This window comes from Pyxicephalus adspersus, chromosome 9, assembly GCF_032062135.1.
Source record: "Pyxicephalus adspersus chromosome 9, UCB_Pads_2.0, whole genome shotgun sequence".
Lineage (NCBI taxonomy): Eukaryota > Metazoa > Chordata > Amphibia > Anura > Pyxicephalidae > Pyxicephalus > Pyxicephalus adspersus.
In genome coordinates this window covers 33,022,627-33,094,715 of record NC_092866.1, presented here as the reverse complement: position 1 = coordinate 33,094,715, position 72,089 = coordinate 33,022,627, and the positions used below count along the sequence as shown (strand labels likewise).

The following is a 72,089-nucleotide window of genomic DNA, read 5'->3' as shown; positions in this document are numbered from 1 at the left end:
TATCCTTGACAACAAGATTTAATCCAGATCAGAATTTATTGTATTGGTTTAATTAGGGGGGGGGGGAGAACCTATACTAGGTCCTCCTTCTACTATCAGCTCTTGGTTACCTGCCATTCCTAAGTTACCTATTTACTTGGAAGCACTCTAAAGCAGACCATTACCATTAGCGGACTATTACCTATGCTTTTACTCAACATTCCAGTATAAAATATACTGATAAATTCAACCCATTCATGTCTCCCTTATCCCCTGAAGAAGCCTCAATGGGGGAAACGTGTCGGGAATTGAGACAAGATTTTGCTTTTGTTATTAGGATACAATGCCTAGCATAGGAGTACTATGTTAAGCATAATTAGCTTAGAAGAATTACGTTAAGAGTAGCACAATTTGTAGAATTGCTTCTGTAGTTTGTTTTTGCCAAAAAAGCCTCCTTTTTCTCTTTCTTTACTATTTCATTGGGTAGGGAATGTCAAAGAAAAATGTATCTATTTCCTAAAGAAATGTCAGCTGTTAGGTTAATATTACGATTGTAAGAAAACAGACACAAACACCAGTTCATATAGAGTTGCTGTTCTGATTTATTTGAAAAAAAGATAGTACAGTATTATTTATACTAAGTAAAGTAGGTGGTACAGTAAGGTTATTAAAGGTTTGAAGTGACAATTGACTATTCAGCAATCCTGAGTGATTGATGTTCCTAAACAATTTATGGCCTTGACATTCTGGTAATCTCTTCACACCTCCCCAGGTGATCATACCCTTTGTCCTTATTAACAAAGAAAAGAAACTCCACTAACCCTACAGGATGTTCATACCCCCCCCCCCCCTTCCCATAATAAAGCAGGTTACTTGTTATATTCCCCATGGATAGTTCTACTAAAAAACAAAACAGAGTCTATAATAAAGTCTTGGACTGATGTCAAATTACCTTTATAGCGCCACGTTGTTTAAAGATATTCTGTATTGAGTACAAATTTTCTAATTTCCAAGCTTGGTTGTTTGCTGTTGACTTTTGTGAGTTAATCTGACACCCTATTTCAGGCACTGGACAAGCACTGAAAATTTATTACAAGAGTTCTCATTTATCCAACTCAATAACTACAACTTAAAATTTTATATCATTAAATCTGTCCGGTCTTCCACCATTTGTAATCCTGTCAACATCCCCAATACATTGAAGAATACAAAAACAAGAAAAATGCGGGACTTTAGTCAGTGGAGACTTGAAATGTGAAAATAAGTGTATGTAATCACAGACTTTGATTGGTATATCATCAGCTAGTTGATCTATGTATGGTATAGGAATATACTGTATAACATTAAAAACAAATATTATTTACTTTTTTTAAAATTCTGCCTATGAAAGCCTGTCTATCCCTCCACTTGATCACATAATTAACTCTTCCTGAAACTTGGTATAAGGGAAGAGGCATGTATATTAACTGTTTTTTCTTAATGAAGGAAATAAAAGGTATATGATAACTTTTTACAAATCCACTGCCGTTAAAGTCCCGTATTTTTCTTGTTTTTGTATTCTACAACTTAAAAATACAACCTTAAAAGTTATAACCATCAGCAGGTCCCATTTCTTGACACCTTTGTATAAGAACTTGACGGCGGTAACCTTGGTACTACTCCCACAATCTCTAAAGAAAAGCATACCATACAGTCAATATTTGAGGCTAAGGAGTAATTGCACTCTTCATGAAGGCAGATGTAAACAATGCCACTGGATAAAGGAAAACCAAACTACAACCTTGCCCAATTGCATGACACAGATTGTGCATTCATTGGAATTTTTCATCCCATCCTTTGTCAATGCAGCTGCTTTTAAGTCGGTAAGCATTTCGGAAAAGAATCTATGAGCATGTATACTTCAGTAACCTCCTGGGTGGTAACCCTGAGTGTGACTCGGGGTAAAAAAAAGATGCTAAAAGCAGTAACCCGGAGTCACAGTTGGGGTAGGTAAACCTATGAGAAAAAATAGTAAATAGAGTCTTACCTGATCTGCCGGCGTCCCGCGTCGTCTTTCGCGTCTTCTTTCTTCTTCCTCCAGCGTCTTCTGCACCTGATGAGTCACCGAGGAGTTCCTAGTAACGTCTAAGCATGCGTACTTTGCCAGCGGGGAGGGAAATTCAAAATCCATTTGTATTGCATTCAATACAAAATAACTGTATTGAATGCAATACAGTGGATTTATGTGTGTGAAAGCAGTACATTGTCTTGCATGAACATTTTTTTACAGTATAATATAATAGAATGAGTATAATATTTATTTTTTTTTTTTTTTAAAAATTGAAAACAATTTTTTTATTTATTTAATTTATTATTTTGACATGATTTTGTGTTTCCAACTTTTTTTTATACTTTTTTATACTATTATTATACTGTAAAATAAATTTTCGTGAAAAATAATGTACCGCTTTTAGACCTATAAATCCAGACAGAAATGAACCGCCCAGGAGGTTAATAATGGCAAAATTATTACCCCCGATCAGCTATTATGCTGGGTCAAGACATAACTTTGATACCAAATGTTATCTCTTTTACAGTACTAATTGTAGAGGTGGGGATTTCGATAGGTTTCTGCTACAAGCTGAGATGAAGTGGATCTTTGCACTGGAAGCTAACAAGCATCCAGGTCTCAATGAAGTTTTCCCTTTTAAACCATTCCTCTAAATGAATTTACAAATAGCGGGAAATTCTTCATTACCCTCACTATTTACGTTGTTTAAAAACCACTTACACTACTCACTAACTATGATAATACCGTCATGGTACATATACTATCCATGATGTAAACCCTTGTTTACCAAGCAACATATCTCCTCTACTACTATATCTGCTTGTTTTCATTACTCAATATACTGTATTTCTTATACTAAAATATCCTCCAACCATGACTTAAGACTTCCCTAATGTCAATATTTGTACATGTGCTTCTAAGTGCTATTTATCATCATTTATCAACATTATTTTATATTTTTTATATTAAATTATTTTTGATTGACATCAGTTAGAATATATCTCACAAATGTCTATATTTGTACAAATGCCCCAATTTGCTAATTATCTATACTATATTATTTACATGCTATAGTTTCATTGATATTGAATGAGAGTATTACTTATTGGTGTTATTACAAAGTGTTAAGTGTTAATACTTATCTCTATATTCTTATTACCAATCTTACATACAAAGAGTTAATTTTTTTTCCATACTTTAATATTTACACACACGTTTTCAATTAAAACGATAATATTAAAATGTTTGGTGTCATTCATTCTGTAATAGAACATATTTTTTTTAAAGCTAAACTTCAGACTTAACACATATAACATTAATCATTTGTCAGTGCCTTGCCTTATCAGAATTTGAGCATGATTCTTGCTCAGCGCAGCTAAATTCTCCTAAAACCTTCTGAGACTGTGTGTACAAATAGCAGTAAGAAGATAATTTCCTCTCCAGCAGACCACTACTCTCCTCTTGCTTCTGATCGGATATTTTGTCCGTCAGCCTCACCGTTGCAGGAGGGACATCTGGCATATCCCTGCATCACCAGGGGATTTCGAACAACTTCACACCCCGTGGGACTTGCGGTGAGGGGATTCCCCAAGCACATCAAGCTTTTCTGGGCACGCTGTCAGCCCTATTTGAAAGGCAGCCCTATTTGAAAGGCACGACCAATGACACTCTGGATCCTCACCCTGCCTCCTCTACAGTCCAACACACATTTTCTGCAGCTGTTGCAAAAAGCACTGGAAGCACAGGTAAGGGCCCTTTTTGATCATAACTCTTTACACTCTTCCTCTGGGGCACAAATGAGGGACCCTGCCATTTCCACCCAAACCCAAGTGGGCCTTGAGATGCCTCAGAGCATCGTCCCTTCTCTAGGCAATGGCACTACCTCTCCTGGTACTCAACGGCTGCGTGATGCTTAGCAGACCACCCTACCTGTAAGCTATAATTCCTAGCAAACCTTTGTACAACACCTCCCTCCCAAAGATGATTTTCGTCTTCTAGTAAAAGAGGTTAAAGTGTCCTGCAGAGCAGAAATTCGCACTCTAGGCACAGACCTCCTGAATTTGGCTGGCAGGGTTGATAATGTTGATGATATACAAGGTACTAAAAACCAGGTTCTACAACTTCAAGACCAGGTCTCTTTCCCAAGCTTCTACAATTGGAGATTTTAACAATATTAGAGTGCAAGCTCTTGCAGAAGCTACCCAACAGGCCGACCTTCCTCTGGTAATCCAAGCCATTTTCATTACCATCCTGGGTCACCCACATGCTGATTTCATACAGTTGGATAGAGTGCAGAGAGCCCTGCGACCACCTGGCCCTCGTTCAAAACCGCAAGGTGTTATAATATTACCCTTTGAAAGAAGAAATCATATGTGTAGCTAGAAATATGAGAACAAGCAAGTTCAATGGGGCACAACTACAAATCTATCCTGATGTTTCCTGGTCTACTCTCCAGCGACGCCGTGCTCTTCAACCACTGCTAACATCCCTTCGTGATCTATCTATTTCTTACAGGTGGGGGTTCCCCTTCAGCCTGACAGCACGTCTAGATGGCAGATCTGTGACTCTCAAGAGTCCTGAAAAATTTCCACAATTCTGTGCAGACCTTGGAATACCTTGTCCTTCACTTTCAGGATGGGACCCTCTCCCAGTTTTTCAGGCGGCTTCTGAGATATGTCAAGAAGTTCTCAAAAGGCAGCGGTCTCCCTTTAATAGCTTTTCTCCACCAGCAAGAAATTCACATACCTAACTGCCTTGCAGGTGGACTTTCATAGCCTTTTATTTGATGTGTTTACTTGTTAACCATATGACGTGAGCTTTGGGTCTTTGTACTTGGTCTCTTTAATCTCTAGTCATATTGTATGTTGTTTTGCTTTAATTGCCCGGTCCCTGATACCTAATTATGGTTATTGCATATATTGGATATTGGATATTATGGTTTTGCACTTGAAGTCTGGGAGGGGAGGTTTTATGCTAGAAAGTTACTCTGGCTGTACTACTTTTCTCCCTTATGAACCCCCCTCCTACTGGTGGGCGCTATTTTGGTTGCAAGATTTCTCCTATGTCTCACACTGGGACCTCCTCCTTGTTCATTTTTTTTTTTTGTCTCCAGATAGATCTTTGAACAAGGATGTGATCCCCGCCCAGATGATTCGGCTACTCCTGACAAATGTTGTTGTGTTTCCTTTATTTATCTGTTTTTATTTTCTTCTTTTAGGTTTCCTATGTGCTGCCCCTCCCCTCTCTCTGCTTTGTACCCTTGGAGGATGGTCTGGTCTCGCCATGGCAACTGTATGGTATTGATTATGCACTTTTTTCCTTTAGATTTACCCTATGGTTAGATTACTAATACCTAATGTCAAAGACCTCAATTCCAATTCCAAATTATTTCCAAATAATAAGGAAACAAAGCACCAAAAAGCAGACATTTTTTTTTAGGAAACACATTTAGTTAAGAGTAGCATGTTTATTTTAATAAACGACAGTACCCAACCATGTTTTCAGCGCCAGGTAAAAACAAAAAGTCAGCCTGGTTAGCCATACCTATTCATGCTCATATAAGCAATATACCTTTTTTCCAATCCTCATTGTACGCACTCTAGACTAGACCACTTTTTTTTAGACGTTTCCACATTGAGAGCTACCACTTTTTGTGATGTCCTAATACATGGTCTGACCATGGCCCTGTAGTTCAAGAGGTGTACAATTCCAGTTAGAAAATGCCACTGCAAGCCTAACGACTTTCTGCCTACATATCCCCCAACTAAAGTGGCCCTGCAAACTTCCTTGGATGCCTACTTCCAGGAAAATTCACAATCGGTAGCACAAAATTCCATGGTGTGGGAGACCCATAAAGCGGTATTTCGAGGCCATTGCATAGCGTAATCTGATAAGCTTAAAAAAGATGCATTGGGGGCGTGGCATGAACAGTGCACCTTTGGAGCTCTGTGGCTACCCAGGCAAGTTTTACCAGCAAGCATTGGTCATCCGACCCCTTCCCTCCCTCACAACCCATGCCTAAGCAAAAGTAGTGCAGCGCATCCAGCATGCCGAGACCAAGATTACTCTTTCTATTCTCCAGTGCATAAAACATAATTGAGAATTGATTTTTTTCTAATATCACACAATACCATCCCTCTAGTTCATCCCTGTAGTTCATTGGAGTGGTCTCCTTTTCAGATCATGCGCCGGTCTCTATTTGGGTCCGCACTGTGGTCCATTCTCCCAAACCAGTGTCCTTGAGATTGAATGACCTGCTACTGGATGCCCCGAATGTCTCCCTTAAGATTGAGCAGGAGCTTTTTGCATTTTTTAGTCAAAATGCCAGCTCAACTGACAATCCCATTTGCGTGTGGGAGGCTCATAAGTGTTATATCAGAGGCCTTTTCATTCAACAGAGTAGTAGAGGCAGCAATTGCTAAATGTAGAAGCCAAACTCTTGGAGACAGGTGGGCAAATTAACCGTTGAACCGTGACAATGCCAAATCACAACCTTTTAAAATGTGGGCACTATTGTTAAAAGCACGTCAGTTATTGTGGTAGAGCGCTGGCACGTGCCCTTAAGGCCAAATAAGCCTCAATGTATATTTCTAGCATAAAGGATAAAGCAGGGGTTGCTGTGCATACCAACTCTGACATAGCGCAATCTTTTCATGTGTTTTAAAGCTGTCTCTATAATATATCTTCTGATTCTGATGCATGGACTTAAAGAGAACTAAAATTATGGTTTATTTTAACAAATCTGGTCTCTCCAGTATTTCACCTGGAGTATTTGAATTGTTAGATAAGTCCATTATTTTGGAAGAATTGCAATTGGTCATTTTAAGGCCTGCATCCAGTAAAGCTCCAAGGCCCAACAGGCTCACATTGGCATATTTTAAAAATTATTTTAATATAATTGGCCCCCATATGGTAAACATCTTTAATGACATAACACAAGGTCACCAACCCACTCCAGGTACACTTTCTGTGCATATGACTGTACTCTTGAAACCAAAAAAGGATCCACAATCATGCTCAAGTTATCGGCCAAATTCACTTCTCATTTGTGACTTTTTTGCTGGTATCCTGGTGCACATATTGGCTCCTATTCTGAACAACATTGTACATCCAGATTAAAGTAGGTTTCTTCCTACTCGAGAAGTCAGAGACAATACCACACCAACGTTAAACATGGTTGATTATGCCAGGTCCTGCAACATCCCGGTATGGCTTCTTTCTACAGATGTGGAGTAGGCATTAGACAAGGTAGATTAGTCATTCTTGCACCTGATGCTACATCATATAGGTCTTCTCCCATGTTATTTACAGTGTATTCCACCCCAACAGCACAGGTCAGGGCTAACACCTTTTTACAGCATATCCGTGCGAATGTGAATGTCTGGGGAGTATGCATAGGAAAGACAGAGCACAAGATTGCTGTCTATGCAGATGACCTGCTTTTCTATGTCTCTTCCCCTACGACAACCCTCCCAAACCTTTTACAGGAGCTTTAAAATTACAAAGACCTGTCCAATTATAAAATCAACAATTACAGAAATCGGAGGCCTTGAGTTTCTCTCTTCCTCACACTGTGCACAGCTCCTTATTGCCCAATTTTCGATTTAGGTGGGCCACCTCATCAATCAAATACCCGGGCACCCGGTGTATCAAAATGATTTATCTGAGATCCCCACTGGGGGCTTTAATCAGTAATATATACCAAAAGATTAACTATAAGTTACTCACAAGGTGGTACAGAACTCCTACAAATCTAGCAAAAATGTTCCCACACATGAGTGATCTGTGCTGGCGGTGTTTTTGGAATGCCGGAAACTGTCCTCCTTTATGGAGGCCGTGGCTACCCTGACACACCGACTTACTACAGTAGATATACCGAGTAAGCCAGAGTTGGCTTTGGTTCATATTTCCAGCATGTCAAATAAGCAGTACAAGCGCTCTTTACTTAGACACCTCTTGAACGCCCAAAAGGCACTACCATATTGCTGGAAAGATGACAACCCTTCTACTGTTACTCATTGAGTACATAGAGAGGCTGATATATATAAAATAGAGGATTTCATATCTGCTGGCTCTTTTAATACCGAAAAATTTACCCCTACTCTGTTTTACTGGATCCAGTTTAGTACTGCGTCAAGCTTCTAGCCTCTCATGTAAATTCCCCTAAAATCACAATTCAAAACAGCACTAGGCAGGGATGTCCTTATCCCCCCTATTATTCACTCCTTTTATTGAACCTAGCGAATATTTTTAAATCCGAATTCAAAAGGACAAAAGCTACTAGATTTACCTGGATACTAGATTGGGGATGTATTTACCTGGATACTAGATTGGGAATGTATTTACCTGGATTGGGGATGTATTTACATATAAAATACCTCAAACTATGCAACACTCCTATATATCGGTGTTCCTGTAACCTGGTAAAGACCTTCAATGCCCTACTAGCTATATAAATTCAGATTTAAAAATATTCACTAGAATTCGAGCTACTAGATTGGGGATGTATTTACCTGGAATTAACTCCAAGGATCAGGTCAGCTTCATAACATCTCACCAAGCTGGATAACAACACCAGGTATACAATTGACAATATTGATGCCCTTTTGATCAAGTGGTAATGATCAAGTGGTAATGCTGCTAAGCCTGGATGCCGAAAAGGATTTCGATCTGCTTAGCTCACCCTTTTTAATGCAAGCTCTGAATTGGATAGGAGTTATGAACCCTTCCCTCCAGGCTATCACAGCGCTCTATACTACACCTTCAGCTGAAGTACACCTTACTCATGCAAATTCCCCTAAAAATGCAATTCAAAACAGCACTAGGCAGGGATGTCTTTTATCCCCCCTATTATTCGCTGTTTGTATTGAACCACCAGCCAGAATGATCCGTAAAGTTCCTGACATTAAAGAGTCCCTATTAGGTCTACATCATTTACTATCACATTATATACTGATGATCTCTTATTGACCTTCACTAACCCTCTTATCACCCTTCAAATCTTCATAGAGTACTGAATGAGTATGGCTCCCTATCTGAGTACAAGATACATCCAAAATAGAAGCCCTCTTTAAAAATGTACCACTTCCTCTCCAGAAGCAAGTTCAGGCACAGTTTCCCTTACTGCATCTTATGCCACTTTTTTATGCTGCTAATTACCCTCCACTAGTTAAGGAGCTCTCCTTGCATATAAAAAAAATGGCGTGCTTATTAAACCTAGCTCTAATTAAAATGTCCAACCTCCCAAAACTCCTTTATTTTTTGCAACACTACCAATCCCGATTCCTAGGTCCTCATTTGGAAAATTACAGGCGGCGACCCTTAATTTTTTTTGGAGATATACACAATACCATCTACCTAAATACGTTTTTTTTGCTCCCTTCGAGAAAGAGGAGGCCTAGGAGTACCAGATTTCCTTAAATATTATTTAGTGACGCATTTGTGTCATCTTGCTTCCTGGTCTACCCTACATTCTTTCAACAGATGGAGGGAAATCAAAAAATCATGGTTACCTTTACACCCTAATTTGTTTCTGTGAAACTCACATCATGATGCCACAGACAGCCCCTCATCGGGTCCCATATATTTCTCACAGGAAATGTGACTCCAATGTAAAGATAAATTCAACATGACTACTTCTGCATCGTTGCTTAATGGGAACATAGCCTAGGGAGAGAGTTGCAGTTGGAAATTTGAATATTTATATGAGATGGTGCCTAAAGGACTTTGATCTGTACTATATATGTAAGGAACTTACCCGCCCTGCGAGCCTGCGGTGTCCCTGGGGTTCCCAGCCACAGAGGGAGACCCCTCAGTAGCAAGCAGCATAACCAAGGCTGCTCCTCTGCTCACAGCTTGTCTGTCTCTGCAGGCGGAGGGATCTGCCCTGGACTAATTACTGATCAGCCAGGCAGCAGCCCTTGCATCCCTTTGAATGTGGTTCCTGCTCCCAGCACTGTGCAAGTGCAAAGTAGTGCACGTCCTAGGGGTACTGTGGGAAGAGGTGCGCGTGTTACCATGCGTCCCTCTTGTACCCCCCGAGGGCGTGGCACTCGGCTGCTTCGCCCCAGGGCGGGACATAGTTAGTTTGAATTCCCTGCGGCCAATCAGCTGCAGGGGATTTACTCAGTCTCCCATCAGACAGTGCCAGGTGGCGCAAGGTGATTGGTCATCCTGGCTATTTAAGGAGAGCCTGTCCATCACCCCATTGCCCGCTATAGCCTCTGTTAACACAGTGTGCTTGGGTGTGTCTCTATGTGGTTTAAAGTTTATCTGTTTGTCATTACCTTAGTGACCTGGTCTGAAACTCACCTTGCTTGAACTCTGCCAGCCCTGATCTCGGATTGTTACTGACCATTCTGCTTGCTGCCTGCCCTGACTTCGGATTGTTCTTGACCTGCATTTGCCTTATCCTCCTGTACTTCGCTTTATTGGACTTAACCCTTGCTGTGCTGTATGATATTGAATAAAGCCTGATTTAAGGGTATCTGGAGTTGGTTGTGGTTTGTGTGCCCAGGCGCATTACAATATATAAAGAAAATGCATATAAAATACTTATGCAATGGTATCTTACTCCAAATAAATTACATGCTATTTTCCCGAATGTTAGCAATGTATGTTGGAGATGTGGTTCAGACGTTGGCACTATATACTATATTTTTTGGACATGTGCACTCGTAGGTCCCATTGGACAAAGGTCAATACTCTTCTTTCTGAAATATTGGAAATCCCCATATCACTTGATGTAGTTAATCTTCTGGGTTTACCTATGTCTAATCTCACTAAATTGAATAGAAAACATCCTTACTGCAGCCAGATGCCTTATTGCTAGACACTGGAAATCAACTATGCCCCTTGGCATCATGGATTTATATGCTAGGATAAAAGAAGTTCAGCTCATAGAACATCTTACTGCCAGAATATATGATAGATAAGAAAAATTCACAGGAATTTGGGCTCCTTGGGACTCATTTCTTTTGTCTGCCACTAATATGTTCCAGCATTTACCCACTAATCTTTCGTTAGGCCTTGGCAATATTTCTCCTCCTTTTACTTCCTAGGGAACAGTGGGGACTTCCTCTAATTAACTACCATATATTTGCCCTCCACTCTACATTCTTCTTGTACCCTCTCCCTTACTCCCTGTCTTTTATTTTTCTCCTCCTTGTTCCTCTTCCTGATCCACCTTAATCTTATGTTTAGTCAACTGTATTGTTAGATATATTTACTGTTGTTCATATAGTAAACTTATTGAAAGCACTTCTCTGTTTATTGCTACCTCGCTAAGAAGGATTATCTGTAATGCGCCTGGGCACACAAACCACAACCAACTCCAGGTATCCTTCAATCAGGCTTTATTCAATGTCATAAAGCACGACAAGGGTTAAGTTCAAACAAGCGAAGTACAAGAGGGTAAGGCAAAGACAGGTCAAGAACAATCCGAGGTCAGGGCAGGCAGCAGGCAGAATGGTCATTAACAATCGGAGGTCAGGGCAGGCAGAGTTCAAGCAGAGTCAGCTTCAGACCAGGTCACTATGGAGATGACAAAAGCAGATAAACTTAAACCAACACAAGGACGCACCCAAGCACACTGTGTTAACAGAGCCTTTTAGCGGGCAATGGTGTACAGGACAGGCTCTCTTTAAATGGCCAGAGTGACCAATGACCTTGCGCCACCTGGCGCCATCTGATAGGCGACTAACTGAATCCCCTGCAGCCAATTGGCCGCAGGGAATTTAAACTAACTATGTCCCACCCCGCGGCGAGGCAGCCGAGTGCCACACCCTCAGGGGGTACAAGAGGGACGCATGGTAGCACGCGCACCTCTTCCCACAGCACCCCTAGGACATGCACTACTTTGCACATGCAAAGGAGTGCTGAGAGCAGGAGTTTCAGTAACCACGTCTGAAGGGATGCAAGGGATGCCGCCTGGCTGAACAGTAGTTTGGCCAGGATGGATCCCTCCGCCTGCAGAGAGAGACAAGCTGCGAGCAGAGCAGCAGCCTCAGCCATGCTGCCTGCTACAGCGGCATCTCCCTCTGTGGCTGGGATCCCCAGGGACACCGCGGGCTCGCAGGACGGGTAAGTTCCTTACATTATCTTATGGTATACGACTTTCTACTGGAAATTTGTGATAGACTGTAATTTATACAAGAATTATACATATGTCTTTTACTCCTCTGTATTGTTTATTTTTTACTTTGTATTTCTTGGCTACCTTCTTATATTTGTTGATACTCTTTGTTTGTTATTTGAAAAAACTCAACAAAACTTAAATTTAAAAAAAAAAACATTTACTCAGATCTAAGCCTATCAATCTGCTACATAACCCCGGTTAAGCAGGGGTGGAGCTGTTATCTGCTTGTGACCATTTCCTTTCCCTCCAATCAATGCTAGACAATACTAGTGAATTGCATTCAAGGGTACCATGAAAGGAAAAATGATAACTCCACTATAACTGCTATAATGTGTTATTATAACCCACTTAATGAATTATAAAACATGGCATTTTATCACACATCTATGGCTGAAGAGGCATGTATAGCCACACAGGACCCTGCCCAGACTAAGGAAGAATTCTGGCCATAACTTGTGATGATGTAGATAATTTTCAGGTGTTTTTACCTGATATTGCTCCTTTTATGCTAAAATTAGGTATAGTGTTGAAGGGTAAAATCTGTAAATGTATTATGCAGATATTATATTGAGTTCAGCTTTAAATATTTTCAGACAATTTTTATTAGGTCTTGTGGCTAATACAGGATATGAACAGAAGTGCTTGAAAGAAAAAGATGTCATGCAATAATTAATGAATTGCTTAATTGTGAATATTAATTGAGCACATCCCTAACTAGCATGTGGGAACCCAGCGTAATTATTCTGTGACGCACGTTTAGGGTGTGGATATTTTTCTGTATAGCAGATATAAGTTTCTATTGCTCAACATTTCCCTACAACTTGCATCACAGTGGCACAGATACTAGTTAAACCGCAGGGCGGGTATTACAACTTGGCAAAACTTAATATGTTGGCTTTCACGCACTACTTTATAGTGTGTAACCCGCTTTTTTTTATTGTGTATTAATGTTTAAGCTACATAAGTTACATGTAGTTGCATGAGGAGATTAACCATTAGTAATCATCGAAGCACACATTTTTGCTGTTTTGTAATTTTCAATCTACCAAAATAAACCTCTCTATTATCGTTCTAGTAAGATTTACCATCATGTAGACATGATGGTGCATTTTGCCAGTCTGAAGGCATATTGAGACTAAAATGTCCTGGGTAAATAGGAGGTAATTGTAATCCTTTTTGACCCTGGCCTAAAATTGCACTGGGGAGACACTAGACCTTTCAAATCACAGGTAAATTATCATGTGAGTTAAAATAATATCCACTTAACATATTATTTGATAGGTGCCAGAACATCAGTATGTTCTGTATTTTAGATGTTTTCACCTCTACACATCCACTAACTTAAATGCAGAGATATATGAAGCTAAGAAGGTGTGCTACTATGTCAGGATCCAATATAGTATTGTAATTAGCTGCTAGGGTTAGCATAAAATGTAATGTGTAAATATGTGTCAGTGTTGTTATAGTGGGTTGTATCTGTGGACATGTTTCTGTTTGTATAAGAATGTTCCTGATTAGCTAATCCAAAATTGCCTGACTACAAAATTGGGCCAGACATTTGATGTATGTAAACAACACGTTCATTGCTGCTAAAAAGAGGCAAACTTAACATGGAACATTGATGTGTGTAAACCTAGTCATACACTTTTAAATATTTTTGAATGACTAGAACCTCATCATTGATTAATTGAAGAAGCTAGGGGAGACAGGGCAGGTTGGCCCTGAGTCCCCATGGTCTAGCTATGCCAGGGTCTGGATGTTAAACGACTGAGAGGATAAACCTAGTTCATTAGTGGTAGGAGACTTAGCTTTGCAAGAAGAAGCCAAAGGAGGATGGACCCAGAAGAGATGTATCTTAGGGCAAAAAGCCTGTTGGTGCTAAATTTGGGACTGTCGCTTCAATGTAGGGGAGGGGGGCCACTCTGAATGAGAGATGCTTCTCTTACAGCCTGTTATGGATCATAGGCGAGGATGCTGGAGGTTAGCGGTCTGTGCTCCCTGTGATTGATTGCTGCCACTGTTTTACACTTCTACCTAAACCCTCTCTCTTATATAGTGAGTTGCAAATAAGTTCCACCAAACTAAGACATGTGAACCTCTGCTATGTCTTAAATTAATTGTTATACGAAACAAGTATATAGTGAACAGTACTGTCTTGATTCTGGTCCTTTATGACACTACTTGTCTATCTTTTTTATCCTTCCTAAAACCCCACCAGACAACCATATCCCTTTTTATTTAGTAAATATGAAAGGACTTGCATGTGGTATTTATTCCAGTTTCGAAAGAACATATGCTTTTTTTTTTTTGCTACTAAAGCATCAATGTCTAGTAAGGTGCAATAAACCATGTTTAAACTATATGATAGTATAGAGGTCCAGTTAATCTGCATAAAATGTTTTTACACTGCCCTCTGCACAAACTTTTTTCATCTCTATCATTTTCTCTTACATTGTACATTTTCCTTTTGATTTTGCAAATTCTAAATGTTGTTCATGATTTAAATGTTTGTGCTGCCTATTATCAAGTTTGCCTATATTGTTTTTAGTAAATATGTGCTTCTAATTGTCCTGATGAAGCAGTTCAAAGTAAAATGTGTTGAGAGCTTCACAGAATCTAATTTGTCTGTCTTCAAAAGTTGAGACATATTTATGCCACAGAAAAAGTCACAGTGGGCCTCAAACAAATTTTGCTGTTGGGCCCCAGAATCTGTAGTTTTAAGAAAACTGAAAACCATTTTACCCTTGACCTTCAAAAATGAAGGATGTTTATCTGGATATGTCAATCAAATAATTGGCATATTTTAATTTAAGGTAACTCATTTCAACAGTGTAAATGGGTTCTTGATCTTTAGTTACAACATTGGAAGTAATTCATTTGTTTCTTAGAATCCATTGCTAGGTGGGGTTTCCCCTTGTGAAAATGCCAGTTTTATTGCCAACTCATGCTAGCCTAGTTGTATCCCAATTTGAAGACAAGTAAAAAGTATGAATAAGTGTTGAGGAGCTGCTGGCAAAAAGGAGAATGAATGAATAAGTAGATATGGATCTCTTTCTTTAAATTTACAAAATAAAAAAATAGTATTATATAATGAAGCTGATTCATCAAGCAAAATCGTAAACGAATCGCTCGCGGATTCGTATTCGCGATCCGAAATCGTAAGCCGTCGCGCAATTCAGCAACTGAATGAGCTCATGGCCGGAGCTGCGCATCTCCGGCAGCTTTACACTGGCGAGCTTGCATTAAAAGTCACTGTTCCCCTAAAAAATCATTCTTTCTAATGGCACACATATACATGAACAATAACTGTGTACTGTAGTCTTCTTCATGGGTAAATAAGGCATCCCCCTGAAAATAAGCCCTAGAGCATATTTTGGCCTTCAAAAAAAAATAAGACAGTGTCTTATCATCGGGGAAACAGGGTATGAGCTCCACTATTTCTAATCTTTCAGTATAAGTGCTAGTGAGTTTTTCATTAACTATGGTCTAATTTAGTTTTATATTTCAATGTTTTTAATTATTTTTCCAAGTAAAATGCACTTAATATAACAATGAGCAGTGAATTACAAATCAAGAGTATAAAAAAGAAAAAAACTTAAAAAATAACAATAAAAAACCCAAAAAATTACATTATAGTGAAGGGCCGGCAGTGCAAACAATAAATCGATTGAAACAAAAATTTTAAATATAGTTGAACAAAAAAGTCAAAAACAAAAAATGATCAAGACAAACGAGACAAAATAAAAACACACATGACACATCAAGGGTCGTTGGGGGGGGGGGGCAAAATATGTAAAGCTGTTTTTCCACAAAGTATCAGTTTTAATTATTCAAAATGGAAGAACAGTATCTCTACCAAGGATCCCAGACCTTGTCAAATTTGCTGAAGGTATTTTTAAGGGTATGAGTCATCTTATCAATAACCATGATCAAATTCATTTTGGCATTGAATGAACCTGTTAGTATCGTAGAGGACTTCCAAGATTTAGCCAAAGTAATCCGAGCTGCCAACATCAATTTCAAAAGTATCATGGAAGACATAGGGGCTACCAGAATACATCTGCTAAATAATGCAGCCTATGAGGAACTCTTCATCTCTCTTTCCAGCACCTTTGATTTTATATCAAACATCTTATTTCAAAAAATTTGTAATATTGTACCGCCAGTGTCACAACCCCAAAAACATAGGGGTGAGGATGAAGGGTGATATTTAAAAATTTTTTTAGGGACCAAGTATCATCAAAGCATGATCTTGCAATTTGCCTCCACCAAGGCAGAGTTCAATGATATTTTTGAAAGTGAGTAAGCCGTGTCATTCCACTCCTCCCTAGTGAGTGACATACCTAAATCTTTATTCCAAGAATGCATATATTTCAATTTGTTTGAAGAAGACATTAATATACCATATATTTTCGATATTTGGCCTTTCGTATCCACTAATGTTCTACAAGAGCCTTCAAAAGCAGTAGGACAGACTTCCGGTTCCGGCGCCTCGCAAGCCAGCTGCATGTGAGAAACGGCTCCTCTCACCTCCGGGATTTCAAGCTAATATACTGGCACACCCGCCCCCCTCCTGTGTGCAGCTGCTCTCGAGCCTAGCAGAGACTTGGATGGATCAATTCCTGATGGATCAATTCTTCTGTTTCTGCAAGCCAGGAATCCATGGGTAAGAAGGATAAAATCAAGGCCACTCTTTCCAAAATGGCCACAGCATCTTCATCAGCACGTGCATCCACAGCTGTCCCTGCTCAGATACAGCATGATGATTCTGCTGATCTCTCTCAACCCACACAAATAGCTGATGCAGTGGCAGCACTACTTAAGCCTACATTACAGGAGGCTATTGTGATACCACTTGCAATCTATCAAAATAAATATAAAAAATTCTTTATTTCTGTAAAAAAAAATACAGATATTTAATTCTGATACCACTTGCAATCTTTCAAAATAAATATGAAAATTTCTTTATTTCTGTAAAAAAAAGAGATTAATAATTCTGATACCACTTGCAATCTTTCAAAATGAATATCAAAATGTCTGTATTTCCGTAAAAAAATACAAATATTTAATTTTGATACCACTTGCAATCTATCAAAATAAATATAAACATTTCTGTATTTCTGTGAAAAAATACAGTTATTTAATTCTGATACCACTTGCAATCTATCAAAATGAACAGAAAAATTTCTGAAATTCTAAAAAAATAAAGATATTTAATTCTGATACAACTTGCTATCTATCAACATAAATATAAACATTTCTGTATTTCTGTAAAAAAAACAAATGTTTAAGTTTGATACCACTTGCAATCTATCAAAATTAATTTAAAATTTTCTTTATTTCTGTAAAAAATACAGATATTAAATTCTGATACTACTTGCAATCTATCAAAATGAACAGAAAAATTTGTGGATTTCTTTAAAAAAATACAGATATCAAAATGAACAGAAAACTTTCTAAAAAATTACAGATATTTAATTCTGATACCACTTGCAATCTATCAAAATGAACAGAAAAATTTCTGTATTTCTATAAAAACTACAGATATTTAATTCTGATACCACTTGCAATCTATCAAAATGAACAGAAAAATTTCTGTATTTCTGTAAAAAATACAGATATTTAATTCTGATACCACTTGCTATCTATCAAAATAAATATAAAAAATTCTGTATTTCTGTAAAAAAAATACAGATATTTGATTTTGATACCACTTGCTATCTATCAAAAGGACAGAAAAATGTATGTATTTTTCTACTTAAAATACAAATATTTTATTATGAATCACAGCTCCATTACAAGTAATATAGGCCTCAAAGTAGATAGAAGCAGAGGGCCCTGAGAAAGATGCTTGGTAAAAAAATAGCCAGTTACACAGCTCCATTGCAAGTTATAGACCTCAGGGACAGAGGGAGTAGAGGTAGAGGGCCACCAAGGGGGAGGAGTAGAAGGAGATGCCGAAGGCTGTGAACGTGCTCTTCCCATCAAGGTGTCAGCAGGCCGTCCAGCAGTTGATTACTAATCAGTACACTCTGCAGAAGGGGTGTTGAAGTCATTGCCGATCCAAGCCTTAATAATTTTATTAAAGTGACTCGGTCGACATTTTCTGCGGAGAGCCGAATCCCCTTGTCACTCACTACGCCCCTAGCTGCACTGAACGCTCTTTCAGACAACACACTTGCGGCCGGGTAGGCAAGGATCTGAATGGCATGTTCTGCCAGCTCCAGCCACTGCTCAAGCTTGGATACCCAGTAGCCCAGTGGGTCCTGGCTTTGCAGGTTGCAGATGTCCCATGCAGAGCTCAGGTATTCCTGCACCATGACCATGAGTATCGCTGCTGAGTGTCATTGGCAATTGCTGCACGACTGGCAGTTTGCTTTAGCTGAAAAAAGCCTGCATAGTTTGGCTTGGACGACCTCTGCCGCCCATGCCGACCTCTATCGCTGCTTAAAGCAGTTGTTTGGCTCCCATGGCTGGTGGAACTGCCATAGGGATCCTTGTTGCTGCTGCTGGCAGCCGGAAAGGCTGAGCACAAGTCCCTTACAAGCACTTCGTGGTAGTGCTGCATTTTAGGTCCCATGTATTGGGGCAAGATCAGTTGTTGTATCTCAGGCTTGTAACGTGGATTCATAACGTAGCAATCCAATAGTCGTCAGTCTTTGTTTTTATGTGTTGAATGCGTGGATCTCTTGCATGAAGGCTGTCATATGGCTCAAACTACCCACAGCTGAGGTAATTCTGGAGCCACACTCCTGTGGGTCGAACAGCAGCACAGATCATCTGTTCCAGCAGGCATATGATGGGGATGGTGTCACTGACACAGTCCTGATCTCTGTTGATCATCCTGGTGGCCTCTTCAAAAGGTGACAATACAGTGCACAAGTCCTCAATTTGCAGCCACTCTGCAGGGCTGAAGAAAGGTAGAGTAGGTATCTGTCTCAAACGAACAGACTCTGCCACATAATCTACCACCGCTTTCTGTTGTTCAGCCAGCAGCCTGCAGCATGTAAAAGGTGGAATTCCAACGTGTGGCCACATCACAAATTAACCAGGGCATTGGCAGGTTGAGATTTCACTGTAAATCCACCAATCTGGCACTGGCTGTGTATGACCAGCGGAAGTACGCTGACAACTTTCTGGCCTTCAGCAACAGCGGCTGGAGGCCTGGGTAATTCCTAAGGAAGCGCTGTACTATCAGGTTCATGACGTGAGCCAGGCAAGGTACGTGTGTGAGTTTCCCACAACGCAGGGCTGCCAGCAGATTGGCCCCCTTGTGACACATGACCTTGCATGGCTGAAGTCTGTTGGGAGTTAGCCATATGTCCTCCTTCTCCCGCAAGGCACTTAGAATGGCTGCACCCGTGTGGCAGAGGGAACCCAGGCTTCCCAACCTCAGGACTGCGTGACAACGTCTGAATTGTACACAGAAGTAGCAAACTGCAGGTTGTTGCTGGCTGTGAACAGATGCTGTCGAATAGGAGGTGCTGGGTCTCCATGGCAAAGTGTCCCTTGAGGAAGAGGTTGAGGCACAAGAGTCAAAGGAGGAGGTGGAAGTCGAGGTTGAGGAGGAAATTGCATGGCGATGTGCTCTGGGCGGAGGTAGGTATGCAGGCCTTGCTGCAGCGGCATCTTCCCCTGCTGCCACCAAAGTTACCCAGTGAGCTGTATAGGAAATATATCTTCCCACTCCATGCTTGCTCGACCAACCAATCCAAAGCAGGAACACATTTTTCTGCAAAATACTGTCGCTTAGGCATAACGTACTGTGGGTTCGTGCAGAGAAATGCGTAACGGGACACATTGGAGTCCACCAGCCGGTAAGGGAGGAGCTCTAACGCAATCAGCTGTGCAATTGCCGCATTGATTAGCTTTGTTTTGGGGTCATTTTGGGCCACGGGCTTGGCGGAATCAATAAGGAAAAAAGACCCTGTTGAGCTTGAGTCTAGTCTGGCATCTGGAGCTGGGTACTGGGCAGTGGGCAGGCGGCAGCAGTTACAGCAGGAGGAGTAACACAGCCATCCACACTACGTCTCAGGGCCCACCGCCACTGTAGGGACAGTGGGAATCTCATTCATCCCAATAGCTACACCTTGTACACTGTCAATTAGGCATGATGGCATGATGGCCTCAAGCTGTTGCTGCTGCCACCGCCTGCCCAGTATCCAGCTCTAGATGGCAGTTAACAATGCTGTCCACACTCTGTCTCAGGGCCTGCCGCCTCCTCCTCATGCTATTACTGCTGCTGCCTGCCCACTGAAACGGAACGGGCTTGGCGAAATCAGCGGGGAAAGAACACCCTGTTGAGCTTGAGTCTAGAGCTGGGGGAGTCTTAACATGTCTTTTTAAATGTATTTATAGGCTGTGGAAGCTCTACACAGTCCAGAAAAACAACCCAAATTTTTCCCCTATTGACTTTAATGGAGTTCGAATTCGACGTTTGATCACCCGAATAATAATGCGTTATTCGACCAAATAGTGGTCGAATCAAATAGTGAGCTATTCGACCAACACTATTCATAACAATGGGGAACAATTTTGAACAAACTTTTTGTTGACTTCAATTTTTAGGACTATTTACACTAAAATAGGTATGCTGATTCTGAAAGTGCAGTTAGTTTTCTTTTATCACGTCAGTTTTTTTCTCTACCGCTTATATTAATGCGATTACTGTAGCGTGGATTTGTATAGGCTATTGATTTACACGCAAGACAGTGTGGTCAGAGGTTGTGCACTGCTCCACATAGTGAATAAGCTACATGTATTTTTCTACTTACACATGTATTTCCTTTCTTTCAGATAATGTCTGGCTCTGCTGTTTCTTGTCATAAGTGTTAAACAACCCTGATTCATTTTGTTATATCTGTGCAAGTTTTACCATTCCCAGTTAAAGTGCGAACATCAGCACATTTGTAGAGCAAACCTATTTGCTATATTTCAAAGTTAAACTTGGTGATCAAGATAAGTCTTGGTCCCCTCATAAGGTGTCCACCGTGTGTCGAGGGTGCCATTTGGTACACCTATGGTTTGGCGAGATCATTTCAGTGACTGTTACTGTTGTATAGTGAAAACTTCAGGATATAACAAGAAAAATAAATGTAACATAGAGTATCCTAGTCTACTATCCGAAATCCCAGTGCCGGTTTTCGTTACACTACCCTCTCTTGAAGAACATACCTATGGTGATAGAATAGGTGACAACAATGAGGACACACCAAGTATTCCTTTTATCTGTGCATGTGGGAGAGCAGAGCTCGTAAGAGGCATTGGGTGGGAAGGAATAGGCCTCCAAGATCTGGCCTAAAACCAGGTGATCCAAACCTTCTACATGAGCCACTTGTTGATAGAAAGAATATTATATTCCCGCTTCTGCACATGAAACTGGGTCTGATGAAACCAGTTTCAAATCTCCTTCAGATTTGCCAACTGAAGGAGACTGTTTCATTTGTATTTCAATACTTTTTATTAGGTTTTTCAATATAAAAATACCCACAAACATCTAAAGATGTAAGCACAAAAATGTCCTTTATGGACAAAGAAGTTCAAAATACAATATGTTTACAGACAAATAAATGATACAAGGGCAAATAGAGCATCATCAGCTTTTAAGTTAAGCTTTTTTTTTATATAAATAGGTCATATCTCTTAACTTTTACATAAATATTCTAAAGTCATAAAAATTTACAAAGGGAGGGTGGGATAAACTTCCGGTTGTTTTAAAGTTTTTCAAGTTCAATTGGGAAACAAAAAAAAAAGAAAAGTTTTACCCTTTGACAACACCTGACTTTCATTTTAAATTGCCATGGGCTCTATACCGTGTTTCCCCGATGATAAGGCAGGGCCATCAAATAAGACAGCCCCCCCTTTTTAGGTAAAAATGAAAAAGTGTCATGTTACCCCACTGGTTTTGCTTGTTGCTTGTTTACTTGTCTCTGTATATTTGAAAAATTTAATAAAAACATTTTGAAAAAAAAAAAGCAGTAGGACATAGGGGGCATGGGGCTAACTGGTTTTAGAACATACAAATGACCTGATTTTCCTATAATAAAAATATTCATTATTTGGAAGCTCCTTTTTATTAGTAAGATATTCTAAACAAAACATATCACGATTATCTGTAATATCATAAATGCCCTCCAAACCTTTATGAGACCACCAGTGAAATCTTGTTAAATTATTATCTGGGGAAAACTCCTGGTTATTCCAAAGGGGGGTGGAAAGGGCATGTATTTAGCACAGACCAGTTTTAAATTTAAGCTTGTCCCATAACAGCAAAGAGTGATTTAATGTCCCACATCCCCTATATTGTCTAAGTTTCTTTGAAATCCACATCAATGATGCCAAACTTCCCCTCATAACTGCTGTTTCCTCCATATCTATCCATTGCGGTTTACGACCTCTTAATGTGGAATATGAAAGTTGTGATATTAGGGCCGCCAAATAATGATTAAGCTTAGTATGTCTCTGAATCCTACCTCTTTTACCCCCCCCCCCAAATAAAATTCATAACCCTAGTCTGAATTGAAGCTAGAATTGAGGGGGGGGATGAATTGGAAGAGTACGAAATAAATATGATACCCGCTGTAGAATGCTCATCTAAACTGCTTCTATATGACCCAACCAGGATGGAGGAGCAGTGGCTCAGTTGTTCAGGTCCACAATGATTTTTTTAAGTAAAGGAATGTAATTGGCTTGAAATAAAGAATAGTATGTGGGGGTCAGTTGAATCCCCAGATATTGAAGAGATTGAGATTCCCAACAGAAATCAAAATTATCTTTTACTAATGAGATTTGATGTTCCTGAATAATATTATTTAAGGCCTGAGATTTAGAGCGGTTAACATGAAGGCCTGATATTACTGCAAATTTGTCTAAAGTTCCAAACAAGTTAGGTAAAGTGATATGAGGGGAGGAAAAATACATTAAAATATCATCAGCGAATACAGCACATTTGTGTTCCCTCATGCCGCACCGTATTCGCTTAATATCTGGATGTTCCCGGATGGCTATCGCTAAAGGCTCTCTTGGTAGAGCAAATAAAAGAGAGGATAGCGGACAACGTTGCTGCGTTCCCCTAATAATGTTAATATTAGTAAAACAGAGACCTCAAATTGAAATATCTGCTAACGGTTTATCATATAGTACCCTCAGTATATATACAAAGTGATTCCCAAATCCCATCACGGACAGAACCTTAAACATATATGACCAAGAGACACTATCAAATGCCTTCTGGAGGTCAATGGCAAGTAACATAGCCTCCCTCTTATTGCCACCATCCCAATTAGTATGCAATAACAATAATAAACTATAGTATGTCGAGTTTGATCCGAGGCCTGTCTTAAAGGCATAAACCCCACCTGGTCCGGATAGATATAGGCACCCAAAAAGAAGCTTAAACAGACCGAAAGAACCATTGTCATCAGTTTCAGATTGCAGTTAATTAAAGATAATGGTCTATAATTAGTAACATCGTAGGCATCTTTTCCTGGGTTCAGGATAACGCTGATAAAAGCACGATTAGCTTCCAAGGGGAGAGGATTCTCTTCTCGAAGATAGTTATAGTACTTTACCAAATGCAAAATCAACTGTGTAGGAAACGTTTTATAATAAATGTACAAAAATCCATCTGGACCTGGGGCACTACTGGATTTAAACATTTCAATGCTTGAGAGTTTCCTCCCTCGTTATAGGTTTATCCAGTAACGCTACATGTTTAGATTTAAGCTTGGGCGATTGGATCTCATTAAAAAATGCTTCAATGGAAGCCTGAGTTGTGTTATGCTGTTTACCATAAAGGGAAGAGTAAAATTTTTCAAAAATTCAAAATTTTTTCATAAGATTTTCTCTGAATTTTGGATAAGCTTACCCTCTTTTGTTTTAATTTTAGGGAGGGCATAAGTTTTAGGTCTAGGGTTAAGCTTATTAACTAATAACTTTCCCGGCTTATCACCCCATGTATAAAGTTCAATGATTTCTCAGCTCTCGTGGTCAATAACAAATTAAGTTCAGTGCGTAGAGCTTCAACTTGTGGTTCAAGGTCAAGGACCGGATTGGATGTATATCGCCATTGTATATAATGAAACTCCCTTATGTTAGTCTCTATAATTTTGTCTCGGGCTTTCTTCTGTTGGGTCCCCAACCTAATAAATTCCCCTCCAATATAGGCCTTATGAGCGTCCCAATTATTGGCTGGGGAGGTATCTTCTGGTAAATTAATAGTAAAATATTCTGAAATCAAGCCTTCTCAGCTTGCATCACTGGATCCAATAGCAGACTCTCATTTAGCCTCCACCAGACTCCAGCCTGTGTAGCACGAAAGCCCCTTAGTTTCAGAATAACAGGGTCATGATCCGACCGGGGCACTGAGAACATTCTCGCTTTACAAGCTAGAGGGATCAGCTAAGATTGAATAAAAATATGATCAATTCGGGAGTATTGATTATGAGTTACAGAAAAATATGTGTAGTCCCTTTCAGTTGGATTCAATTACCGCCAAATATCTATAAGATCATATTTTTAGCAATAAATTAGAAAGCTTATGACTCTTTTTAGGTGGAAACCAATATTTGGGAGTGCTGGTTTTATCTAGGAGCTGATCTAAGGCTAAATTGGAATTGCCCAACATCACAAAAGAGCCCTGAACAAAGGAATCGATTTTATATACTAATGAGGTTTAAAAAAAAGCAATCTGACCCTCATTGGGGGCATAATAAGTTAGAACTGTTTTCATCTGACCTGCAAAAGATCCTCCCACCAGAAGGTATCTTCCCTCTGGATCTTGAATCACATCCGGTGGTGAGAAATTAAGCTGTCTAGCAAAACATAGCATCACTCCACACTTTTTTTATCAGAATTTGCATAGTAATTTATAGGGAATCTCTTATGAAAAAAACAAGGCATTGAGTTTGTAAAAAAATGAGTTTCTTGTAATGGCAAGATGTCTATTAAAGGGAATTGTAGTAATGAAAGGCCTTTGCCCGTTTAATAGGAGAATTAAGCCCTTGGACATTATGTGTCATAACCGCAAAGAGCTGTACTATTTTCTCTGTTATTACTAAGAATCCTGCCATCAATGAAATATTTCTGGAAAAAAACAGTCAAAAACTAAATAATTCTTAGGGATTTGGGGGGAAGAGAAAGAACTACAGGGGTAACAACAACACAAGACAAAACCACAAATAATAACATTGAAAATGCCATTTTTCCAAGACCCAAGTTTTCAAAGGTCTCAAGCTGAACTGGCCACCCAGCCCCCAACTTGAGGCTAGGTATGCGCAATCAGACCAAGAGCCCCAAGCCTTAGGACATATCCTTGTCCCAAAACCATAGGGAGAGACTAGAGGAGGCCGCAATTTAGGCTTCACCCCTCCAGGTACACTCCAAAGGGTGGGGGCATATATTACCCCTCCAGCTCCCCAGGTCCTCTTAAAATAAAGTGATCAACCAATTTAAATGAACAACCCAGACAATGTAAGAGCTCAAATATATCATTACAAATTCAAAGTAGGTATTAATTAGACCTGGCAAGCAAAAACCACCAGTTCTAATGAACCATAAACAATACATTATTAGGAAAAGTAACTTCAATGTTTCTTGTAAGCCTCTGTGGGTAATGCTCTGTGGGCTCTATGAATTTCAAGATATGGCTCAGGAATATCAGGCAATTTTTCCCTGAGAACTTGCTTGACCACAGTTGTAACATCTTTAAAAGTCTTAGGTATTTTCCAATCTATGTATTCTAATCATACTGCTCAGATCCAGGTGGCTGGAGTCCAATCTCCGTTTTTTCCCTTGGGGAGGAGGACTCGTCAGGGTTGTCCCCTTTCCCCATTATTATTTAATTTGGCTTTAGAGCCTCTGGCCAGGTCATTTTATGATTGTAAAATCCCTGTAGATATAAATAAGAGGTGGTCGTATAAGTCTTGCAATGTTTGCGGATGATGTACTGCTGTTTCTTAATGACCCGACTAAAGATCTCCCCTCCATCATTCACCAAATCTCTTAATTTGGCTCCTTCTCAGGATTTCAAATTAATTGCAACAAAAGCGAGATCCTCTGTTTACATACAACCCCCGCCCACAACCCTTTTTACTGCTATAAATAACCTGGGTATAAAAATTGCAAACTCCTGTTTAACGTACTTGGGGATTTAAGTTTCCCGTAATGTCCCTGATTTGTAAAGACTGAACTATTCCCCCATTATGTCTAAAATCCTAGCTGAGCTTGCTCAATGGAAATCTCTCCCACTGTCATTAATGGGTCAAAATGATTAGTTTCGCCAGATTGCTCTAACCATTACAAACCTTACCATTTCTCCTACAACACACAGATGTTAAAAAAACTGCAGTGAGCATTTATTTCTTTCATATGGCAGGGCAAGACTTCCAGTATTGGCAGATCTAAATTAGTATGTTCTAAAGATAATTTGGAAGTTAATTTCCCAGATCTTCGTAAATATAATTTAGCGTGTCTTATGAGACATGTCAAGGATTGGTGGCATGGTACATCTCAATATACTGTCGTAAAATTAGAGACTCGTTTGGATCAACCATGGTCACTACTGGGTCTTTTTAATAGTCCTTTCTCATCTGTGCCACCTAATTTACGTAAAAATCTTTTGCTGAGGGATACTTTACTAGCATGGAGAGAAATAAAAAAGCTGTTTTATTGTTGTGTGGGTCCAACTGTTAACATTCCTCTGCATACCACGCCCTGTTTTTCCCAGGGTCGAGCCTATAGGGCTTTTGAACTATGGAAACGTAGAGGCATAGAGGTCCTTGGCCACCTTTTGGATGAATCTCATACTCTTCTGCCCTTTGAGATATTGAGATTCAAATATGCTCTGCCTGTGCATCACTTCCTCCCTTATTTACAGGTAAATCCACCTTTTTTGGATCTCAGGCTAGGCAATTAACTTTAGTACTACCAGGCAGGATCCAACAACTTTTGGGTGAGTCTGCATCAAGACATTCCATATCTCATAATTACTCTTTACTAAGAGACATTCCTACTGATGCAGCTTCTGTGTTTCCATTTGTGCGCTATTTGTGCCACATTTAGAGACTCTGGAGTTATTAGAAACTTCTTGGTCATGCATCCGCATTATAACTAAGTTATAATTAGTGAACAGTGGCAGGAGATTCAATTCAAGTTAATACATAGAGGATATTATGCTTTCAACATACCATCTAACCCCCGCAGTCTGACACCTTGGTTGACAGCATGCCCCAAGTGTCACTTTGCTCTGGCTCCTCTTGAACATTTATTGTGGGACTGCCCTGTTATATCCAGATTCTGGTCTAAAGTTTTTGACTTCTCCTGTTTAGTAACTGGACACAATAGACAAATATCTCAGCAATTGGACTTATTTCATGGTAATGTGAGAGGGAACCCCCTGGATGCTATCTCTACACAACCATTGGTGACCAAATTTGAACACCTTTGTTATCTAGCAGCCAAAAAATGTATCCTCAAGATGTGGCTTGAGTCAAAACCTCCAGGTCTTTCTCAGATGATACAATATCTTCAATGTATAATGACAGTAGAGAAAATTGAAGCTACTCAACATCGAGAAAAACACTCACAAAGATTCTTTGGTACATGGATGCCTTATTTACGGCACACTCTCTCTCCAGCCCAGCTCCAAGACATTATAGAATTTTTTAGACACACCACTTGGTATGACCTTAGGTAATGTCTGAATCCTTAAATATAGTTCCTCTACTCTAATTCTATTAGGTACGGGTCAATATTTTATTGTAAAGTGTCTATTTCTGTATTTCTGCTTTTTTTTTTTTTCATTTAAGGGGTTAGGTTTTCTGTTTAATACTTTGGTTTTGTTGGTTATTGTAAAGATGTCTACTATACTCCAAGAAAACGGAAAATTAAGGTGGGGCGGCGGTAGTTGACAGTTTTTGGCCTTTTATGCTCTGTAATATTTTGTACTTTTCTGTATTGTCATATCTCATTGCAATTATTAATATTGATTGTTATAACTACCTGCTGCTAATAAAGACATATTAAAAAAAAAGTCTTAGGTAGGCCTCTGATGCGAAAGTCCAAGTCATCAACTTTATGATGTAATTCCTCTATCTGGGCTTCCATCACAGAAATCTGTTTTATATTTTTTGTGAAACTTTAGTGGTAGTAGTATCCGGATTTTGTTCAATAGCTTCTAATCTGCATTCAAGCCCTTGTAGGTCCTGCCTAAGATAAGCAGTAATGGAGGCAGAAGTTTTAGCCAATTCAGTATGCGGAAGGGCCAGGTGTGCAAATAATCTAGATTCACCCTCAGAAAGTGGTGTCATAACTGCGGAGGGAGAGTCACCCTGAGATAGAGCATTATAATTATCCTCTGTAGTAATATAAGCAGTGGTAGACATAGTCTCTCTATTGCTAGTAAGACCAGAAGCAGGGCTGCGTGGTAAAGAATGGCTCTGTGAAGCAATTTCAACATGCTGTTGTCACAGATCCCTGCGGGTCCAGGGGCTCTGTGCCTCATTTAGTGTCACCCACCTTGCACTCCTTTGCTGGCAGCACCAGCTCTGCTAAGGCATCATCTCTGCAGCTCACTTCCTGGTCCAGGTCATGTGACTCCCAGTCAGCTGATCCACTACCTACCAGGACTAGAGTGTTTCGCAGACCTGCTCCCCCTGCTGGTGGAAATGTGTACACCATTAACCTCTAGTCTCCTGGACCCCCTCTGGTAGTAGGAAAGGATGCAGCAGGTCACATGGCTCCACTCATCACAGGCCCTGCCCTTAAAAGGAAGTGAAGGGCAACATGAAGTTGCCTGAACAAGTAGTCCCTTAGGCTCTGCTTCCAACTGAGCTGGTGACACAGAGGGTCAACCGTCCTGCCTTGCAGGTACCCTGACAGCTGTAGAGCCGGTGAGCAAGCGCCTTCCAGGGATATCTCCCAAGGATGCAGGTGGAGAAACCCCCTTCCAATGCCCTGCTTCTGTGCCCTTGTTCCTACCTGAGCCAGGTACCTGGGATCCGGGTGAGACCATTTGTGGAGACCCTACTGCGTGCAACACAGCCCGGCGGTCGGCCATCTTAGGCAGAGCATGCAGCAGCTGAGATCAGGAAACCCGATCCTTAGTGTTCCCCATTGTTTTTCCCACTATGAAGGTGCTCCTGCTTGCTTCTCCGATCTGGATGATTGCGGAGGCTCCCAGGTCTGCATGTGCAGGGTCGGGAACAAAGCTTTCAGAGGGCTGAGCTGTCTAGCAGCCTACAGCCATGGATGCCGGCACATGCACCTCCCACACCCAGCAGTGTGTGTAATTTCCTAGCCTGTTATTTGAAAAAATAAAGGCTGGTGTGTTTGATGGTCCATGGAGTTGGCAGCTCATCAAAGATGAACATTTCATCAGGATAATGTCAGAAGTTGAAGAGAATGCTTGGTTAGCATTCAAAGCCATTGTAAAGGACTTTCTTGGAAACACACAAACAAATAATTACACAGGAATTTTCCAGAAACTCTTGGAGAGCAACAAAATGCTTGGTTGCAATATAAGCATCAAGGTGCATTTTCTGCATAGCCATTTTTCTAACTTCCAGGAAAACCTTGGTGCAGTCAGTGATGAGCAAGGTGAGGGATTCCACCATGATTTGAAGGTCATGGAAGGAGGGTATCAGGGTAGATGGGATGTACATATGATGACTGACTATTGTTGGAGCATCCGGCGGGATTGTCCTAACACTAAAACACTTCAGGAAAAGCTATAGACATAAGTTTTTACTTTAACTGCTTACTTGAAAAAATGTTAAATGTTTTACTGAAAAAAAAAATGTCATAGAGTAACAATAAATGCTTTGTATGAACAAAAGAAATTTGAAAAAAAGCACATTCAAGTTATTTTATTATTTTTTTTATTATATGTAAAATTTGTATGTTTTTGACAAAAATGGGGGGTACCCTGTATCACTGGATGTGAAAGCAAAAAAACTGGCATAATTTCTAGATTCTCCACCAAAAAATTGTAAAAAACAAGTGTAAGATCTAACTCAACAAAAAATGCCTTCCCTATTGTAATTAAGGCTTCCAGAAAAACCACTACAGGGTGTTTAAGGAAAATACTTTAAAAAAATGTATGTAGAAAAGCATCCATACTAGGAAGAACATGTCAGCCCACAACTCTGGGACAGTATTATATATATTCCAATGGGTCATACATTTAAGAGGCTAAAATTGAACCCTATGTGGCTCACAGCAAATGTTAAAAAAGCAATAAAGAATAAGAAAAAGGCATTCCAAAAATATAAAAATAAAGGATCACCATCATCATTTGAAAACTAAAAAATATAACAAAAGATGTAAAAAGGACATTAAATGTGCAAAACTTCAAAATGAAAGACAGATTGCACAGGAAAGTAAGGCAAACCAAAAAAAGATCAAATCAGAGCATGTAGGCCCCTTAAAGGATGTCTTTGGGTAGGTAACCAGGGATAAAGAAAAGGCGGACTTGCTAAACACTTTTTTTTAGCTTTGTGTACACAAAGAAAAATGTCAGCACTCCAGTCCAAATTGCTAATAGCAAAATGCCTTAAATGAGCCAGAATGGCTCAAAACTGATATAATTAAGAAACAGTCGGGCAAAATTAAGGTTGACAAAGCACCAGGACCTGATGGATTACATCCTGTTCCCAAAGAGCCGAGCTCAGTTATTTCAAAGTCATTGTTTCTCCTTTTTAGAAACTCTTTATTCACTAGCATGGTGCCATTGGATTGGCATAACACCAATGTGGTTCCTATCTTCAAAAAGGGAGCAAAGTCATTGCTAAGTAACATATATAAGGTCAGGACAGGCTTTTACAGGCAACGTATCAATTGTGTGCAAGAAAAAATACTTAATTTAGAAAACTTGTGAACAACTAAAAACTAGACATAGCTCAACTGCGCTAGGTGCTCCACTAACCAATTGGATTTTTATAATCAATGCCACTGTTCCACCGGGTTTAAATGATGTTTTATCATTTGAACCTTTTCTGTAGAGATACATATATCTTTTCTCTGAGATAAAGAAGACATTACTATAGTTACTATTGAATATCTTTATATCTGCTGTACCAGCTGATATTCTCTATTAATACACCGAAAAATGTTATGGACACCAGATCATGTTGGTATCATTTGTATCAAGTATAATTGCATAAAAACAAGTTCTTATTCCTTATTAACACACTGAACAGTATCATAAACACTGTATTTTTGTTACAATCATGTATTATCTAAACTGGTTATGTATATACCACTGTAAATATCCAATTACACCAGGGCAATATTAAAATTTGCACATATTAATATTCTTTACTTATATACCAAACTTTGTGACGAACACTATATCATGTGATAATCATGTATTTTCTAAACTGTTTATGTAAATGTTACTGCAAATGTCTAATCACACCATGATATAATAATATTATTTTGGTGGATTTACGTGCCTCAATTAGATAGTCCCATACCAGGAAAATGTTTCATGGTTTTTGGATTTGTAAATCACATATATCTCATTGAAAGTACTTATGCCCGCCTTACGGGGGAAGGGAGCACCTAAAGTTACACCCCATCCCTATGGGTTGTTGTTTCACCTCCATATACTCCCCCAGTTTGGGCATTGACAGCTGCCGATGCCGATGACTTGCCAACATGCAATGGCTTGTTCCGATACCCAGGCAAGTGAATCAATGGACACGTTTTCCCGCGATTTACCAGCGTTTTAATTTTTTAAACGTTGCAAGCAACGTTGCTTGCAACGTTTAAAAAATTAAAACGCTGGGAAATCGCGGGAAATCACGGGAAAACGCGTCCATTGATTTTAATGGGAGCGTTTTCCTGCGTTTATGCGTCACACTGCGTGTCCTGTGTCACTATTCCATATGTCATGCATGAATAATTACATGTACTATGCTGTTAAAAATTAACACCTATGCCTGACACGTGTGAAATTGTCTGCCATTGTGTTTGCTTTTGGTGCTATTCACACCTGCAAATGATGTCGTTCATTGTCACTTGTGTGTAGTCATTGCCCTTGATTCATCAATAAAATCCGCGCTCGCTGGAAGCGCGAAAGTACGCGCGGCCATCGATCGCGGATTACCGCGGTCCGGACTCGAGTGTGCGCGTACACTCGCCTCACTGCCAGCCGGATTCCTGCCTTCACAATAATAAGCAATAGGGAGCGCGAATCTGCCAATTAAGGCGATTAGATTTCTGTGACGCTTTTGGAACAGAAATCTAGAAATCAGTGTAACGCTCAGGTGGTTAATCATGCATGACACATGGAATAGTGACACAGGACACAGACCATTGTTAAAACGTTTGTAAAATCCTCCATTGAAATCAATGGAAGCTTTTTTATTGACTATCTTTAGCATGCATAAACGCAGGAAAACGCTCCCATTAAAATCAATGGACGCGGTTTCCCGCGTTTTCCCGCGATTTACCAGCGTTTTAAATTTTTAAACGTTGCGAGCAACGTTTAAAATACAACTTAAAAACGTGCCTGAAGGAAACGTCCTGGTGTAGATTAGCCAATTGGAATGCATGGGGACTTCAAACAAGGGCTTTAAAAGCCTCAGGTTAAACGCTGGGGAAACAGTCCGTGTAGACTAAGCCTTAAATAAGTGCATAAAAACGCTTATAAATGCAGTAGGAACGTTTACATGCCTTTTTACAAAACGTCCATGTAGACTCAGCCTTAAGATAAAGCACAAAAACGTGCCTGAAGGAAACGTCCTGGTGTAGATTAGCCCATTGGAATGCATAGGGACTTCAAACAAAGGCTTTAAAAGCCTCAGGTTAAATGCTGGGGAAACAGTCCGTGTAGACTAAGCCTTGGGCTGGGTCTACACGGACATTTTTAAAAACGCATGTAAACGTTCCTATGTTTATATGTGTTTTTATGCATTTTTATTAATAACGTCTATGCTGTGTTTTTCCCACGTTTTCCTGCGCATCGCAATACGTTTTGTTAGGTTTATAGTAAGTACAAGGGGTTTCTTGACTAATATCTTTATTAGTTCAATATTTTGAACGTTCATTATTTTCTGTTCATCATCATTTACCCTACAACAGTCAGATACGTCTATGCTTTGGACACCTACCTTTAAGGGCCACTCCTGCACTCTCTTGAACCACTCTTTATTACCCCCAAGACCATAAAAGACTAATAGTCAGTTCTGAAGTAAGATTTACTGTTCATTATTAAAATACACACAATAAGGCTGATTTATCAAGCGAATGCGCACAAGCTCGGCATGCAAATATATGCTCAGTTGGACATGGCGCATTACTGCAAGCCAGTGCCGAGTGCTAGTGCACTCGCCTGCCAGCTTACAGCATTGATAAATGAGCAGTGGGGTCGAGAATTCGCAAAGTAAGGTGATTCATTTTCAGCTGCACAATTGAGGTGGTTCTGTTACGCTTAGTCAATGGTGTTGTCATAGCAATCAATTAGCACTCACCTGATCCCTGTTCTGTGTGCACCTACAGTTTATTACAGGACAATTTGAATCTTTAATGCCTGATCTTTTTTTTTTTTTTTGGTAAGTGCTACATTTTATATTACATTTTTTATTTTACATTATACTAATTCAGAATATTGCTTCATTTATAGTTAGATTGACTGCAATTGTTGTTTTAATATTTATTTTTTGGTCTGGTTGCAACGCTGCAAACAAATTCATATAAAGCAGTATATATTATTTAGCACTTTATAATATGTCATCTCATCACACAATAGTATAAATGTAAATGTAAAATGGCTTTAGAGAAATCAAGTATTTGAAAAAAAAATTGTTGCCAAAGAGGTTATAATACATGTATCAAGGAACATTTAGTGATTTCACTTGTGTGTGTATGTCAAAACAGATTTAAATGTATATTAATACATATGTATCTTCATTATTAGTGTTTTAACTGGTATGGTTTGTGGAGGGTGGGGTTAATCAAGTAAGTTTGCTTGGGTGGTATGCATTGATGGGACTTCGTTATTGATAGCTTCACCTGTCGCTGCAATGTTTTTGTGCCTGGTTTCTAATTATGGTTTCTGTTGTTTAGCAATTCTTCATGTTTTGTCATTTTATCCACAAATAATTAGGCCAAATGTATGCATGGTTTCCACTCCAAACTGGTACTTGACCCCACTCATTGCCTTTGTCCCATTATCAAAGTCAGATTGTCACATATTGTTATTTGAATGTATTATGTACATATTCCTTTTATGAATAAATTGTCATGGTTTTTATTTCTTTTAATTCTTTTAATAGTCATTCATTTGCTGAATAACCTGTGGTTTTCCTTTAACATACTTTACTCATGTTGATTTGCTTCCACTGTTCTACACCACTCCTCCGTTCATTTGTACTAGTGTTATAAATTTGATCTCATTGTGCTGTGCTGCCTGATCTTAGCCCAATTGTAGTAAATACAGAGAGCAATTCCATAAGGGAAAACGTAATCTCGAAAAGCCAATTGTACCCTGCACTTGCCAAGCCTATAACTAGTAATAGATTAATGGGAGAGGAAAGCGTCAAGAGGGGGATTTTTAAGTGGCACTCTATTGTTTACTGTTAAAAGCAGTTAACTACTTTAATAATTTCCCAGTACATAAAATCCAAACAAGTGCATCAAAGGGTAAATCATATTAAAAGGTTGCAACTGAACCTAATTGGGACGTTTTTTTTTCAGTTGTACATTCCATAATCATTTAATGATATGATCCTTTAGATTTGTAAACCAGTGAACAGCTATCTAATAAAAAATAAAATAAAACAAAGTGGAGGAGGAGGTTTTAACGTTAAAGTAATTTATTAAATGTTTTATTAAAGTGTTTAGTTTAACTTTTAATCTTTTTATTCTTTTACGGGTTATCCCACAATTAAAGGATGATTCCCACGGCTGCATTCATGTCATGAGCACAGCCGTGGGACTCCTGACAGTGTGGGATCCCTGGGCACTAGGGGGTTAAATGAGGACAAGTCTCTCCATTCACCTCTTATGCTCTGTGATTGGCTGAGCAAGGGGGATCCCTGATGATGTATGAACCTTCATCAGGGTTTTTCCCTGTTCATCCATTCAGCACTAGAGGTGAATGGGAACAAATCACCCAATTCAAGTCTAGTGCTCCATGATTGGCTGAGCAAAGGGAATCCCTGATGATACTAGAAAATAATATTATAAGTCATAGCCAGCATGGCTTCAAGAAAGACCGACGTTATCAAACAAATTAACTCTCTTTTTATTAAGAAATAAGTAAACAGGTAGACAATGGAATAGCAAATAATATAGTGTACTTGGACTTTGCTAAAGCATTTGACACCGTACCCCACAGATGGTAATATACAAGTCGGGGTCATTAGGTTTAAAAAAGTAAATCTGTAAATGGATAGAGAACTGGCTTAAAGACCCCATCCAGAGAGTGGTAATAAATGATTCATACTTTGAATTGTCTAAGGTTATTGTTGGTGTATCCCAAAGTTCAGTGTTGGGCCCTTTCTGTTTAACATTTTTATAAATGATATAGAGTTTGGGATTAAAAGTACCATTTCTGTGTTTGCAGATGACACCAAACTATGTAATGGAATTAGGTCCATACAGGATGTCCATAATCTACAAGCAGACCTGGATGTACTGTTTGATTGGGCAGCCAAGTGGCAAATGACATATAGATAAATGTAAAGATTTGCACTTGGGGGCTAACAACATGCATGTTTCCTACTGTCTAGGGGGAATACATTTGGGGGAGTCAGAATGGAAAAGGAACTGGTAGATCATAGACTTAATAACAGGCTGCAATATCTAAAGCTAATAAAGTACTTTCTCGTATTAAAAGAGGAATAGACTGCAGAGATGGAGACATACTCCTGCCCCTGTGCAAAGCATTAGTCAGACCACATCTGGAATATGCAGTCCAGTTCTGGGCATCAGTTCACAAAAAGGATATTGTGGAATTGGAGAGAGTGCAGAGAAGGGCAATTTAACTAATAAAAGGAATGGAGGAGCTCAGCTATGAGGAGAGATTAACTAAACTGAATCTATTCTCCCTTGAGAAGAGATGTTTAGGGGGGAAATGATCACCCTGTATAAATATATAAATGGTCCATATAGAGAACTCTCTTCCCAAATATTCACTTTGGGATCATTACAGAGAACAAGAGGGCACTCTTTGTATCTGGAGGAAAAGAAGTTTAAGCTTTGGATAAGGAAGGGATTCTTCACTGTAAGGTCGGTGAAAATGTGGAATCAGCTCCCTCAGGAAGTAGTTTCAGCCACTACTATAGATTGCTTTAAGAAAAAGCTGGATGCTTTTCTGGAAGCACAGAATATAACTGGGTATTAAGGATTTAAAAAAAAGATAACAGAGACTGTTGATCCAGGGAACATCCAAATGCCTCATGGAATCGGGAAGGAATTTGTTTGCCCTGTTGAAGCAAATTGTACCAGTGTTTTTTTGCCTTCCTCTGGACCAACTATGTCCAACAGGGTTTTATATCTGGGATATGTTTATTTCCCTAGTGGTTGAACTTGATGGACTTATGTCTTTTTTCAACCTTTTGTCATCACCTTAAAACACTTGCAAACAGCAGAACACAGTACTTCACAGGAATCATGTGAGTGTTAATATATCAATCAGATATTAAATGTGTATTTATTAAATTGTGGCCGATTTATATTGTCTCTAAGAATGTCCTAGGGTGTCATTCATTCATATTTAGATAGATACTAGTTGATATTAGGACATACATCAATAGCATAATTGATTAATAAATCTTTATTGATCTAGATACAAATATTACAAGTGCCAAACACATGTTGCCAAACTATTACCCCTGAGGAAGCCCAACAAGATGAAACACGTCGGGTACAATCATCAACATGATTCAATCATTATAAATATGTGGCAGTAATGTATATGCTGTGTTGAGATGAATTATGTCTAGTGCCTCCTAAGGCCAATTCAACAGTTGGCGGACCCCAAGTTCATATTGTGGTCCAACCTCAAAACTGTTAAATACACTTGTTGATATATTATATTGTATGTCCCTGTACAATGCACCTTGAACATTTTTTACTACAAAAATAATATTGTGGTCTGTGGCAAATGCTACTAAATTTGCCTATATAAGATATTGATCCTTTGTATGTTCAAATGTAAATTCAATACAATTTTTCTTTGTGCAAAAAACCCTACTTTTTCTTCTCTCCATGTTTTTTTTATATCTTTTTTCAACCTAACCTACTATGTAACTATGATGGCATAAATTTGCCTTTCTCAACTTTTCATGATGTGGAAAACCCCTGAAACAACTTTTGGGTTCTCAGGGACCACCACCACAATCCACACATTCCCAGGTCATAGTAAACAAGTGTGATGGTCAGTGGGATAAATGCCTATTACACTGCTGGCCAGTGGGAAGAATGTCACCTTTACAAATTGCCAAAACGTTCATTGGTGTCAGTGTTAGCTGACCTGAGAGGCATCATTGCTCAAGGAAGCCTTAACACCCTTTGACACTGGCATACATGGAGACAAATTCTTTGTTACACACCCTCTATTAGAGGTACGGTAGACTGAGCTGGAGAGAAGCCTGCTCTGACATCCTGGTATGCTTTCTTGGAGGGCTTTTATGCCACAACAAAAAGAAACCACAATAAACACTCTTTTTTTTAAAGTTCACAGCCATCTTCTGAATAAATCCCCACTTAAGCCACAGCTTTCATGCCTGTGAGGTGGGAGTAGGTGAGCCAGCAACTAAAAGTAAATAATATATATATATATATATATATATATATATATCTTATCTATGTACCTACACAGGACCAAATACAAACAAAACCTACAAATAAAATTTCCTGCCTGACTGCCAGTCAGCATAGCAGCTAGAAAGAAGTACCAAAGAAAAAAAGTATTTAAAAGTGGCGCCTGCTGGAAGCAGGACGCTCATGGTCACCTAACAAGGCTGATGCTAGGAACAGCAAAATACCCCTACTGGAGTAGTTTGGAGATTAGCAGTTATAGTACCAAATTGCACTTATTAACAGGTAATGAATTAATAAATGTACAAGTAACAAAGAAAAAAACCTCCAAGGTTCTTCCCACAAAATTCCCACAAGAGATTTTGCATGCAGCTTGTTTTGGCTGCAAACCCTTCTGGTCTGGCGCAGGACCCTCTGCAAGCCAGAGTGCTTAGTGATTAACCACCACCAGGTTTAGAAGGTGTGTCATGTAACTGACATGTTTATTCTGCTGAGCATGTTAAAGTTAATGTTACAAATGACTTTGCCTGCTATAAATTGGCTTTTTCTGTGTTGTAATACTGATACAAGTAAGCATGTAACTTCAAGACAATTTACTGTTAAAATAATTTAATTTCCTTCAGGGTTTTAGAGTTGTAATTATCCTTTTTTCCACAGCCTTCACAGGTGAGCTGTCATTTTCACTGACAACTGTTCCCCTTCACAGACTTTTACAGACTTGGAAAAAAAGGTGCCAGAACAAGTGGAATGTCATTATGGTGCGTTCAATGAGAAAAAATGCTCTGTTACTATCTGATGTCTTCATTCTATATGAAGCAAAGTTATATAGTTTTTTTGGAAAGGTTGTACTTTGGGCATCTGAAACCACTTAGCAGTGAACAAGAATGCTTGCTGAGTTTTTGTTTAATTTCTAAGGAAGCTTTTTCAACCTTTTTACCCATGTGGAACTCTTAAAACAATATTTAACTTCAGCTATATTCAATCTTTAAGAAAAAAATGCTGTTTGCTTTGGTTGCTAGGAGGAAGAACGCCTCCTACTCCTTAGTTTATAAAATGGCACCTTTACAGATAGCATATTAGGACCATGGCTTCGTGAAGGTGGCTCTGCCTGGTGCTAGTGGGCGCAGTACTACGCAGGCAATCTCCAGTGGGATTTTAATCAGCTCAAGGCACTCCTGGCAACTTCGGGAATGAACCCTAGGATTCTATGAATCTTTGAATGTTCTAAGACAAAGTGAGACCAATTGGAAGGCCTAATGAAATAAAAGACTTTTTAAAATATTAAAACACTTTACTAAACAAGTAACTAACATTTTAGAAAAAAGTAAAAGGTTGTGCTTAAACCACCTGGCCGGTAAACCCGACCTTGGTTCGGGGTAAAAAAAATTGCTATTATCGGTAAACCCGAACTTTTCTCACCGTTTAAAAATCCCATCACTTACCTGGTCCCCACTGTGATGATCCGTTCTGTTCCAGCGTCGATCTCTAAAAAAAAATACTCACCTTCTCCCCGCAGCTCCTCCGGACACGTCTTCTGTCTTCATCCGGCGAGTGCAGTGACGATCACCGGGGTTTGTATTCTTGTTTAAGCTGATTTTTGTGTCTCTTATTTAATTTTATTAAAAGTAATTTTTTTTTTTTTTACAAGATTGTGTTCCAAACATTTTTTATATTCATTATATCTACTAGAACCCTGTTAGGACATATTTCTGTAAGTTAAAGGTCTACAATTAAAAAAAAAAATTTTAATGAAAAACAGTGTACCGCTTTTGGTACAGAAATCTAGACATCAGTGTAACGCCCAGGGGGTTAAAGGAGGTGTAATGGTAAAGATAATAATTGTCATATTTTCGAGAAGTAAAATATTTTACAGAGTAAAGCTTCGGATTTTCCAAAATCTAAATGTTCCTTAAAATGACTTGATTCTAAGCATTGGTGTTACAACACGCATGACTCCACTCCCGTCAATCAGAACAGCAGAACAAAACCATCTATTGAAACGCATCAATAAGCAGGAGTGAGGCGTGGAACGCACAAGTTACACGACATCGGAAGTCGATCTTTTGACCTGTATTCTAGTAAACCGGCAGCCCTACTTGCTTTGAAGCTGATTCGTAGACATGGTCCGTCTTTTGCAGCTCCTTGGTCCCTGCCTTGTCCTGGTCGGGACTGGGGCCATTTCCTTCTATCTGCCCGCTGAGAACAAAAAGTGTCTAAAAGAGGAGATTCACAAAGATGTGTTGGTTACCGGGGAGTATGAAGTGTCCGAGCAGCATGGGATTGTCACACACCTCAAGGTATGTATATTCTGACGTGTACAAGAACCCATCATCACTGTGCATGTCTTTTCTCTCTGGTAGTGGATCGATCAACATCTATGGGTGGTAGAACAAACGTTGTGCAACAATATTACTCATCTAGTGCATTTTTCGTGGTAGTGCTGTAGTGAAAGAATATGTTTGTAGTGAAGGAATATTAATCCGGCTCTGTCAGATTATATTGGCGCCAGAAACGCTGCAACAGCAAGAGTAGAATCCCTGGTGGCTGGACAGGTAAGTATTCAACTTGTTTTTCCAGAATAAATGCTCATGTTCCTAGTATGTACACATGTATTTGTTTTTTCTTTTTGAAGTGAAAGTGAATAACGGCGTAAATACCTTCTTGCTGGTTTACATGGAGTCAAATTTAACCACAACAGGAAGTGGTTGTTATAATGTGCAGAGCACATTTGCATAATATTGCACGCTTACCTGGCAAAACAATACCCGTCATCAATGTGATGTCAGCACTCGTTTGTCTTTGTCATCTCATTTAGCTGACCAGGATGATGTGACTCCATGACATGCATGGGGGAGTTACTTAGTCCACAGACATCTGCAGAGATCTTGTTCTGCACACATTCAGCTCAGTGTACTCCAAAGGAAAAAGTGCTGGCTGTGTACAAGCAAAATATCTTCGACAGAAGAACCCTAAACAGTATATTCTGTGTTTAAAAGGTTTGGAGGCAGAACATTTTTTAAACAGTTTAATTCCAATCTAAATTTGGAGTAAACTACCACATCAAATTCTTCTGATTGTGGGCACCCGTCAGGATTTTTGTGCAGTAATTATTTTTTTTAGATTAGGATTTTCTTAATTTTTAAAAGCTCTGAGAATTCTTTGACAGGTGTATTTGCAAAGATATGTTTTGTTGGACCATGCAATATTATCCCAGTCATGGCGGTCATTTAACACGTTGTGTTTATTTTATATTTCGTACATACAGGTCACAGATTCCATAGGTCATATTCTGTATTCCAAGGAAGATGCAAAGAAAGGAAAATTTGCCTTTACCACAGATGAATATGAAAATTATGAAGTTTGCTTTGAGAGCATTAGTTCCTCCGGTAAGTACTTCATGAAGACTGGAGTTGGTTTATTAGGTATTAATATCATTATTATGTATTTGTATAGTGCCGACACCTTACGCAGTGTTTACAGAGTCCATAGTATGACACCAACAGTCCCTCAGAGAAGCCCACAATCTGTCCACATTATAGCTAGTTTCTGATATCTCTTTAAATTTAAGTCCAGGTAATTTTGCAGTGTGATTTTAGGACCTGGGAGGAAATCAATGCAAACTCTAGGATGTTTTACAAATGCTATTAAGGCATGTCATAGTCATGATTGGAAGGGTCCTTGGTGCTTTAAGACAAGAGTGCTATTCACTGTGCTGCTTTACATTTAAAAAACAAAAACAAAGTTTAAAAATAACTTGCTGCCACTATGAAAAAAATAACAGCTGCAAGCCTGCAATATTTATGTATGCAGGCATAGGCTCCCCACAGGCAGACAGGCTTCCTGTTCTCATATATTTGCCAAAGCAGCAGGTACACTGATCATCCCAAGTAACAAAACCAGATGGCTGCTGTGAATCAGATTAATTATTTTATTATATTGCCACCTGGTAAGGATCTGAGCAGCTTTGACTAGAGCAATTGTTATATCTAGACATTTAAATCAGAGCATGTCCGTTTCCTGAAAACAGCTTATTAAAAGTTATGTGGAGTGTTCCTGGTAGGCAGTGGCTAATATCAACCTAAAGTGATCCAAGGAGGCACAACTGGTAAACTGATGACAAGGCCATGGGCTCCCAAGGCTCAGTGAGTCACAGGGTGGAGGCTAGCTACAGAAGGGCTACTGTGGCACAAATTGAGGTAAAAACTTGATGCTGGCCATGAAAACTGTCAAAACACAGTGACATGCAGTTTGCCAAATAGTGATAGACCAGTCAGAGTGACCATTATAAATCCTGTCTGGCACCCAAAGTGCCTAATATAAGCTCATGAGTACTATACAGCAATGACAGAAGGTGGCCCAATAATTCATTTATCTGGAGAAGAGCTGTCAACAGAATGCCTTGGGGAGGAAGGCAGGCCAATACAGTGTGACTGCTAAAATCGTGGTACTAGATATCACAGTACATCTTTAAAGTTTTTGCGGACTCCATGCCTGGATGGATTAAAGTTATTTGGACAGCACAAGCAATATTAGGCAGGTCATTTTAAGGTTTCAATGCATTTGGGTATTTTCTGTGCACAGAAAAGAGGTACTGGGTGGGCTTGTACCAATGATTGAGTATTTTAGGATTAGACATTTTATTTGTTGGCAGTCCTCTAATATAATTTCTTTAAAGCCTAAAGCAGATTTAACAATAAAAGCTTAAGTAAAGTCCACATATTAAAAAAAATGCTGACAGTCTGGCATTTTTATGACAGAGGCTATGAGGAGACTCGAGGAAAGAATTATTCAACTGGATTGGATTTTCCCAATAAATCACTATTGATTATCATTAAAATTAGGCAGGCATCTGGATTGTTTTTATGATCTATGAACATTTAAGTACCTTTATCAGTATACAATATATACCTTGCCACTCCCAGCTTGCTTAAACACCAACTCCTCAGTTTCTGGTACCTCCCACTCCGACTCCTCTGTATTTACAGGGTTTCTCATTTTATCTTCACACTTTTGCATTTAAACTTCACACTTTTGCAACCAAACTTCTCAAAAAAATTTACACCCCCTAATCATTCATAAATTAATACATTTATTATAAAATTAAATATAACACAATATTTTTACTATAAAAGTTTTTCTCAGGAAACTTTAATAAAAATGTATGAAAAAAAATTGATAAATTGTCAATTATTATGTTTTTTACTTTATATAATTTTAAAATTAAATATCTTTATTTCAGGGATTTATATAAGTTTTAAGATAACAATATTATTCATCTTTTTATCTTCAAAGTTATTAGCTTTATATTTAGTATTGCACCTACCCTTATGGCCAGAGAATTAGGTAATGCAGAATGTCAAAGAGTGGTACACAGTTATCTGAATGGAAGTGACGCCTCCCAGATAGTTATAGTTTTGGGTTGTAACCGTACAACCATAACCAACATTTTTAAGACCTATGAATCCTCCCGTAGAGTGGAAAAACTACTAAGAGGAGGTCTGAAAAATTCAAAAATGTATGAAGCCCTTAAGGAGGAGTTACGCAAGTTAAAGTCTGAAGATTCCGGAAAAAGCCTCAAGGAAGTGAAAACAGTGTTCAGCATGCCATCCTAATTATGGATAATGCCCCCTTTCATAAAAAAGTGGCTATAAAGTAGTAGCAAAGCATGCATAAAAATCAGTAACAGGAACTTTATTAGTTTAAAAATATGAACCTGGAAGCTGGAAAACCTAATACAGTTTAGATAGTAAACTTGGAATATAGTTGTAGAGTAGAATAGCTGTTAAATGCAATCCAAAACTAACTCCGTGTAGTGTTGTTCTAAGAAACAGAATTACTTCTGCTCATAAATCTGACTTTATTATTTTTAGAGCTGAAAATAGTCTTTTAACGCTGAGTTGGGTGGGTGGCATTGCTGTTAGTGTTCTATCCACATCACAAATAATCTCAGGATAAACAAGGATGGTTTCTTCTACAGTTCGTTTCGAGGAGCGATCATACTTTTCTACTTCTTTTAATTTTTTAAAAAACTTCTGGTGGAATCTCTTTATTTGGACATTTTCTGATTGTTTATCTTTCACGCATATGCAACGTCGTTTTAATGTTGACAGATCTATTTTGTCTAAGTAGAAATCAAAGTCTAATTCTTTGTCTAAAAAGTCTAATTCTAATTTGAAGAGGATGATATTCAGTTACCAGTGCTTAAAGCTTTATCCAGTGGTGGTGTTTCAGGTAGTAATTTCTTCATGCGAACTGCTACATAATAGAGGGCCTTTTTTGCAGTATCAGTCTGGTCATCTCTCAACAAAATTGGATCAACATAAATAGCTCCTTTTTTTCATACTTACCTCCACACACAGAGCAGCCTTTCTCTTGCAACACCTGTGGACATCTGGCACAGTTTCATGGAGCAGGCAACAAGGACATCTCAGCCTGTATTCAGTTTAGCAAGCAAGTGTTTCTGAAGAACAGCGCCAAAACATTAGTGGCCAAACAGTCTACTGCAGTCCCTGTATTGAATATGCAATCTGAAATTCCTGCCAGGAAACTGAAGTAAACGGATTATCGATGGCCGGATTTTCAATTGTCAACCTGTAACAAAATTTGATTATCCAGTAAGAATCTCTTTTCTTCATTGAAGATACAATGCCATCAGCTATCAACCCTCCACTTTAGTTCAGGCAATATATCAAGCTCTTCCATTTCAAGAAGAATTTACCAGGTGTTACCGTATTTTTTGCAGTATAAGACGCACTTTTTCTTCAGGCACATGAGTGATCAGAAGGGGAATACCGGTATGAATGGCACATGAGTGATCAGAAGGGGAATAATCTTTCAGAATCTTTTTTTCTAGATTTTCCTCCTTTAAAATTTAGTGCGTCTTATATTCCGGAGCGTCTTATAGGGCGAAAAATACGGTAAATCTTCAGATTGCAAACTCTTGGTGACAGTAAAAGGGTTAGAAAGTAGATTTTCCAGTGCTTTTACTTGTGTCCACTGGCTTTCAGGTAATAAAACATTTTAATTGTCCAGTTCTTCAAGAATGTCTGTTAGTTCAAGCAAATGCTTTACCATCAAATAAGTGCTTCCCCAGCGTGTTGTTTGATTCAAAATAGCTCCTTTTCATGCACATCTTTTCAAAATGGCATTTGTTTTAGGGGCCCTGGCTGCAACAGTTACTTGCCTCAATTTGCCAATTGGAGTAGCTGCCAATTACAGTAGCTTTAAAATCTGTTTGTCACTTTCTTCATCTACTTTATTCATTTTGTCAATTGTGCTCAACATATTAGAAGCATTATCTGTCACAATACATAGAATCTGTTCCTTTTTCATTTCAAAATCTTCTGGAACATCCTCCACTAACTTCTGAAGATATTCACTGGTGTGATGTGCCTGTGTGTCCTTCAGTTATATAAGTTTCCTTATACATTCTCTTTCCAGGGAAACACCCAAATTTTTTTTTTTTTAGCCATTTCTCCATTTAGGCCTAAAAAGCCTGGCTATGAAAAGAAGGATAGTGGCACACTGTTCTTTATTACTACCATTTCAATAATGTGGTTTTTGAATTTTTCTTGTGTCATTATTATGGTAACTGGCAGATATAAAGAATCTTCTTAGTTGTGTTTGGTCACCAGTAGATTCTGAACATTTTTTATCCCAGAAGTAGATGGAATATTTTCGTTGATATCTTTCTCATTCACAGCTTCTATCACTTTAGGATGAAAAGTGTCTTTTCAAATTTGATGTTCTTGTGGGTGCATTATTGTTGTTAGACCCACTGAAACTGCTAATTTTTGCTCATAAACGGGAGACTTTAACGTGTTTGTTGACAGACTTTTTTCCATTGTGAATGGGGTGCCCTTTCACTAAAATATAAATATAAAATATTGTATACTAACTAGCATATTCTTTGATTTAAATACAAACATACACATAGTCCTGCACTATTGCAAACATACATACAACACAGCACTATACACACAAATAAGCTATAGCCCTGCACTAAACTTAGATATAATTTGTCCTATACAGAAAAACATGCACAAACATATGTACTATACACACAACACCGAGCCCTACATTTTACTCAGAAACATACACACACAATATGCACTATACACAAACATTCATACATTCCTGCACCATACATACAAACATACACATAGCCCTGCAGTTTTATCCAGAAAAATGCACACAGCCTTCCATCATAGTACACACAAGCAGCCATGCAGTTTTAAAATAAACATGAACACTTACAGTTGAATCCAAAAAGCTGTTCCTCCAAGTTCTTCTAACCTCTTTTAGCAGACAGAGTTTAGCAGACAGAGGAAGTTGAGCAGAAGCTGCTGCCTTTATCTTTGTTTGCTGATCATCTGCTGAAGACAGGGCAGTGGGAGGCTCCAGGGCCAGGGGGGCCACTGAACTAACTTCCTAGTATTAGGTGGTGTGCAAAATGATGTTAAAGTTGGATGGGAGCATAAATGGAGAGTGCAGACAGGACACCTGAACACACATTAGGCCATAGCACTCACCTACACCTACACACTTGTTTACACTCAAATGAAATTGTTAAACACATTATATCTAAAATAAAATGAAAACACTATTTGTAATGTACATAATCCAGATTACAATTTTGTGATCAGTGTGACAATGTAAGGTTGTATATTAGCTCAGCTGAACTTCACACTAGTAGAAATACAACAATGCACTGGCTTTTATTCTTCATCAGAGAAGTTCTTAATTATGACTATTGTTTGTGAAATAGGACATTTGATCTTGCTGTGTCGGAGTTGGCACATTTTTATCCACTCCGACTCCAGGTACCCAAAATTGTCTCTGACTCCACAGCCCTATAAGCAAGTCTAGGTTTGTGAAAGTGTACTTGGTGGGTGATGTGCAGAATGCAGTAATCATCCTTTATTAGTTAACATATTATTTACTTAATATTTAAACTTGAGTTGGTGTTTTGTTCTTTCATTCTTAGATTCTGTGAGGTTTCCGGATCAACTAATCATGCTTGATATTAAACATGGTGTGGAAGCTAAAAATTATGAGGATGTAAGTCTATTATTTATTATGTTACATACAATGCAATAATTGTATGTGCTGTGCAGTTCTTTAATTCTGCCTCATTATCCCTGTCACATTTTAGCTGGCTAAGGCTGAAAAACTAAAGCCCCTGGAGGTATCATTAAGACGTCTGGAGGACTTGTCACAGTCTATCATTAAAGATTTCTCATATATGAAAAAACGGGAAGAAGAAATGAGTGACACAAATGGTGAGTAAATAGTAGGTTGAGATGCTGCCAAGACAGAATCAAGAGACCATTGAAGAAAGATACTCATTACTAAAGGCTCTTTCAGTTATTGTCTCATGTTGGCCTAAAAAAAAAGTCTAAGGCAATTTTCTGCTTTTCAGTTAATACATGGCAACTTGAATTAAAATGGCAAATACATCACAACACTGACAACATTTAGGTGCACACTGTTCATGTGTATGTGTGTTTGATTGTGTGTATGGTTCTGGATTTTATGGTGCTAGATTATATAGATGTTTATGGTACTGGACTGTGTCCATAATTGGCAAGAGTGTTAATGTTACAATAAAACAACACATTTTGGAGTTCTTGGGGTTCAGTTGTCAACTATAAATTTGCTACATAAGGTTGCTCACCTCCTTCACCACCCTTTTCCATACAGATTCTTATTCCCTCTACCCTTTAATAGTGGGTGGCCAACATCACTGTGGCCTTTTTTATTATATTTATAAAACATAAAATACAAAAGGTTATATTTATTGTTTTCAATAAGTCTATGAAGTGTAACATAACAGTAAAGAAAGAAAATCAGGAGCATCTTTACCAGGTAAAAATTTTAAACCACATCCTTTGGCATTACTAAAATCAAAGTTTAAACCAGCGGTTGCCAACCAGCCAGAGCCGCTGACCATGTTTCCCCTACTGATCACAGGCTCAGGGCACTCTCCCATTGCAGACTCAGTCCTGTGATAGGAGAGTGGGCGGGTTCTGGCATCATGACATCACTATGGAGGAAGTTTTTTCCCCTTTAACTGACACACAGCTCCCCACGCATGTGCGGTCCGGAGCTCGTAAGTTTAGTGGTCCGTAGGTCCGAAAAGGTTGGCAACCACTGGTTTAAATTAAATAAACTAAAAATTGGAACTCTTAAAACAGCTTTTAGAATAAATAAATTGCCATAAAGTTGAATAGCAGTTACAATTAAAAATTATCTAAGATATTGTTCTTCAAAAGAGAATCTCTTCTGCCAAATTCTCTTTATAGACTTTTTTTTCAGTGCAGAGAAAAGTCTTTTAACACTCACTTGGGTAAATGACATTGCTCTTACAGATTTAGCCACATGGCTAATAATCTCTGGATAAACAAGGGTGGCTTCGTCTATCATCAGTTTCCGGGAGATGTCAAACTTTTCCATTTAACCTCCTGAGTGGTTCATTTCTGTCTGGATTTCTGTCTAAAAGCGGTACATTTCACGAAAATTTATTTTACAGTATATAGTATGTTTACAGTATTTAATAGTATGAGTATAAAAAAAAGTTATAAAATATATTAAAAATATATATATTTTTTAAACTTTTAAAATATAAAAAAAAAAAATAATATACTCATACTATTATATTATACTGTAAAATAAATGTTTATGCAAGACCATGTACTGCTTTTACACATATAAATCCACTGTATTGCATTCAATACAGTTTTTTTGTATTGAATGCAACACAAATGGATTTTGAATTTCCCGCCCCGCCGGCAACGTACGCACGCACCAACGTCACTGTGTCTCCCCGGTGACTCATCGGGTGCAAAAGACGCCAGAGGAAGAAGAAAGAAGATGGGAAGGAAGAGAGAAGACATGAAAGACGACGCGGGATGCCGGCGGATCAGGTAAGACTTAATTTTCTATTTTTTTCCCATAGGTTTACCTATCCCGAGTGTGACTCGGGGTTACCACTTTTAGCATCTTTTTTCTACTCGGTTACTGCCCAGGCAATTAAGAAAGTCTTGCTGCAATTTATTTATTATTTAGATATTTATTGGTTGTTTTTACATTCTATTTTTTTCATTACATTTAATTTAGCAAAAGTAAGTACATTTTTTCCAACTCGCATTCCTGGACCAGATCCATTTTAGGTTTCCTGGATCACAGTGGTTCTAACATGATAGTCTATCTTCTCTAGCCTTAGAGGGCCTTTTTTAATCAGGTCCACTTGCTTCATGACTCCAACTCTACAGCCCTGGATGGAACTACAGCTAGAGTGTGGGTTGTTACCATCCACCAAGGTAACTGTATGAACATATTTTAAAGAAAAAAATCTTGCAATTCTGTTTTATTCTCCTTAGGTAGAATCATATCTAAATAAATTATTTACAATCCTTTAAAACCAGTGCTTTGTTGATTTTTGGCCAGTATTATTGATATGTTCTCATAACTCATCACTTTTTTTCTATCCATATCAATTCTAAGGGATATATTTATAAACTATTACATAAATTATATCCCTGGTAAATTGACCCAAATTCCCATAATTTTCCCATTGTGATGAGGTGCACTTCTGACAATTGGCAGCTAGGTGGCATAACAAGTCATTGTTTAATTTACATTGAAACAGAAAATTGACGGGGTCCATTTAAAATAAAACATTAAAAATAAAGGGCTAATGTCAATGAATAAATAGAAAATGTAAAATTTTAATATATAAAATACATAAAATTTTAGATTTATTGTACTGAAGTTTCTGTCTATATTGACATATTTTCTTCTCCTATACTCTTCACAGAGTCAACCAGCCTGCGTGTGCTTTACTTCAGCATGTTTTCAATGTTGTGCCTCGTCACTCTTGCTACCTTGCAAGTGTTTTACCTCAGGAAATTCTTCAAATCTAAGAAGCTTATAGAGTAAAGTGTTGAGATGAAAGTCTATTGATGTGCCTTGCAACTTAAAAATCCAACTTAAATGTGCATTCTACAATTAGTTTCTTTATTGCGGCACCAATTTGACTTTATGTTATGTGATACTCATAAAGGGTTTTTAAGTGCAAGTGCAAAACTTGCTGTGAAATGGGTTAGAAATACAAAATATAAACCAATCTAAACAGACAATTGGTAAAAACAGTAAAAATATATTTTAAATATTGTATATGTTCTTATTGTGTATGTATATTGATTTCGTACAGATTGAAACCTAAAAGCAGCATTGTATTAGCTAACAAAATCCTGCACTGTAGTTTCATGTCCTTCATGGTACGCTAAAATCGATTAAGTTTGATGTGATAAAAGATTTTGGTACTAGATTCAATGTGATGTTTTAACAGGATTTCAAATACTGTTTTGAGAATTTTTTAACTGACTCTCAAATCCAAAGAGCCGTCTACTTGGAGACTGATAGAGACAGTGGAAAAGCCTACAGCCAAATTAATCTTTTGTTTTATGCAGATGATTGAACTGTAGAATATATTTTTTGGTACTACAAAGAATACTGCACTGGTAGACTTATTTTGTAAATCAAAGCCAAGAACTGCAGTAATATACAAAGTGCAGTAACATGTTACAACCAGGCAGGTTTTTAGAAAATGCTATGGTAAAAGATAAATTCTATGGTTTACGGTTAATACATTTTGCATGTTGTTTTGTGACATGTGTTACATGTGTTACTTTCCCTTTCAAACTTTTTCTGTTTCTTTTCTTTTACCCTCATTAGGATACTATTTTACATTTTTAATCTGAAATCTATTTCTGGTTGACAGAGTCATTTTGCTGTCATTGCAGTTAGGTATGAATTTGTTCTAGACCATGTCCGCTAATTATTTTATTCTTTCCTAAACAGATTAATGTACCCACAAAACAGCAGTCTGTTTGCTAATCCTTCATCTGTTTATAGGACAGCCAAATCATTAGCAGATTTTACTCTACATTTAGTTATTCAATGCTGACAGGTTTGGTTATTTTACAACCAGATAAATATGGTCATATAATGGTGTGTTGTCCCTATGCATTGACAGAGAAGGACATGATGTGCCCAAATTTTCTTCCCTGGTAATCTGATATCCGATGTTTAGTCAATCATCTACTGATTGGCAGCCATAGTTTATTTTTTTTTTTTTTTTTTTTCTTCTCACACACTTGTACAGTGGTTTGTAGGTTGAAAAAATTATGTATTTATTATTTGATTCTTCATCCTAAAAAGTTTGGTGTGATGATACTGACTGTGTGGTGGAAACTTTTGCACTCTTTGTGAAATGACAAAAAAATAACTTAAAGTTCATAGAAGGTTTTCTGTTAGTTTTTAATAAATTTTGTACTGGAATTTCTTTTTTTTTTTTGTGTTATTTATTTTTATTTCTTTTTAAGGTCTGGTCTTAAAGCAAATAAATCTTTAAATCTCCCTTTCATCTGCAGAAGGTACCCCAGCAGGATTGTTTTTTTATGTTACATGCTTTCTGCATCAAGATATGCCTTTTATTTAAATAAAATAAACAGTGACAACCAAGTCATGTTATATGCCCTGTAATATATGAATTATTTACACCCTACTCTCTGCATACGGGGTAGTCTTTACTGCCAGCATAGCAATCACAGCACTGGCAAAACATTTTTTTTGCAGGACAGAGGAGCAACGATAATCACTAATCTGCCTTATTACTACTGAGACACACTCACTGACAGGCTGACTCAAAGGACTTCGGTGAGTGTTCTTGAGACTGTGTACAAACAGAACAAGAGACACAGCTGAAAATGACACAAACCCACCACGAATAAAGATACTGAAAAAGATCCCTGAGGATGAAAATCTTCAGGTAGGCATTGACCAAGTTAACTAAAATAATCCAATCTCCTGGATGCACTACAGACATAATGGTTTAAAGCGACTAATATCAATTACTGGGCCAAAACTGTCTTGTACCTTTCCTTTTCCAGAACAGTAATAATGGCTATTATTCAGGACATCTATTTAGTCCAGGAATGCAGGAATATTCATGCTTTGAAAGTTGTGTGGAGGTTTTATATAAGATTTTTTTTTATGGTATTCTCTTTTCACCCCCACCCTGGCATTTAAATGCCCCCAGCCCACACCCCTACTAAATGGAATACCCTGGCTCTTATAGGAAGAAACTGGGTGGACACACCATCAGTAGGGTTTTGCTGAGGACCTGCTTGTCTGAACATTTTTTGTGTCTAAAGGTACCAAAAATTGGGTTGTTGGCAAGGGCTGTTTTTTTCTGATTTCCCTAAGTTCATGGCTTCTTTCCCTAAAATAGAAAGCAAAGGAATAATATGAACTTGAAAACCATTCTTTTTTATAGGCATAGTAACCAACATTCCTTTCCTTCCTTTCTTGCATCTTTGGTGCCTCCACATCCGGCTTTGGTGGCTTCATTCTGTGAAAAGAACCAAAACAGTAATTAGCTGCAACCCCACACAACAAAAAACCAAACCCTCTTATAAATCTGACATACCTCAGAAGGTCAGGACAGAAGAAGAGCTTCCACAAAAGCATTTAACCTGCAAGAGAGCAGCAAGAGAGCAGTGACCCACCAACTTGGCACTATCAGCAGCTGACTCAATAGCAAGCACCACTCCTGGAAGCTGCATGTAACAAAACAGACACAAATTCTACAACAATTTAAAAACAGCATTGTGTTAAACAGCTGCTGTCAGAATAATTGTTTAGCCCCCTTAGCAACATTCCCAAGTGTGGCTCGGGGTAAAAAAAAACATGCTAAAAGAGGTAACACTCGGGGTAGCTTAAAACAAGAAAAAAAAAACACCTCGTCCCATCGGCGTCCTGCCTGTCCGTGCCTGTCCTCTTCTGATCTTCAGCCAGTGAGTGCACTGACGTTCCCGGGGGTTCCCGGTGACGTAGCTGCATGCGGCAGGCTGGGGGAAATTCAAGTTATTTTGTATTGGATTCAATACAAAATAACTATTGAATCCAATACAAAGTAATCAATATATATATATATATATGCTACTGTACAGTTATATTACAGGTTTCAGTATTTTTATGCACCCTTGTTTTAAAAGATTTTTGTGTTTTTTTTATTTAAAGTTTAATAATAAATTTATTAAATATTGGACATATTTTGGTGAGTTATGCCTAAAAAAAAAATATAGGCCTACAATGTAAAATACATTTCCATGCAAAACAATGTACCCATTTTGGCGTAAAAATACGGACATAATTAGAAATTAGGGTAAAGTGCCACGAGACTCCAGTGGTTAAGGAGTTTTAAATTATTGTCTATATTTTACAGACAGAACAGATAATTTGTTCTTTTAATATGGTTAGAAATTTGCAATAAAGCTGAAAAAAAAGTTTTACTTACCTTTACTGATGGTAAACCGTTAATCCATCTAAAAACCGAGCCCAACTAGTCCCACACTGGCTCGGCTTCCCCTTATTTATGGAGCTCACCGTTGCATCCAGCGCTGCTAGCTTCTTTCTTCTGGGTTCTTCTCATATCACCCTTTCCACTAGTTCCAGGGAAGGTGCAAGCTCGGGTGATGTGTCTTTCTGACAATGTAAAAAAAGTGTCAAACTCACTGCAGGATATAGAAGGAAGAGGAGAAACGGTTCCCCTTCCCCCCAAAAAAACACAACATTTTCCATTCTATAAAAATAGATGGCCACCCTTTCATATAATGTTAAAAATGTGTGATAGGTCCACTTTAAGGTAAACCAGGAGTATGTCTGGAGGAAGAGATCTTGTTACTTTTTTCTGAGTGGACAATAATAAATCAATATAAAGGCTGACTTAGATTTTAGAAACTTCTAGTTGTCCGCCTGTCATCTGTATCCAAAGGATTTAATACTTTCTGAAACAAGAATCTGATCTAGCAAGTATTGGAACCAGAGTCTGGCAATAAATATTTCTAGAAGAATGTTTACAATAGCAGCATCAGCATTCTTTTTTAGAAAAGGTTTCCTTTAAATTTACCTTATACAAAGAGGGTATACAAAGAGTCTTAACAATATAGGAAAAAGTCCGGTTGAATGTGGTTAACTTTAAGTTCTACTATGTAATTAACTTCTGCTTGATATATCAGCTCATTTGTTATGTTTATTTGTTTATTATATATTTGTGTTATTTGCATCTCCAATGTCTTTCTGTTCTGTGACACTGATGTTCTGTTGGTATTTTTACTGACATATATTTCTTAGTTGCCTTTTGTAGCTCTTAGCCCCTCGACCTGCTAGTGGTGTGATTATTCTGTTGGATTACCTGCTGCTGACTCTGCTTGTTTTCTGGACCTGTGATTGCCTGGACTGACCTTTGCTTGTGACCCCAATTCTGTTTTGTCCTAACTCCTGAATACCTTGTTTGTTGGACTGTTTACCTGTGTTTGACCTCTGGCTCTGTTTTCTGACTTGCCTCTGCTGGACTCTCCTGTGTTATCAGTAAGCTCCTGATCCTCTGTCATTCCTTTCCCAGACTTCATGAAAGTCCTGGGTGCAACTATGCGCTGGGATGGCGCACTTAGCTTCCAGAGGCTAAGTGGGGGGTTTTTAACTAGTGATTGTTATGTCACGAATATAATTTGTGACAGTTTATGCGAATATTGATGGGTTCAATTTGAAGTATACAAAGAGAGATAACACAAAGATTTGAAAGATTATACTATTTAATACTAAAGACAGATAGATAAAACAATGCAGTTACAAAGAGTTGGATATAACAAAAATACTTAGCTGTGGAAGTGAGTTGCATTCATCCAAGAAGTCTTCCAAATTAATGGCTTGGCAGATGATCAAAAAACATGTTGCATCCAGTTAGTTCTGGTCAAGACTAGTTAATTAGGTAACTTCCCAGGAACTGACCATGGCCAGTGTTTGACAATGGCCAGTGTTTGACCAGTACTGACCAATGATCATCCTTTAACCAGCATTTTACCTTATAAGGATACCAGTTAAAGATATGCTGCATTCCTTTAGGATGACCTCATATATGGTATACATATACCAGTATATACTGGTTAAGCATTATTGTTGGTGAGACATACCTGATATTTAATAAATTGTGCTAACCCAACAGTGATGAACAAATGTATTTTATTGTGGTTAAAAAGTATTACATAGACATGGGCTAAAGTACTGATCCATTGGTTTACTATGTGGTATTATTCTCAATTTGTTCATTAAGCGGTGTGGTTTTAATTTTCAGTTACAATGATACAGGTATAATTCACTGATCAAAGCATTATGCAAATTGTTGATAAATATACTCCTATGGGTCTGCCAAAAGATATATGCTAAAGACATATGCTACATTACTGTGCAGCCATTGACATGACTTTGTCCAAGCTATCCCTAGCTGCAAGTATTTGTACAATCTCAGTTCCTTTGGGAGGCCATCAATGGCAGCCCCTGTACTTCCCTTGTAACAGTATTCTTAAAGAGATTTTATTTATTTTTTTATTTCTGAATTTTCTGTTAGTTTCTTGTGAATGCTCAGTACACTAAGAGCCCCCATCTTAGTAATAAGACCTTACCAGCTTCTTACAAATGGTTCTCAGCCCTCTCTGAACACATGATTTTTTATCTACCCCTATGTGGTATAAACAGACCATTTACCCATGAATTCTTCCACCAGAAATCGATGTAGTATAAATCATCTGTGTTTAATCCCTTTTACTGCACATTGTTAACTTAGTTGTGCCCTTGGACTGCTATAGACATACTTTTACCATCAGTGTCCCACCACACTGGTTCGTCCACAGGCATATTTTGTCTGTCTTCTCCACAATGCTATTTTGAGTTTGTTATGTTGTCCCCAATCAGACTTCATAAACTGTTAGGTTATGAACTGCTCCAGAAGAAAAAAAATGTCCTCTTCCACAATCAAGTCCCTTTGTGTCTCCTGTATATTTACCTTGCAAATCATAAACCACTCTTTATCTTCAACTTTTACCAGTAGTACATAATCTATTGTCTTTCCTTTGTCACCTCTACCCTTTATTGTCTGTAAATTCTCGACCTGCCTCCTCTCTCCCCTGCCCACAATCCGGTTTCACTCTGCCTCCGACCCACAACCTCAGTCATCTTTTTTTTAGACCCATTCTACCCATTTTCCCAATGTAGTGGTCTGGAATTAGACTACACTTGGTCACTTCTATACCCAGTTCATAAGCTGATTCTTCTTCCCTCTCTCCCTTCCCCAACTCATGATAATCACCTCTGTGCCTCTGCTTCTTCACTCCCTGTGTACACCAAAGGTGTCTAACTCCAGTCCCTGAGGGTCAAGATCTGCTCATATTTTAGGTATTATTCAAGTAGTGAAGTTGCACCCAGTCATATAAAATGTATACATAAACAATATCCACTCTGTACATTTTATCACAGGTTAACTATAATTATGATTATTATACCTAATGTAGCAAAATTGTATTTAGGTAAGCAATTTTAAAAGATGATAACCTAGTGAATATGCTGAGTAATAGGTAACTAAATGAGTTATGGAAATGAATACGTCAGAAAAAAAAAAAAAGGTTACACTATGCATATTCAGATCCCTAGGAATCTTGTTTTCTCTTTAGTCCTCATTCTTATGGGCCGTTGATAAAGAAGAACTAAACTCAAAAATCACCCAAAACAAAAAAAAAAAAACACTTACCTTTAATACCGCAAAGCAGTTGATCGGTCCAGAGGTGTCTTCCATCGGGTCCCGCTCCGGGTGCCACCATCTTCTCCGCCATCTATTCTTCCAGGTTCTTCTTTTCACGCCACCCAACCCAGGCGCAAGATTGGGTGAAGTAGATGGGAAAAAATTGCTGATCTCACTGTGCATGCGTGAGATCGACAATTTTATTACCTTTTGACGAAAGGGCTACTTCTGCAAAAGGCCTGAGGTGCTCGGGCATGCGCAGAAGGAGCGCCCAACAGCCTCCCGGGATGCGTAACCTAGGTATCCCGGGAGGCTCTGCACTCCCATTTATTCAAAAAAAGGTTGTTGCACTTAAAAAAAGAACAAACAGAATTTTTACCTTACATAAAAGGGTTGTCCACCCTTTTATGTAAAGTGAAAATTCAGAGTTTAGGTATGCTTTAGGTTCCACAGTGCCTTGAAAAACAAAGTATGCTAAGTCATCACTAGAGGTGAGAGGAATAGAAAAATTTAAAGTCAGATCAAATCTGGTAGGATCGATCAGGAAATTAAACCCTATTTGGAAATTCCTAATCGGAATTTCAATTTTTTAATGAGCTGTACAATAACTGTCATTGACAATTGTATGTTGGGTCAGACGTGGCAATGCTTGGAGTTTTGGCTCTAATTTGATCTGGCAATCATTAGCAATTGATTTATCCATAATTCATAACTAGAGATGAGCGAATTTTTTGCCAAAAGATTTGCTTCAATCCGAATTTATTTGCGGCGAATCGTGTTAAAAAACGTCTATTTCCAGCCTGCAGAGAGCCTTGATAGTGGTGTAGAACACTGTGCCTTGCAGTAACACGCATAGGGAGTCTGCTGTGGTAGTGAAATAATACTGTGAGTCAGTATGACATGCAGATGACAGGGGTCCCTATTAGAATCACTGCACACTTCACTTATTTGGGCAGTCACGGGGCAAAAACTGACCAAATACCTTAAGTATGAACTCAGCCTTACAGGTCCATGTTAGCGTCAAGAAGAAGCGCACTCCTTTTACACCCTTGTCAGCTGATTCCACAAAGATACCTACAGAACCTGTTCTATTAACCGATTATACAAGTAGAGCCCCCCCGACAGAGTGGAGAGGGTGTCAAGCACTAAGTTTGTGTTGACGTCACTGATTATTTTGCCCTCCCTCTGATCCATCAGAACAATAAACCACAAAAAACAGATCCTGTCTGTGGAGCATCTGCCTTCACCCGGTCAGCATTTGCTCAATAATCCATCAGTAATGCTAATGCAAAAAAAACAGGAGTGGATCCAAAACAGAGATGAATGGAATATTTGCATGTCTTCTGTGTTTTGTACCTACTCCTGCTTTTGGCTACCAAATCATAAGCCAGTTCTGATGGGACTATAGAGGCCTTACAGCTGCTACACAGACAAGATCCGTTGTGCGTCTCATTTTTCCTTCCTTCTGACAGATCAGAAGAGGGGTCAATGACAGAGTCTGGAGGAGGCGGCAACCGCAGCATCAGGCGGAGGGCACAGAGTGGCACAAGGACATAGTGTGGAGGTGGTGGCAGCATCAGCAGGCCACAGAGTGGCACAAGGACATAGTGCGGAGGTTGCGGCAGCATCAGAAAGCCACAGAGTGGCACAAGGACATAGTGTGGAGGTGACTGCAGCATCAGGAGGCCACAGAGTGGCACAATGACAGAGTGTGGAGGTGGTGGCAGCGGCAGCATTAGTAGGCCACAGAGTGGCTCAAGGACATAGTGTGGAGGTAGCGGCAGCATCAGTAGGCCACAGAGTGACACAAGGACATAGTGCGGAGGTAGCAGCAGCATCAGGAGGCCACAGAGTGGTACAATGAGAGTGCGGAGGTGGCGGCAGCATCAGTAGGCCACAGAGTGGCACAAGGCAAGGTGACATAGTGTGGAGATGGCAGCAGCAGCATCAGGAGACCACAGAGTGGCACAATTACACAGTCTGGAGGTGGAGGCAGCATCAGTAGGCCACAGAGTGGCACAATGACCGAGTGTGGAGATGGCGGCAGCATCAGGAGACCACAAAGTGACCCGGTGACAGACTGGGGCGGTGGGTGGCAATACCAGTACCTGCTGACGAAGGTGGGTGAAAGAAGGTGCACTTGGCATCTGATGGGTGGCAGCATCAGAGTAGTAGCTGAGGCAGGTAGCCAGAAAAAAACGGTCTCTTATGTCAAGGTTTGGGTCAGGCGGCATGGATCATCTAATCAGATGCATCAGGCATTGGTGGGTGGAAATCCAAAGGTCAGTCTCTCCACATTTTGGGTGGACAGGCAAGTTCTTCTTGTGTTAACTATGGCCCCCGCCGCACTAAACACCCGCTCCGATGCCACACTACTGGCCGGGCAGGACAGCTTTTCCAGGGCAAACTCGGCCAGTTGGGGCCACAAATCCAGTTTTGCTGCCCAGTAGTCCAGCGGATCGTCAATGACGGCTGGTAGGCTCCAAGTATGCCACCACCTGCTGGTTCAGGTTCTGCTCTATGTCTAACTGCTGGTTAGTAGTTTCTTCACTATGCGGGTGTAGAACGCTGCTCATCAGCGACTCTAGACTCAGGCTGCTGCTGATGGAGCTGATACTGCTCCTGCCACCCCACCCCTCCACAGCAGACATGGCAGTGGAACGTGGATGCAGAGGGCCCCCCTGGTCAGACCTGTGAGAGGATGGATGATGGCGCAGATAGGCAGCAGCCAACTGACTACATAGAATGTCTCTGTAGTAGTTCAGTTTGTCCTCCCTCTCAGCGTGTGTAAAAAAGGCCCCCATTTTGGACCAGTAGTGAGGGTCCAACAAGGTGGAAAGCCAGAAGTCATCCCTCTGCCGAATAGTGACAATTCGGCTGTCACTGCCCATGCAAGCATGCAGCGGGCCATTTCTGCAAGCGACTTGGAGGGACTCCCAGCTTCCATCTCCACTTATTACTGCCACGATGTGTCTGGGTCCTCTGCATCATCTTCCTCATCTCCCTCTTGCTCCTCTGGCTGCTCCTGCTCCTCCTCTCCTGTCACCTGAGTAGAAAAACCACCCATTTCCCAATACATTGCCTTTGATCCAATGTCCTCCTCCTCCTCCTCCTCCTCCAGTTCAGCCCCCACAGGGCTCATGTGGCCGTGAGATCTACGCCCCACGTCTCCAGTCCCCTGACCAGTCAGATTTACCAGCATCTGTTCCAGGACATGAAGTAGTGGAATGACGTTGTTCATCCCGTAGTCGTGGCGACTGACAAATAACGTGGCCTGAGCAAACGGCAGGTGTCACGCATGAGCTGCCACTGGCTGACATCAAAGTTACACATGGGAGTACTCCTATCGCTTTTCTAGCACTGTCCCTAGCGCCTTCTGACGTCTCACTGCACTAAGATGCTGTGAAATGATTCCTCCCTATCCTTTCCCTGCACTTATAAATCGTTTTTTAAAATTTTTTAACACAATTTTTTTAACACAATCAACGCTTGCACACGTCTCTCCCTGCACTCAGGACGCTGTAAAATGTCCTAATCCAAGATGGCTGAGGCTATTTAAAGGGGCGTGACATCACAGGGCTGGCTGCTAATTGGCTGCATGCATGGCATTATGGGTCATCCCGCCTTCCTAGAGATCCTTGCCCCATGTCCTCACACGTGTAGCCGCCATTTTAGAATAAATTGCGATTCTCTTCAACGAATCGCGAGGAAATTCGGATTCGTTGCAAATCGAATTTTTTCTGAAATTCGGATCGAGTTCCACTTCGTCAGCTTCGATTCGCTCATCTCTATTCATAACCATGGATTTTGAAATAAAATAATAAAATAAGAGCTTTCTGATTTGTAGAAACCTGAGAGATGCTCACCTCCCTATCTCTTAACAACTGGGTTACACAATCCACATATTGGGTAGTGTTAAATGCCAAGCAATGTTTTTCCAATTTACAAAATATTAGAAAGATTCATGTTATTATCAGTTATAAAATCTATATATAAACTGGAAGGTATGTCTTTCTGCTCCTAGCCATCCCTTTTCAACCACTTTGCTGTCAACTGCCGCAGAGTTTGCTCAACTTCTTTGTCATGTGACCACACATCCAGAAGTTACTCAATTAAATCGCAACTGCAGTCATGTGCAAACACATGCACATAATGGTTCCTAAACACCTCATTAGTTGAATAGGAGCATGGAGCATGAGGGTGGCTAACCTTGTGGTCAACTAGAAGTCTAAAATGCCCCTTAATTTTCCTAACTCTTTTTTAGAAAACCAATGTTGGTAATTTTAAATCATATTTTGGTAAAAGGTATTAAGAAAAATAGGTTTGCGCCCACAAGTAGCCGATGTGAAGTGCATATTTTTAAATTTCTCAATATTTAATGTCATTTGCCACTTGGCTGCCCAATCAAACAGTACATTCAGGTCTGTTTGTAAATATGGACATCCTGTATGGACTTAATTCCATTACATAGAATTGTGTCATCTGCAAACATAGAAATCGTACTTTTAATCCCAAACTCTATATCATTTAAGTTATGGATAGCCACACTTATTAATGGAATATTTGCTCTCCTAAAATTGAATGTTTTTATCTTTCCTGATTTTGCTTGTTGTTTACAACTTCCATTAAATTAAATTAAATTATGGTACTGCTACCCAGATTGCACAGATGCAGATTTGCACATTTGTTATAAGCTCTGCATTGTTAGAAAGAACTAGGTCCAGCAGAGTATTATTTCTAGTTGTGGCTCCTATGAACTGTACCATAAAATTATCTAGTATTAAATTCATAAATGTCAGCCCTTTTCCTGTACCTGCAGTGCCATTATTCCAGTCAATGTCAGGGAAGTTAAAATCTACCATTACTAAAACTATGCTAGCTTTTGCAGCCCTTTTTATCTGTGTTAGTAGTTGATTTTCTATTTCTTACTTAGCACTGGGGGGGGGGGCCTATAGCAGACTCCAATAATTAACTATGTGTTATGCATCCCCATATTCAACTCCATCCTTTAAAGTCTCAACCTCATCACATGCTTCATCAACAATTTATTTTTTCACATTGATTTTCAGATCACCTCTCACATACAGACAGACATCACAACCTTTTTGTTTGACTCTGTCTTACGAAAGAGAGTATAACTAGGAATATTGACAGCCCAGTCATGTGAAGAACAAAGCCACGATTCAGCGTTACCAAATAGGTCGTAATGCTCTTCATTCATGAAGGCTTCCATTTCCCCTATTTTGTTTTCCAGACTTCTGGCATTGGTGAACAAGCTCTTTAAACCATTGCTACATTTACCATCACTGTTTGCCAAATCCTTTTGTTTTTCAGTACTGCGCAATCCAATGTTTGTGTGTAACATGGGAGACTCCTTTTATTTATCTATAACCCTCCCCTCAACTATCCCCAATCCACTCTCCACTAGTGATTGACCCCTGTCTGACTACCTTATTTACCTGTCCTAACCCCCTCTGTCCTATTTTAAATATCCCTCCACCATTCCCCTAAATCTTTCCCCTAGCACAGCAGACCTTTCTATTTAGGTGCAGGCCATCTCTAACATTTAGGTTGTACCCCACTGAAAAGTCAGCCGAGTGCTCCTAGAACGTAAACCCTTTCCTTTTACACCAGGACTTCGCCATGCGTTTAGCTGTCTAAGCTCCTGCTGCCTTTCCTGTGTTGCGCATTGCACAGGCAATATTCTACAGAATATAACCTTAGAGGTCATTCCCTTCAACTTGAAGCCCAGTTCTTTAAACTTATTTATAGGCATCCTCCATCTTCCATATAGTTGTCATTGGTTCCATCATGGACCAAGACAGCTGGGTCATGCCCAGCCCCTCCCAGTAATTAGTCCACCATATGCTGAACCCCAGCACCAGGGAGACAGCAAACCATTTAGCTGAAGGGATCCTGGCGAAAAACTATTATATCAATCCTCCTGATCATAGAATCCCCTATGACAACTAATTGTCTATGCCTTCCTGCATTTCTTTCCCCACCCCTACTAGATGGGCTGCTCTTCCGGCCGTTGGGGTTAGCAGTAACATCTAGGTATACCACCACTGGGTCTGCCACCTGCACATCTTCACACAGCTTTTCAAATTTGTTACCATTCCCTGTAACTATAGTAACCCAGTTCCCTACTTGTTCATCCTGATTAACCTCTTCTCCCTCCACATCCATGCCATTAACTACCTGCTCAGTGAGCAGGACACCCCTCTAAAGGTGATATAGTGATTTCAGTATTACACTGTTCTTCTTCAGTACTCTAATGCAAGATTTCAAAAGGGCAACTTGCTCACATCGTCACCATGGTATTGGTGTTGCTCCATTTGTGCATACATATGACAGACTGTGCACTAAATCAACCAAATCAAAGAAAACCTTCCACCTTGCTGCAACACATTTTCCCAGTAACAATATTTATTAATTTTACACAGTTATAAAAGATTTCTTTAAAGATTCAACTCCTTTTGTTTTCAAACTCCAGTTTTTCCCAGCCACTGTAAGGTACTTACCCCGCCAGCAATCCGGCGTTGTCCTCGTCGTCCCGCGGCGACTCCAGGGATCGCGGGCAACGTAGAGGAGACAGCTGCAGCAGGCAGTGCGGCCAGGGCTGCCGCTGCCCTGCTTGCAGCGTGTCACCTCTCACTGGCAAAAGGATTCGTCTCGGCCGAACTACTGTTCGGCTGAACGTCATCCCCAGCATCCCTGCAGAAGTGCACAGTGCTGCGCGCACCCTCAGCATTTCTGCGGGTGTGCAGAGTACAGCACAGCCCAGGGGTCCTGCTGTAAGAGGCGTGTGCGCTACCATGCGCAGCCAGCTGCCTCGCCGCGGGGCAGGGCATGTGTATAGTTTGAATTCCCTGCGGCCAAATCGGCCGCAAGGGATTCCTCATTCAGTATATTCCTTTAATGAGACCCTGTCATTAGCACCCTTGCCCGTTATAGCCTCTATGTTACAGTGTGCTTGGGTGCATTGTTATGTTGGATTACCTTTTTGACCTCTGTTGTCTTTCCCTGTGTCTTGTCATCAGCTCAGACTTATTACCAGCAGTAACTGTTACCAGCCTTCCTCTCGCAGCACCGCAGGCAGCAGGGACATCTCAGCGTGTATTTAGTTTAGCAAACAAGTGTTTCTGCAGAACAGCGCCAAAACATTAGTGGCCAAACAGTGTGCCGCAGTCCCTGTATTGAATATGTGATCTGAAATTCATGCCAGCAAACTGAAGTAAACGTATTATGTATCATGAAATACGTAATTATCTTCATCACAAAACTAGTTGTGCTATAGAAAAACTACACACACATCTTTTTTGCTAATCTGTTTATTGACAATTTTTCGTATAACAGGATCAACAAATGCTTAACATTAACCACCTGAGCGTTACACTGAGGTCTAGATTTCTGTACCAAAAGCGTTACAGGTTTTCATGAAATTTTTTTTTTTAAATTGTAGACCTGTAACTTACAGAAATATGTCCGAATAGGGGTCTAGTAGATATAATGAATATAAAAAATTTTTGAAAGTTTGAAACACACAATCATGAAAAAAAAAAAAATTACTTTTAATAAAATTAAAGGAAAAACACAAAATTCAGCTTAAACAAGAATACATAAATAAATGAAAAATACTGAAAATGCGATAATTCGGTATACTGTATAGTAATATATTTTTCTAAAACACCTCCCTAGTGTCCGTCACATACCTATAGACAAAACCACATAAATATATTTTCTATTATTTTGTATTGGATTGGATACAGGACTTTGTATTCAATCCAATACAAAATGAGAACAAAATTCAAACTCTCATTATGTATTGGATTGAATACAAATTCCTGTATCCAATCCAATACAAAATGAATGAATGAGTTTCAATTTGAATTTCCCGCACATGCGCCGACGTCATCGCGCACGCACGCACAAGAAGCCGGCCGGCTTTTTATTTCCTCCGCCGGCCGGCTTTTTGTTTCAGAGAGCACCCGGCGCTGGAAGGAGAAGGACGTGGGTCGATCAGCGGGACCAGGTAAGAAGCCGGCCGGAACACAAGATGCCGGCCGGCGGAACACAAGATCCCGGCCGGCTTCTTACCGGTCTCGCTGGTATAGGAGAAGGCACCCGATGCTGGAGAGAGAGATCGACGGACGACGACGCTGGAACACGAACAGGACGCTGGATGAGCACAGCGGGACCAGGTAAGTGGGGATTTTAATTTACTGAAAATCTCGGGGGTAACCAAAACAGCAACTTTTGTAAACAGTAATCTAGATTTCTTGTTAGTCCTTCATTAAATTTGACAAAAAGTTACATTGTATATATATCATGTAGAGTGGTGAAAGGGTTCCATGATCTTGTTTTGTGCTGTGACTGTGAAGGATTGAACAATAAAGGAATACCACTCTTTAGAATATCAATTTCAAGGCGCCTGTAATAGCTTCTGTGTTTGGGGGAGAAGAATGATCCATGCTGTGAGCAAGGCTCGTCTCACCATGTAATGACATACCGATATCCACCCTCTCGTTCCCTTATCTTGTACAACGTTGAAAATATCTTTCCTACATCCAGACATAAGGTGGGGTTGGGGGGGACAAAGTAACCAATAACTGTATGAACATTCTGTAGTGTTCTTTGCCAGTAATGTGTAATTAGTGGACAGAACCTGTAATGTGTAATTAGTGGACAGAGTCAGTGAACCAGCGTGGCTGAGAGTGCTTTCCATTTCAGGCAACTGAAATCTGGCTTAGTTCCTGTTCCTGTCCCCTCCTGGAGTCTAAACACTTTGTACAATGGAATATTTTAAATTGGGTCCCCCTCCAAGATTTATTAATCATTGCTTTTCATACCATTTGATATACCTGGACAATTTTGTCAGTTAGATCCTCCCTATTTAATTCCTCCCCCCATCTGTTGACATTGATGGCTTCTAGGGGTTTGTTAAAATAATCCTGTATCAATCTGTATATATCCAAAATAGAAGGGGATGGGAGGTACAGTAAGTTATATCTATTAGAAGGTAATGCCCCGGAGTGTTCCTAACCAATGAGTTTAAGAAGTTGGTTACTTGAAGGTAATATAGGGGATGCATTGGGGGGGGGCTATTTCACAGTTCTCTGACAGTGAGTAGATGACACGTGTCCTGGTTATATAGGTCACCAGCTAGTTCAATTCCCTTTCATTTTCATTTTTGGTCCCATGGGTAGGCTACCCCTTTAATTTAAAGAATTCGAGGTACCCTTGATCCAGTCAATGATTTGGCTTCTAAGTCAGGCCAGATTGTAGGCCCCCTTTATATTTGGTAGGTTGACACCACCTGCTGAAGTGGGTAATAAAGTTTTGATAGGGACACTCAAGGGCGATTAACTTGCCATACAAATTTAAGAAATTGCTTGTTGAGGGTTGTTACATCATGTCAACGTAATAGCAATAATAATGTTTGTAAGGGGTAAAGTATTTTGGAAAACTAAGTCCTGCCACAGTTCTAGTTCCCTTTTGGATCTTGGCTATCAGGGGTGGGTAATTTAAACCATACATTGAGGAAGGGTTTACCTATTTTGATACCAATGTAGGTAATGTGTTCTCACGTCAGTAGAAAGGGGGAGATTCCTTCCCAATCTGTATGTCTGTGGGAGGTTAGAGATTTCAGTTTTGCTCAGTCCCAACATCCTCAGTCCCGACCATTGCTCAAAAAGAGTAAAGGTACGTTGCATATCTTGGAAAAAAGAAAAAAAGGTAAGTTGGATAAAATGTATGTTCATGGTCAGATCTGAGGTAAATAGAAGAATATCATCAGCGAAAAACACTGTTCTAATTTCTCTATTGCAGACCTTTAAGCCATGCAACCCTGGGGAACATTAAAAAAGTTGACATGTACACAAATGTTGAATAATAGCGGTGAGAGGGGGCATCCTTGTCTAGTACCTCCCCGCAGCTGTATGCTAGGGGATAGGAATCCTGGTGTGTGTAATTTTGCATGTGGTGAGCTGTACATGGCTGAAAGCAGTGAGAGGTAGGGGCCCAGTAATCCAATAGGATCAATAACCGAGAAGAGCCAGGTGATATTGATACTATCAAAGTCTTTCTCGGCATCAGTGCTTATGATGGCCATATCTTCCTTTGGATGTCCAATTTATTTAAGTGTTTGCTATGTAGTTGGTGATTAAACCTTAGTCCTGAAGCCAACCCCTAAGTAATATATAGAAAGATTTGTTAGTGTATGAAGAATACAACAAGAAGAGAGGGAGAGGGTTTTTTGGCTCTATTGTATTGTATTATAATAAAAATAATAAGTACTATTAAATAATAAGAATTGTATACCACAATTGAAATGTTAAAAATATACAATCCTATATTAAATCACTTGTAGGACCTTTTCTCCTACTGTATTATATTCATACAGTGAGGAGAGGTCTTTCTTCATCAAAGCTAGACAATGACGTCTATAAATGCTGTTTAGTACATACCGTATGTTGTTGTTTTTTGTCGCAATAATCCCCTACGCGTTTTGCCCTGCTGGGCTTCTTCAGGGGACTGGAAAACCTTGGAAATTATAATAATGGAAAATGGTATATAATTATAATCAATAGAACAAGTCATATACATATACAGTTATTGCAACAATATTCCAGTGTGTTCTATAAATAAAGAATAATAGAAATAAAATAACTTAGTGTTTGTTAATACTTAATCACAAATACCATAGTAAAATAACTTCTGCTTGTTTTGAGTGGAAATGGTTGATTGAACAGTTTGACCGTTCTAAACATAGGGGAAAACCCATTGTGGGGGAAATAAGATTAGAGTTGCAATATGGTGATACATATTTTTTTATACGTAAGACCAAGTAGAAAATATCTCAAGGTATTATACATAACATTCTTCAAATTTGACTTACTGTGCCTAATGGAGTTTGCTGTTTAGGATATCCATTGAACTTTATTGTAGCTCTTGTAAAATCTGTAATGTAGTGTAGTGAATTAATTGAAATTAATATTCTACATTTATTTTGTTTAATGGTATATATAGAATGTCCACTAGGGGGCATACCTACGGTGTGATCAAGTTATGCTATTATATGTTGTTAAATTGGTAAGATTGTACAATCTAAGGGTAATTGCAATATGAAAATCATGTATATAGGGTATATATTCAAAAAGAAATAGACACAAATGTAGAGATATACATATGTTAACCCTTATAGTCGTGTACTTAAAGTTTAAAGATATAAACCTACCTCAAATGACTAGGAATGTCCCATCTATTCAATATAAAGGAGAGTTTAACTTTTGGACTCTAAAAGTGAATATACAAAATATTTTTTTTTTAGGAAGGAATGAATATATTCTAAGTTTCTAACAATTTTTTTCATAGGACTTTTGTTAATTCTTGGTTCCTGAGACGTGTCCTGTAAGCTTAGTAAAGGGTTGTTGCTAATAACATTTGTTTAAACAGAGCGGCAAATCTTTAACATAATACAGTGAGGTATCAAATTTTAAATTGTTACATTTTTTTGAGTATACAATATATATAATATCAACCAGGGGGCCTACCTGCAATATATTGCTATAGGCTCGGCGTTGAGCTGTCATATGTTCTTGCTTTGTTACTGTTATACACTCTGAAAAGTGAGAGAGTGTGTTTTAGTAAAGTATAAAGTAATGTTTATTTACTAGCCATTTTTCATTAATGGTGGTAAACTAAGAGAACAGGAACCTACCTCATATGAGTAGGTGTATTCCAAATTTTAATTTAATTTTAATTTTTTTAAGACAAGTTTCTATGCCTGTGAAAGAAGTTTCAATCTGAAAAATATATGAAAAAATGGCTTGGTAAGTATACAAAATATGGTAAGTATAAAACAAACCAGTGGAAAACCCACAGTTTGCCTACCCTCAGAAAGCTGCAACAGGGTAAGGTATGACATTTACATTGTCAAACATGAAAAAAGTATACAGAAATGGGAACGTTTTTCATCAGATAGTTTTTTTATGCAGCCAAACATTGAGAGACTCCCAAAGAAAAAAAGCATGTAGTTTAGAAAGGGTGTGGGCAAAGAATATGTGCCAAATAAATGGTCAACTTTACCCAAACTACAAAAAGAGGAGGACAGGCTAATATTCGTATCAAATTGTACTTATTGGTGATCGAAGTATAGGTTAACAAAGTAGGAGCAAAAACATATTGAATAAACGGAGCTTTGAATCATGATTGGGAAAGGGGAGAGGGATAGGACAAAGAATAAAGGGGGAGTAAAATATCCTACAAAGACCAGGCAACCACAATCCAAGTAAGAGAAAAAAAATCTAGCATGCATTTTTGCAAGAAATAACAATACTTATCCTAACAGAGATCAAAATTGAGTTAACCAACCTGTCCAAGTGGAAATATAGTATTCAGACTTATTATTTTTAACAGCTACCAACTGTTCACTGTACTGCATGTTGGTAAGTTCAGAGACCCATTCATGAATAGAAGGTGGGGTAGAGGAACGCCAATGCCTAGGAATGACCATTCTTGCTGTAGTTAGAAATTGCCAAAGTGCCCCACCTTTGATAGACTTGAGGGTCCTGGGGATCATAGGGACAATGTCACCTGTGGGGTGTTGGGGACCCAGGTGCCAGTGTGGACATTAAATATTTCAAGACATTCACCCCAAAACCTATTAACTGCTGGACATTCCCAACAAATAGAGCACATAATGGGCCTAACATGGACCACTAGGGAGTGCTAAGGCTTGCTAGCTAAATAGCCAGGGCTGATCAAGAGGCTATTTTCTGGTTGGCCAGTGGATTGGACAGAGTTGATAAAGCTTGGAAACAGAGGCATGCCCAGCATCAGAACGGCCCGCATGCGCAGGAGAGTGATGCCTGTGCTTTAGTAAGGAACAGGTAAGTGTGACATTACCCCCCCCCCCCCTTTTACAGGACCTCCCCACCCACCGTGGTCCAGGTTTAGGGGAAAATGAAGATGAAACCTCTTGGCAAGAAGAGGTGCAGACATATCTATAGCTGGTATCCACGATCTCTCTTCCGGACCAAAACCTTTCCAATCAATTAGGTAAATTAGCTTTTTACGAGAAAACTTGGAATCCAGAATTTGATGGATATCATATTCCTGGGAAGAATCGGGTGCAGGAGTAGCCAGCTGAGAGGGACAAGAAAAATGGTTCAGGACCTATGGCTTAAGCAGAAACACATGGAAGGCACAAGGCAGCCTGAGATGTGAGGGAAGACGTAACTTGTAGCAAACTGGATAAACCTTGGCAGATATGGCATAAGGTCTGATGAACCGTGGAGCAAATTTCATAGAAGGCACCTTGCAATGAATGTTTCTTGTGGAGAGCCAGACTTTATCTCCAGGTTGGGGAAAAGGCGCCTTATGGCAACGCCGATCAGCAAACTTCTTGTGCCTGAGAGCAGCGTGTTTCAGATGCTCACAAGTAGAAGACCAGATGCGGTTAAAGTGTCTCTGCAGGGCACTGAGTGCAGGTATTTCAGCAGAGCAGGGTATAGGAGATGGAAGGCGAGGGTGTTTGCCATAGACAATGTAGAAAGGTGACTCTTTGCTGGTGCGAACATGGTTGTTGTGGGCAAACTCCACCCTTGGTAGCAGTGCTACCCAGTCATCATGGTGGACAGAAAAAAGGGCTCCAGGAGATATTGCTCCAGGGCTTGATTAACTCTTTCCGTCTGCCCATTAGTCTGCGGATGATATGCTGTGGAGAGGTCCGCAGAGATGTCCAGGGATCTGCAAAAGCCTTTCCAAAAGCTAGAGGTAAATTGCACCCCACAATCAGAAACTATATCCGTGGGCATACCGTGAAGCCTATAAATTTCACAAATGAAGACTGGCACCAACACGGCTGCTGATGGTAAAGCTGGTAGGGGTACAAAATGGGCCATTTTGGTAAAGCGATCCACCACCACCCAAATGACTGTACAGCCATTGGAGGGTGGGAGATCAGTAATAAAATCCATGGACAGGTGACACCAAGGCTCCTTAGGAATGGGCAGAGGAAGAAGCGGTCGTGCTGGGGCACAAGTAGACGACTTGGTTTGAGCACAAACAGCACAGGCCTTGACATAGTCCATCACATCCTTACGAAGGTTGGGCCACCAGTAAAGACGAGAAAGAAGGGTGAGAGTTCTGTGAAGGCACGGGTGGCCAGACAGTTTGGAGTCATTTGCCCAACATATTATTTTGGTGAGGAGTTGGGAAGGCACCAATGTTTTCCTGGGGGAAGTTAGCGCAACCAGGTTTAAAGGTAATATTAAAATCAAAACGGGAAAAGAACAAAGACCAATGAGCCTGCCGAGGGTTGAGGCGACGAGCCGACTGTATGTATTGGAGGTTCTTGTGATCGGTGAAAATAGTGACCTTGTGAGAAGAGCCCTCCAAAAAAAAGCGTCATTCTTCTAGAGAGAGTTTCATGGCCAGCAGCTCCCTGTCTCCAATGGAGTAATTCTTCTCTGCTTGGGAGAATTTTCGTAAAAAGAACGCGCATGGACGTCGAGCTCCAGTGGGGGTCTGGAAAAGAATAGCTCCCACTCCGACTGAGGAGGCAAGCACTTCTATTCAGAAGGGCTTGGAAACATCTGGCCTAATCAGGGTTGGGCCAGATAGAAAGGCTTTCTTTAAGGAATGAAAGGCCTCAATAGCTTCAGAGGGCCAGTTTTTAGGGTCAGCATCCTTTCAGATCAGTGCAATGATGGGTGCTACCATCGTGGAGTAATTTTGGATGAACTGCCGGTAGTAGATGGTAAAACCCAGGAAAAGCTGAATAGCCTTAAAACCGCAGGATAACGGCCAGTTGGAGATAGCTGTAACCTTCTCGGGTTTCATAGAGAGGCCTTCCTTTGAAACAATGTAACCCAGAAAGGGCACCTGGGGGCATTCAATCAGGCACTTCTCTGCCGTAGCGAGTCGGTTATTTCTAAGTTTGTATAAGACAAGACGGACATGCTGTCTGTGGTTAGGCAAGTCAGGAGAGAAAATCAAAATGTCATCCAAATAGACAATGACACAGATGTACAGAAGGTCACGAAATATGTAATTGACAAAGTGTTGGAAGACAGCTGGGGCATTGCAGAGACCGAAGGGCATCACCAGATATTCATATTGGCCATCCCTGATGTTAAATGCTGTCTTCCATTTGTCCCCCTCCTTGACCTGAATTAGATTGTAGGCACCTCAGAGATCCAGTTTGGGCCCACAGAGACAGTTAAAGAGCTCGGGGATAAGCGGCAGTGGGTAGCGGTTTTTAATAGTGATAGCATTCAAACCACGGTAATCAATACAAGGGCTAAGGGTGCCATCTGTCTTTTGGACAAAGGATCCTGCGCCAGCGGGGGAAGAGGACTTATGAATAAATCCTCTCTGCGGATTCTCCTGGATGTATTCACTCATAGCCTTGGACTCTGGAAGACTGAGGGGGTATACCCTACCTCTGGGAGGTGTGGAATGAGATATGAGGTCTATTGCACAGTCATAGGAGCGATGGGGAGAAAGTTGCT

At 39.4% G+C, this 72,089-nt stretch overlaps 1 protein-coding gene across 2 annotated transcripts; it reads left to right on the top strand.

Moving 5' to 3' along the window:
• Positions 1–39,978: 39,978 nt before the first annotated feature.
• LOC140337584 (transmembrane emp24 domain-containing protein 10-like) lies at positions 39,979–51,442 on the top strand. Of its 2 annotated transcripts, none has more exons than XM_072421302.1 (5): positions 39,979–40,228; positions 41,197–41,317; positions 46,918–46,991; positions 47,086–47,212; positions 51,320–51,442. In XM_072421302.1, exons 1-5 carry the CDS (start codon positions 40,052–40,054, stop codon positions 51,346–51,348), a joined length of 528 nt encoding a protein of 175 aa, XP_072277403.1. In that variant the 5' UTR covers positions 39,979–40,051; the 3' UTR covers positions 51,349–51,442. The 2 variants fall into 2 exon arrangements, with proteins under 2 accessions (XP_072277403.1, XP_072277402.1); XM_072421301.1 differs by lacking the exon at positions 51,320–51,442 and adding an exon at positions 49,750–51,275 and having other exon boundaries at positions 39,982–40,228.
• The last annotated feature ends 20,647 nt before the right edge of the window (positions 51,443–72,089 follow it).

What these genes read in the sequence shown, in the direction of transcription:
- LOC140337584 (XM_072421301.1), top strand. Translation starts at nt 40,052, where the DNA reads ATGGTCCGTCTTTTGCAGCTCCTTGGTCCCTGCCTTGTCCTGGTCGGG. An exon ending in TGAGAGCATTAGTTCCTCCG is followed by an intron (nt 41,318 to 46,917) that starts GTAAGTACTTCA and finishes TTTCATTCTTAG; the next exon opens with ATTCTGTGAGGTTTCCGGAT. An exon ending in AGAAATGAGTGACACAAATG is followed by an intron (nt 47,213 to 49,749) that starts GTGAGTAAATAG and finishes TACTCTTCACAG; the next exon opens with AGTCAACCAGCCTGCGTGTG.